General features: G+C 34.5%; 3 protein-coding genes and 1 long non-coding RNA gene across 11 annotated transcripts; all 4 read right to left on the reverse strand.

Moving 5' to 3' along the window:
• Positions 1-5631: 5631 nt before the first annotated feature.
• On the reverse strand, positions 5632-12661 carry LOC147394369 (uncharacterized). Of its 3 annotated transcripts, XR_015181876.1 has the most exons (8): positions 12404-12661; positions 12050-12102; positions 11744-11962; positions 11470-11642; positions 11169-11346; positions 10752-10844; positions 6535-6584; positions 5632-6363 (listed from the first exon to the last, which is right to left on the reverse strand). It is a non-coding gene; the product is annotated as an uncharacterized LOC147394369 (long non-coding RNA). The 3 variants fall into 3 exon arrangements; XR_015181877.1 differs by lacking the exons at positions 5632-6363; positions 6535-6584 and adding an exon at positions 9965-10145; XR_015181875.1 differs by lacking the exons at positions 5632-6363; positions 6535-6584 and having other exon boundaries at positions 10205-10844.
• A 615-nt stretch (positions 12662-13276) lies between these two features.
• On the reverse strand, positions 13277-19032 carry LOC147394370 (LEAF RUST 10 DISEASE-RESISTANCE LOCUS RECEPTOR-LIKE PROTEIN KINASE-like 2.4). Of its 2 annotated transcripts, XM_086454351.1 has the most exons (5): positions 18322-19032; positions 16786-16860; positions 15568-15636; positions 14661-14687; positions 13277-14520 (listed from the first exon to the last, which is right to left on the reverse strand). In XM_086454351.1, the coding sequence occupies exons 1-5, from the start codon at positions 18962-18964 to the stop codon at positions 13463-13465; spliced, it is 1872 nt and encodes a 623-aa protein (XP_086310477.1). In that variant the 5' UTR covers positions 18965-19032; the 3' UTR covers positions 13277-13462. The 2 variants fall into 2 exon arrangements, with proteins under 2 accessions (XP_086310477.1, XP_086310478.1); XM_086454352.1 differs by lacking the exon at positions 16786-16860 and having other exon boundaries at positions 18322-19031.
• Positions 19033-26614: 7582 nt separating this feature from the next.
• LOC147394371 (putative metal-nicotianamine transporter YSL9) lies at positions 26615-37879 on the reverse strand. 4 transcript variants are annotated; one of them, XM_086454638.1, is made up of 6 exons: positions 37702-37877; positions 37244-37296; positions 36938-37156; positions 36662-36834; positions 35933-36025; positions 26615-26755 (listed from the first exon to the last, which is right to left on the reverse strand). In XM_086454638.1, exons 3-6 carry the CDS (start codon positions 36972-36974, stop codon positions 26687-26689), a joined length of 372 nt encoding a protein of 123 aa, XP_086310764.1. In that variant the 5' UTR covers positions 36975-37156; positions 37244-37296; positions 37702-37877; the 3' UTR covers positions 26615-26686. The 4 variants fall into 4 exon arrangements, with proteins under 4 accessions (XP_086310764.1, XP_086310765.1, XP_086310762.1 ...); XM_086454639.1 differs by lacking the exon at positions 26615-26755 and adding an exon at positions 27703-30275 and having other exon boundaries at positions 37702-37875; XM_086454636.1 differs by lacking the exon at positions 26615-26755 and adding an exon at positions 33100-33663.
• A 69-nt stretch (positions 37880-37948) lies between these two features.
• Positions 37949-43422, reverse strand: LOC147394372 (PR5-like receptor kinase). Of its 2 annotated transcripts, XM_086454585.1 has the most exons (3): positions 43027-43422; positions 42649-42902; positions 37949-39566 (listed from the first exon to the last, which is right to left on the reverse strand). In XM_086454585.1, the coding sequence occupies exons 2-3, from the start codon at positions 42863-42865 to the stop codon at positions 38554-38556; spliced, it is 1230 nt and encodes a 409-aa protein (XP_086310711.1). In that variant the 5' UTR covers positions 42866-42902; positions 43027-43422; the 3' UTR covers positions 37949-38553. The 2 variants fall into 2 exon arrangements, with proteins under 2 accessions (XP_086310711.1, XP_086310710.1); XM_086454584.1 differs by having other exon boundaries at positions 37967-39566; positions 42649-43416.
• Between the last annotated feature and the right edge of the window lie 28667 nt (positions 43423-72089).

Genomic DNA, 72089 nt, shown 5'->3' on the forward strand with positions numbered 1-72089 from the left:
TCAAATTACATTCAATTATCCCCAGTGCAATGTTCCTTGTCAAACTAGGGGCATTTTTGTTCTGATGCCTAGTCAATTTCAACCCTAAAGGATAAGGTTAACTTTGAATTAAAGGTTACCCTCTTGATAGCAATTTTGAAAACTCCTCAGATTCAAAGAGAGTTAAAATGTTTATCGGACCTTCATAAAATCCAACTTTTTATTAAAAAAATAAAAAATCAAATGCGAGGTTAATCCCCCGTTTGTTCCCTCAAAGCTTAATTCATTATTCTTGCACCCTGGGCAGGTAGAATAGAACTTCCTAAAAAAGAAAAAAATTAGTTCATTACTCTTTCACTCCGAGTAGGTAAAGTAGAACTTCCCAGAAAAAAATTAGTTCATTACTCTTTCACTCCGAGTAGGTAGAGTAGAACTTCAAAAAAAAAAATTAGTTCATTACTCTTCACTCCGAGTAGGTAGAGTAGAACTTCAAAAAAAATATATATATATATATATATATAGTTCATTACTCTTTCACTCCGGGTAGGTAGAGTAGAACTTCCAAAAAAAAAATTTAGTTCATTATTCTTTCACTCCGAGTAGGTAGAGTAGAACTTTCCAAAAAAAAAAATTAGTTCATTACTCTTTCACCCTGGGCAGGTAGAGTAGGACTCCTAAAAAATTAGTTCATTACTCTTTCACTCCGAGTAGGTAGAGTAGAACTTCCCAAAAAAATTAGTTCATTACTCTTTCACCCTGGGCAGGTAGAGTAGGACTTCTAAAAAGCTTAGTTCATTACTCTTTCACTCCGAGTAGGTAGAGTAGAACTTCCAAAAAAAAAAAAAAAGATAGTTCATTACTCTTTCACTCCGGGTAGGTAGAGTAGAACTTCCCAAAAAAAAAAAATTAGTTCATTACTCTTTCACTCCGAGTAGGTAGAGTAGAACTTTCCAAAAAAAAAAAAATAGTTCATTACTCTTTCACCCTGGGCAGGTAGAGTAGGACTCCTAAAAAATTAGTTCATTACTCTTTCACTCCGAGTAGGTAGAGTAGAACTTCCCAAAAAAATTAGTTCATTACTCTTTCACCCTGGGCAGGTAGAGTAGGACTTCTAAAAAGCTTAGTTCATTACTCTTTCACTCCGAGTAGGTAGAGTAGAACTTCCAAAAAAAAAAAAAACAAAAATAGTTCATTACTCTTTCACTCCGGGTAGGTAGAGTAGAACTTCCCAAAAAAAATTTAGTGCATTACTCTTCACTCTGAGTAGGTAGAATAAGACTCTCAAAAAAATATAAATTCATTACTCTTTCACCTAGAGTAGGTAGAGTAGGACATTTAACTTTCTCCCAACTTTTGCTCAGATTTGTCTTAAATATCATTCAAATTTTCTCGAGTTTTGTTTTACTCAGATTTTACTCAATTTCACACAGTGCACACACTTGCATATTTCTTCTTTTAGTCAGGGAAAATTCTCTAAAATTCAAGAATCTGACACTGTCAGTGAGAGCTCACGCTCAAGGACCTCACAACTTTTTAATTCGAGGAGAGCTTTACCCTCAAGGATCCGAACACCCCGACGAATTGCTAAATCAGGCTGCAAAATGAACTGTCACTAGCTTTGACATTCAGATATCGCACTATCTACTAAAATAGATTTGCTATCTAGTTTGCTTCAACCCTCTGCCAAAGAAGGGCATCTGTAGACACCCCATTTTTGCATCCGCTTGATTAATCAACTCGTCAACCCGATCGTAATGATTCCCAATGATGGATGTGTATTCCATTGCTTTATTTTATTACCATATTTGTTTCAGAAATCCAGATGAGGTATTTCGAACTGACAAAACCTTAGGAACTACGCTACGTTAGGAAAATACGACTCCAGAAACATAGAAATCATCATCTTGTAGACTCAAAAAGAAGCTTCACGATAAAAAATACTAAAAATTGACCAAATTACCAAAATACCTCTAATCTCAAAACAACCCTAGAGCTTGCGTTACGCTTAGGAAAACTCTCTCAAACACATAAAACAACAAATCGAAACTAAATAAATCATTTCACCAATTTTAACAGAATTCGACAAAATTCTGAAAATGCCCCTCATAAAGTTCATGACCATTTCACACAAAAATTTTCATAAATGACACAAACTAATATTTCCATTGAGTTCCTTACGAAAAATCGATTCTAAAGCATCCTAGAACATTAAAAACTGACTTAAAACGTGAAAAGTCCTCTTCGGGGGCAAAACGATAATTTCACAATTTTCATAATTAAAATTTTCGAAATTAATAAATAAATAATTAAATAATTAAAGTGAAACATTAATGAAATTAATTTAAAAATTTTGAATCAAAGAAATCGATCAATCGGACTTTCAAGTAAAATTGTTGAGGGTTCGTGAGATATTTCTTTAAGGACCCCTCCATTTGGGGGTCCAAAGAATTAAAGATATAATAGAGGAGGGTTCTCCAAAAAATTAAAGTCAATCAAGCAAGACTAAAATCAAGGTATTAAAGTCAATCAAGTGAGACTAAAGTCAAAATTAAAGTCAATTAAACAAGACTGAAGTCAAGATCTTAAAGTCAATCAATTAAGACTAAAGTCAAAATATTAAAAGTCAATCAAATAAGACCAAAAGTGAAAATCATAATAGAGTTCTAATTAAATAATAACTCAATCTAATAGAGTTCTAACTAAAACACAATTCTACCTAAAACAATTCTAATTAAAACACAACTCTACCTAAAACAATTCTAACTAAAACACAACTCTAATTAAAAGAATTATAATCAAACACTAACTTTATCTAAATCAATCCCTAAAAAAATCTATAAATAGAGGTCCCCACACCCTATTTTCATATCAAGTCATAAACCCTAAGAGAAGTAGGTCTAAAAGCCCCCTAGCCTCCCATAAACCCTAGTTTTGGAGCCCCAACTCCTTACCTAACATCCCTCCTTCGATTTAAGCCTAAAGAACACCCAAAAACACTTCAAAATCCATCATAAACTCGAAGAGTCTAGATAAAAAAAAAGGAGATACCTTGCCTCGGAGATCCAAAATCAAATCCGGAGACAGAATGAAGCAAGGGAGTACGGTACAAGGAGCAACTTTTGTCGAATCTGAGGGAACAAAGTTTTTACTATCGGAAAGGTATAACTTTTTATTTATTATTTTTTTTTATCTAGGTTTTGTTTTAGTAATGTAACTTATTTTGAAAGTTAGTAGAGACCGGCTTTGACCGAGCGGGGTTGGTGCCTAACACCTTCCAATCCCGTAACTTGATCTCCGGACCCTTTTTTTCTTTCGTAGATTAGTATGCCTTTTTTAGAGTTAGTTTGGTTCCTAGACCTTAATAACTAGGTGGCGACTCCCAAACCTCAAGGGTCAAAAGCGGATCTGCGTACCCCGCGGATCGAAGGCGCTTTCACACGCGCACTAAGGTTTTCCGACGGGTTGGCTCCAAACTCAATGGGTTGCAGTCCCACAGTTCCTTGGGCCCAGTCTTTATCTCTCTCACACTTAAGCATTAAAGAGAGAGGGATCATAAATAAGTTGAGAACTTCCTTGTATTTACCCGATGTGGGACTAAAGAAAAAAGAGATGTTTTACAACTTTCAAAACCAATAAAGTAAAGTAAAACAAAAAAGGAAAAAAGAAAATAGTTCTTTTATGTTCTACCAAAAAAGGAAAGTACTACTTTTTACAAGAAAACATTCAAGAAGTCTTGAGTTCAAAACTTATCCTCAACAATAAATGAAATATTATATGAAAATTAAACTATGAATTTTACAAAAATCACCACCTTTACCCCTTATGTTTTCCCCAATCTTCCATGATGTTCAGATAACATATACGTACACTTAGGCTCATCAACTCATGCTTAAACAATGAAATACAATGGATCTCTCAATAGAAAAAGAAATCTGTAATTAATCTCAAGGCAGAGGTTATAGCTCCTGATGCAGCCAAACCAGTCAAGAAAGACTGCAGGTTCACAAAAAGAAATAAGATTTATAATTCTATCAAGTAAGCAACATGGATTATAGTTTGGCACAAACGGTTACCTTGAAACTACGATTTCAATCCAAGATGGTGCTATTGTATAGCCACACACTATAAAAATATGCAAATAGATTATCAAAAGTTGTAGCAAAAAAAAAATGCAAATTAGGAACACATACCAGGAACAAGCTAACATAGTAATCTTCAATCGTTAACACACTGTTCCAAGCAAAGAGGCATCCATTTCCTTGAAGCCAACATACTAACATTGTGATATACTTTCCCTAGTAATTGCAACAAAGATTTGTTGCAAGTGAAAAAGTGGATAAGAAATAAATCATGTTACTCCATTCAATTCTGTTTAAAGTATGTTTTCTATTAATTCAAGTGTGTTCGTATCCATTTTCACTAATTAATATAGTAATTAAATATGAATTAAAAAGCAAGTGAAAAAGTGGGACTCATCCATCAACTTGTCAAAAAAATATTTTAGTAGAAACAGTGTCAATTTAAAATAATATTTGTTTTTCAGAGTAGGTACATATATGCTTAAGCTTCATGTAATAGTAAATGTAAACATGAAAGTTAAATAACAGCTATAAAATGTTAGTGCACAACCTCACCCCTAATATAAGTGCCACCTTGTTGTCATGGTGTGTAAAACCTCCTTTACACATAAACCTTGGAGAGAAAAAAATTCACCAATAATGTCCTCATGAAAACCACCAGTGATTACAGTTGCACTTAGAAAATGAAACAATGCAGTATTATCACACTAGCTTCATAAACTGGTGAACTTTTACCATCACTGCGTTTCTGTTTTTATTTTATTTTTAGAGGTAAGCTGGGCTTGGACCCACGACCTCAAAGTCTATTACTATTGCAATACGAGACGATGAATATAAACACCATAACAAACAAGCCTATATCAGGGAATTAATAGGAGGATTGCAACTGCGGCATCAACTAATACAAATGGCTCCGAGCATATCCAAATTATGTGATATTCTTTTGTTGCTCATTAGTTCCTCTATTCGTTTCTGTATGGTCATCTATTGGTTCAAGTGTGTTCACATAGGCTCTCACCTTGTCAATCCATGTTTTCTTGGTTTTCCTCTTTTTCAGACCTTCCACTTGCACATCATTCCTATTAATTGAATCTGTAATCTATCTTTGTTGCACATGATCGAACCATCTCATTTCACCTGGATTAGTTCATCACCTATTAGGGCTACTGCTTACATTTTCCCGAATGCTTTCATTGCTAGTTGTCTTTCCTACTATTTCAATCATCAATTTTCTCGTCCTCTCATCTCTACTAGTAAAAGGAGTTTATGAATGGAAAACCCAATATTTGATATGGAAAAAATGGAATTCACGTTGCCGACCCCAATATTTGACGTAAGGTATATGATGATGATTATGATGTTCTCTTTTCCTTTAATTTTGAATTTCTAACATAACTTGTACCGTCCCCGACACTTCAATAACAAATCAAGAGATAATAAACATGGTTTAAAATCTCTAATTTATTAGTAAGCTTATACAACAACGCACCTTGAATGAGACAGAACGACACACTAGAGGAAAAACAGTACATGTTGATACTTGGTAAGCTGATACAACAAGATGTCTTGAACAAGACAGCTGAATGACACACTGAAGGAATAGCGATACACTTTGATATGCAAAGAAACACAATACATCGCTCTAAACTATTTGTAATGCTTAGTGAAACTGAAATACAACATACTTGTACGTTTCATATAATAAACGAAGGCAACATGGTCTAGATCCTAAGCTGGTACGGTTGAAACAAGCAACTGCAACAGTTAGCACGTTTCATATTATAAACGAAGGCAACATGGTCCATAATGCACTAGAAATAAACTGGATAACCTTTTTCAGAAATTTATTTATTTATGGAAATCATAACAAACACCATCGGCAGTTGAGAACTCAGATAGGAGACAGTATCTCCTGCTAAATGTTGAAGATGTACCCACATTCCCACATATCCAAATTAGTAAATTGGAAACAAACCAATTTGTAGAAACTCCAGAACCATGAAAAGACATTTAAAATTCACTGATTTAAAACCTATATCAGCATAAACAGAACAAGGTTCCAAGGGGTATGTCTAAAAACTTAAGGTACTAGGACATCAAAATACTATATATCACAAGTTGTTCAGCAGAATGAAAAGAAATTAGGCACTTACGTTCCCTTGTCAATGTTGAGCTTCTTGTAAAAGTTAACCACGAACATGCCAACAAGTCGCCCATTGGTTGATCCTATCATTATTCCAGGCACAAATTGACCAGTTGGAACAGCCGTTCCAAATGTCACCATTGCCTAAGTGTAAAACATAACCTGGAAACATAAAAAAATTAAAAGAGAGATCAATTGTGCAAGAAAGAAGTAATACAAGGGTTAAATCATCCAACAATGGACATGAAGATCCATATCCCAACTATTTGGGGTTGGCTATTGATTAGAAATTCTAGATTGAAATTTCATGGTAGCAAAATCCTAAAAACCTACCTGTTGTTGCGGAAGCTCAACTTAGTCAATCCCGTCTCGATATTAAGAACCTAGAAAAAGAAATATATGGTTTAGGGATCAATTGCTACACCGTAAAATTGAATCAACACTATAGAACTAGGGTTTTGATTTAAATCGAACCAAAAAAATAAAACCAAAACTATACTCTCGAACCTGATTAAAGTTTCGATATCAGATCGAAAACTTAGAACCAAAGTTGCTGAAGATTATATAGAGAGAGACTGAGAGTTCAATTTGAAGAAATAGCAAATAAGAAAACCAAAATCATTGAGTGAGATCAAGAGCTCAAACCCTAGAACAGTTCAAGTGCGGGAAAAAACAAACAAACCTGATGAAGAGCGCTATGGATCCAACTTGAATAGATCGATTCGAGAGAGAACACGAGTTTGTTTATGTAAAGAGAAATGAATACAAAGGAATCTGATAATCAAACCTGATCGAAGAGAGAGAGAGAGAGCATGCTTTAAGGAGAGATGAATACAGACGAATCCAATAATCAAACCTGATCGAAGAGAGAGAGAGAGAGCGCAATTCGTTTTTCTTTCTTAGATGGGGAAGAAAGGAATTTTTTTAGAGAGTGGCTATTGGCACCCCAACTTTTACTTATAGTAGTAGAAACGACGTTTAAACGATTGCTAAAAATTGTCGCAATTAACGACAGCCTTTAGCAGTCGTTTTTCACGCAATTGTGGCGTCACGAAAAATGCAATATGACGTAGTGTGCATTTGGTGCTAAAGAAGTTTGAGTGTTGAGATAAGGAAGTTTCTATAAAGTATGTATCAAAGATATGATTAGTACTCAATTTCCTTGTATTATATTAATCAAATGAATACATTGGTGTTTAAGTTTTGGTTCCAAACTATTTAGATTCATGTTTCTATTCTGTCTTCTAATTTATCTTCTTCCTCATGTTCTTGTTTTCTTTAAGATTTTCAATTTCTGGAAAATCTTGGTGCAATTTAGTTTATTATTGCTAATCTCTTCTTTCTGAATGCAGCAAAAAATGGAGCCTGCATTAATCTTGTTGAGGATGTTAGGAATGCCTTTGAGGGAAGCCCTTTGGTGAAGATTGACTGCCAAGGGATGTATGCAAGTGACTATAAAAAGATAGGTGCGAAGCTCAAGGTTTGTATACTCTATTCTGATATTCCAACTCTTTGTACACTTGTGACACTACCTTGTCTTAGCTTTCAAAGTTACTCCTGGTGGTATGTGATACCCTCGTTGGCATCTGAGACGAGATAAAATGATATTGGATGAAGAATAGTTAAATTCATGTGCAGCTATTAGGATCTGGTTTATGAACTGTTTATTTTTTTGCCGTCCACCAACAGGTATTGGTTCCTTGTGTTCTACTGCCTTTTGATGAGGAGCAGATACTGATGTGGAGAGGCAAAGATTGGAAATCCAGGTACCCCAAAGCCAGACATTCACCCCTCCAACTATGGCACTGCATGTGCTTTGAATGGTTTATGTAAGCACTAGAAATTGGAATGACAGATTATAGTGTACTAATTTGCATCGAAACTTAGTGTTATCTACGCCACTTCATTATCTCTAACTAAGAATGATATTAACCAAAGAAATGGTAAAGCCAACTTAAGATCACAATTAGATTGATCTAAAACAATTAGATTGTTAGCCTAAAACAATCATCAACCTTAAGCCGAGTTCTACCAAAATGATCTCGAGCAAAAAAAATAATAATTAATGAATGGAGAAATCAATTAGATGATCCTAGCCATTTGTTTGATTACGTCTTTTGGCCTCGAATTTACTCTATAGATCAGATTAGGACTTCCTATTTAGTAAATTTTCAGCCTAGGAGATCGTCCAGGACCCAGGTGTAACACATAATAGTGTGACCTCTTGGCATTAATTCCAGACCTGACACTGTTTTTGGGCTTTTTTTCCAAGCAAATCGGATAGCGGAATTCAAAGACCAGTTTTAGAGATGGAAGAGGTATCTACCCCTAGACTCGTGTCATTATGGAAGCTTGCAATTGAATCAAGCAAGGCATTACTAGTGGATGGTGTCGAGCTTGGGCTAGATACTCTTCTAAATAAGGTTGAGGCATTTGAGGGCATTTCACAGGCCATGGAACACTCCTACCCTGAATTGATTTTGTCAAGTGAGGATGATGTCAATAGCTCAATTACAGACAATTGATTTTGTCAAGTGAGGATGATGTCAATAGCTCAATTACAGACGTTGATTATAATGAAGATAAAGACAATGTGGGTGATTCATTTGAAGAGGCAGAGACGTCATTTCCTTGGGGATCATTGCCAGTGGATTTAATCATTGAGGGGCTCACTTATGAATGAGATGCAGAAATATTTCTCATGTATGACGAATCCTATTGGCCCATCTCACCTTAACAAATTGAAAGTTGAGGATTCAAAGCACACAGAAGGGAGGGCTGTGTGAATATTGGCACATGAGGTCATTTGAAAATGTAAAACAGTAGGAAATGTAATCCAAAATAATTCATATTATACATTCTTGTTATTTTATGTTCATGTTTGCTTACCAATATCCTCTCCAATAGGGAAATAAGGAAATGGGAAAAAGAGTTTCTGCTCTTGAAATAATTAAGGGAAAATTACTTAAAGGACCCTTGCAGAGGGACTTCTTTCTAAATAGTCCCTAACTTTTCAACGGTTGCTTGGCAGGACAAATAATAAACTTTTTCCTTTTAAATGGTCCCTGGACCTCATCTCCCACATTTCCCACGATTGAATGCTCTAATTGTTCGAGCTCATCATTTTCATCCAAAAATTGGATTTTTGACATTTCAATCGAGTTTCAGAGATTTTATTATGTTGGAAAGGATTTAAGAAAGAAGAAAAAATCATTTTCAAGGGTTTTTTCAAACATTTTGAAGATGTATGTAAAAAATTAGGATTTGTTTTTTAGTTTTTGGATGAGAATCGATCAATAATGATTTTTTGGGGTTGAAATCATTTAAACAAGTTGTTATCTCAAGTTTTTAGTCAATCTTTTTATGTATTTTAGTCGACATAACTTGAAAATTGAAAATGAGTAGGGTTTACCAATGTCTAATTCACCACTTGTTATTTAGAAAAAATGGTTAACTTGACAGTAATTAAAAAAGTGGAGTTCGACAGTAAAAAATGTGAACTCGACTCTGAATTAAAAAATGTCAAGTTCGACAGTAAAAATTATGAACTCGATAGTACGAGAGACCATTAAGAAAGAAAAAGTTGACTAAATGTCTTGTCAAGCTAATGCGCAAAACTTAAGGACTATTTAGAAAAAAAAACCTTTCTGCAAGAGTCATTTAAATAATTTTTCCGATAATTAATCATATCATTAGTAGGTTCAATATGACGAGAGACACTCAAAACGTAGGGACTATTTAGAAAGAAATCCTTCCGCAAGGGTCATGTAAGTAGTTTTCCCAATAATTAATTAAATCATTAGTAGGTTCAATACAAACATAGACACATTGTATAATAGCAGAAACAAATAAATTCTCTTGGCTCCACATCAATTAATATAGATTACATTGGTACAAGCCTTTTTGTAAAGAGGCTTCTCATCATTTTTTGACTCCATTTTTTGCTGCATTCAGAAAGAAGAGATTAGCAATAATAAAGTTGGATACTTTATCCCATTATTTTATCTCATTATGTAAGGTTCGATACTTGGATGTTGGTATTTACTATTCATTTGCATGGGATGTTGTATCTAGTTCAGTTCAGGGAAATAAGGATTTTTTTCACCAAACAAGATGTAATATTGATTTAAGAACACAGTACATTACTTTAGGAGCATTTCACCTTCTAATTATAAACGATGAAATAAATAAATTAATTAAGACAATCCAAATGATCCTCCAAAAAGAGTCTTTGCACTTGTCCTGAATTGCGAACCCTCTGGAGCAGTATACAACAAAGCCTTATCCCAAAAATTCAGGGTTCAATATATTATATGAAAGAATGGAAAACTTTGACATCGTTGGAAAAACTTAACCACCGAAATAAACCAAAATTTAGATGATCCAGGAATAATATCTTCTTCCAGTAATTAAATTTAAAAAACAAAAAACAAAAACCACTACTGGTTCTAATAGATTTACTCCACGAAATATAAGTTTGAAAGAATGCAAATTTTTTCTTTCTTTCTAAAATCGATGAAAAGTATGGTGGATTATTTATGGTAAAATACCTTGGCTTTTGGGACAGTTTTCACTTCAAAGTTGCTCTTCCACATATGAAGCATTTGGTTATGGACAATTGTAGATCGGATCTCGTACCCCAGCTGAACAAAGTTTTAGGAACAAAAAAATTGTGCATTAATACGACTTTCATCCCTCATAACTGAAGATTACCAAATAACTAGAAAACTGAAGTTTTTATTGTATTTTATTTGATAAATATAAAATTATATTAATAAAAAAAAGCAGGTTGAGGTAACCAGCGAAAGGCAATACAAGAACCAAACACCAACTAAATACCCGTACACACCTTATCCCATCTAACCATAAAATCGTCAAACAAAACCCCTCTAAACTCCTCAAAAACTTTACAACAACAAAAAAAAAAAAGCCAACCCATAATAGAAATAATAAGAGATGAGGTATACCTTGAATTGGGCAATTTTATGAAAAAAACAGAACGCACTTCCTTGACGATTAGTAATTAAAGCTACTACTTCCAGCAGGATCCAGATAGGGTTTCTTTTCTGATTCCATTGAAGCAACACCAGAATTACTAGAACTTCTATCGGACCATGAATTTTCTCCACCAGTGGAGCAACAATTCTGTCGTGGTATAAAAAGAGGATATTCATGATCAACATAGGTTTTGGTAAGAAACCTTCTATGAGAATATAATTACCGAATCCGAACTTTGTTACTATGATTTTAAGAAAGAATTAAATTTACCTTCCGGAGAGGAAACAAGGCCAAAAGCCCAACAAAGCTTGTAACAACAAGAAAGCCAATCATCCAACCAATCTCAGGTTCTTTGTAGCTCCTTGAAGTGTTCCCCTCTGTACCAACTCCTGCTTGTTCATATGTCCTCTAATTCAATTCCAACAAATAAGACCCAAATCCTCCTACAATCATATAATTAAAAGTTAAAAGAACCAACTAGACTATAAAAATGGAAAAAAAATATTTAATTTCTGCAAAATGTACTAGAATTAGATCCTCCAACCTCCAACAGCAACACTATAACATGTGACAGCACACGTCTGAATTACACTGTTCTCCTGCTTAGTAAATGGAGCTGAGACAATGCCAGCCTTATGAAGCAACTTTGTTCATGACCGAATGAATACAAATGCAAGAAGTGCTGCAGAGACATTAAGATTGGGAATGAGCCCGATTGTAAGGTTAAGCTTCATTGATTTCTGAATTCCCAACCCTTTTAAACCTGAATGTTGAACACAAAATATCTATCAAAAACTTATTTTTGTATAATTATACAAACAGACAAGCAGAAATATGGATCAACTATTACACTTTATAAGGTTTCCTCCCACTAGCAGCCTTAAAACTGGAATAGATCCATCACTGCAAATCATAAAAAGAAAATGTGTTTAATATAAATTTCTGTAAAAATGGATGTAGTAATCTCATAATTTCAAATATATTTCTACTAAGGTTTTGTACGATACAATCAGATGTAGAGACAGATTCACCTTCATATTGAATATTGGGTGCTTTATATTTATCACAATTATATGTCTAAGTTTGGTGATGATTCTAATAAAAAATGAAACCCTAAATAATTACAGATTTTTCCACTTCAAATCAAAGAGTGCTTGCAATCTATAAAATGGAAACCAAATTGGAAAAAAATCTCTTTCCATACAAGCAAACTCGATAGCTATATTAGCCCTATTTTGTCTTCGTCGAGCTCTTATAACTTCGTCTACTACAGTCTACAGTTGAGAGGGGAGGGGGTGCGATAGAGAGAGTTGCAGCGAGAGAGAGAGGGAGTTGCAGCGAGAGAGAGAGAGAGGGTCAAGTTGCAACAAGAGAGAGGGAATTGCAGCGAGAGAGAGAGAGAGAGAGAGAGAGAAAGAGAGAGAGAGAGAGGGACATTTTAGCAAACGAGAGAGAGGGTCGAGCAGGGAGAAGGAAAAGAGAGAACAGAACTCTCTGTTCTTTTGGATAATATTAGTGAGGGAGGTAGTACTAAATATGAAAAAAAGTAAAGGACTGCGTTGTAATTTGTGTGATAATTTTTAACTTAACGTAAAATAGATCTTGACCGTCGATCTGCATCTTATCCAACGGCCCCAAGATGTTTGTTAAAATATCTGTTATTTCAGCTGAAGCCGAATGGCTCCCACAAGAGATCGATATTGAGAAACATACAATTACAATCGATTATGTGTTTATGAAAATATATATGTGAATGAAGAGAGAGAGAGAGAGAACAAGAAGCTCAAATTATTCAAATTATAGAGTTCAATGGGTCAAAATATCGATCTCTTAGACCATCTATAATGTTGGGAGCAATCTATAATTCTTGGGAAGGGAATGGCACTGTAATGTGCCATTTTTTTTCTATTATCTTTCATAGAAATGCTTTGATGTGGTCCCGTAAGTTCACCCAACCAAAAGGCTCCATTGTCAACTTCAGTTAGCTCGTTGGCTTATACCATGGTTTCTAATTGGAAGCAACATTGTGATTTCGACAAATTGTTCTGATCCCTAAAATAAGAAACTAGAGAGAGAATAAAAGGCTTCACGAGAAGATTTTATAGTAGTTGATTTGAATTACAAAAACAAGCATTGGCAATTCCCCACCACCCAAAAAAAGAAAAAAAAAAAAAAAAGAGTGATAAACTGACTGTCACAAGAAAGAAATGTTGAGATACATTATAGAATAACGATTTTATATCGGAAGCAGGAGTGGAATTTGCTATGCTTCAAGGTTTTCTTGCAACATCTTCAATACTTCTTTCATTTCGGGACGAGCAGAACGATTTGTTCTTATGCACCGAAAACCAACTTCACTCATCTTTCTTACAATTTTTTCATCTTCTTCAGTTAGAGCTTGAGGCAATCCTTGATTGGCAGGTTGATCGAGACGCTTCTTGATCCAGGTTGATATGTATGCTTCATTAGCGTCCGGTTCTAAGTCAAGGTTCGTTTTTCCTGCGACCATTTCAAGTAGCATCATTCCATAGCTATATACATCCGATTTAGGAGAGACACATTTTTCCGTTGGATCTTGCAATTCTGGTGCAATATACCCTTCAGTTCCTTTAGTACATTCTATTGATACCGTATTTATCTTTCCAAAGCATTGTTTCGAGAGCCCAAAATCAGATATTTTTGGACGGAATTCTTCATCCAAGAGAATGTTTTGAGGTTTAATGTCTAAATGAAGAATCTGATTACCACAACCATTATGCAAGTATTCTAATCCCCGAGCAATGCCGACTGCAATCTCATGTAGTTTCATCCATCCGAATGGAGAATATTCCTCTGATGGTTTCTTACGATCAAATATGTACTTTTCAAGAGATCCTTTGGGCATGTACTCATAGATTAGAACACTATGTGACTTTTCATTACAGTAACCTCGCAGCCTGACAATATTATCATGAGAAGTCCTACAAATGGTATCAAACTCATTTTTAAAATCTCCTTTCTTTCCTTTCAACACCTTCACAGCGACCATATGATCATCTATTTTTCCTTTGTACACGTCACCATAACCTCCTTCGCCCAATTTTTCATCCAAGCCGTTGGTCATTTTCTTGATTTTTGAATATTTGTAACTTTTTGGAGCCAAACCCTCTGAACCCATCTCTATATTTTGAGCATTCTTTGTTTTCTTCTTCCCGAATTTCAATTTAACTAAAGAACATTCCCTTCTCAAGCAACATAATATAACTACGATTGTAGCTATAACCACGAAAACTAATACCACTGCAGTTGTAGCTATAACAACGGTTGCATTCTTCGATGGAACTGTAGGCAAAGAAAGGAGCACAAAAACCAGATAATTTTTACTTCGGGTGTTTAATATGTTGTTATTCAAGTAAAAGATAATAAGAAAATTAGGTGAAAGAGAAAAAGACATAAAAGAAACGACTTTAACTGTATGTTACCTTTGGAGACCTTCTTTTGTACATCCCCTGATGAAAGGCAATTAAGACATATAGTTAGTTAAAGCAAGAAACTAATTATATCAGCCCGAAGCAATTTTCCACCCTGGGCTGAAAACTATTTTCCTGCCCCACCCCAGAGAAGATGATTTTCCTACCTAAAAATAATTTCTCACAATTATAACTACCCAAAACTAAAAGCCAACTCTCTTTTTAACATTTTCCTAGGAACAAAAAGAGTAGAATTCATCTTTCCAAAGAATTCAATTTTCCCATGATGATTTTCCTTAGGATTTCATATTCCCTTCCCTTGAGAGAGTGAAATTAAGTGCACAAAATCTTTGCTAACATCTAATAATTCAGATGTTTACATTTTCCACAATTTTGATTTTTCAAAAATACAAAAGGTATTTATTATTTTATATTTTAGAACAAAAGAGTGAGGCCAGCCTGATTACCTAGAAAGATTTCAAATCTTATTAAGGGTTGTAGGGCCCATATTGACTGCCAAGTTGGCTAAATAACACCATAGGCCACTAGTGTTCACCGAGTAGATTAACTTAAAAAATTGATGGCACCGGATTGAAACACCAAATTTAAAACTAAAATCCAACAGTGTGAAAAATAAGTTTTTTTCTTAAATTCTTTTAAAAAAAATTCGATCTACATCCAGTGGCATCCGATCATGTTATTGGATGCCACAAGGAGGTGCAGTCGATAATCTTTCTTGACTAACTTATGAAAGCTTTTTTTTTGTAGCTCTTTTTTTTTTTTAATATATAATAATGTTTATTGCTTTTTTAATTTGGTGGGCTTCGCATGGTTTGAAATCTTGTCTTGTTCAGGAATGAGACAAGATTTCAAACCATGGGGCTATCCTTACCCCAAAAGCTTTAGTGGATTTTCGTACCTGTTTGATTGTTCATAACAGTAGGAGGGATTGCTGGTGCTTCCTGTGCAGGGGGAGTTAACACATTCCCTACAAGACAATTGAAACATGATTAATTATTTAATTATTATTTAAAGAAAAAAAATAAAAATGAAGGAGCTGTGACAGAAGTGTCTTCTTATTATTTAATTTTTTTTTTATGTAATAGTATTTTATTTTATTTCTTTTGCGAGGGCTTAGCATGGTTTTCCCATTTGGGAGTAGATCCTCTATGGCCCGCATTCTCTATAGCTCTTTCAAATAGCTCTTTCAAATGGTTGAGAAGTGCACCACATCATCAAGTTGGTTACATCTGGCCATTTAAATTTAGAAGTTTATTGATTGGGCCAAGTTTTACTGCCTCAAACAAAATCTTTGAAATATTGTCCAAGATCTTATTTGTCTTGCGTGATGGTGTGAAGCCTTAGACCTTAAGAAGCAGTGCTCATCCTAGGACTGCAACGTGGGTGGGTTGAAGGGTAAACCCAGGCTCAACCCAAGTAGTAGACCCCTCAACCCGACTATCGAGCCTAAGTTCACTAACCCAATCTTAACCCGACTATCGAGCCTAAGTTCACTAACCCAATCTTAACCCGACTTTGATTTACTAAAATCAGGTTGAGTTCGGGTTACCCCGAGTTGGATAATTTTGGGTGGTTTGGTCAGATAGGACTTGTTGAATGACCCCAATTTCATTTTGATTAAAAAATAACTTTTATATTTAAAAAATAAATGTAACATCAAAAACAAAACTACAAGTAAATAAAATCACATAGTATATTTAGACAAACTATACTAAACCAAAGTTCACATTGATATTGATTAATTGTCCACAACTTATAATAATAAGATGGGATAAAAAAGCTAAATAAAAAATTTATAAGTAATATAAAAATATTTATATAGTAGTACATAGATGTTGAGTCAGGTTCCTCGTGCCCTCAACCCGAGCTCAACCTGAATTGAAATCGGATTGAGATATTCTAACTTAGACTCAACTCATCTTCTACATAACTCAGCCCAAGCTCGCCCATCAATTGGGATTGAGTTTGGGCCAGCCTACCCAAGTTGCAGTCCTAATTCATCCGTCTCAATTGTGAATGATACCTAGATGACTTGGGAGAGTCATCTTGAACACAAAGGAGATTTAAAACCATGGTGCTTAGATCATTACCCCAAAAGTTTAGTGGATTTTAGTACCTGTTTGATTGTTCATAGGAGTAGAAGGGATTGGTGCCGGTGGTGCTTCCTGTGTAGGAGGAGAACTTACATCCCCTACAAGACAATTGAAACATGATGTTTGTTCAAGCATGAATAATTATAGGGTTGGGATTTGTAAACTCATTAAAATGAACTCATATGTTCACACACAATCCCAATCATGATAATTCTAAATCCAATTGTTAGCATTATTGTTCGAGATTTATGTTATACTCCAGGGATACTTCTTTTATCCCGAACCTTGGATTTCACATGAATACTGTCAGGGTTGTGAGTGAACATATGAGTTTTCTTTCCATGAGTCTACCTATCTTGACCCATAATTATATCAATGAAACTAATTGAATATGCTCACACAAAAGATTGTACGATGAATTGCAATTCAATATTTGGAAAGATTACATTAAGAGAAAAGTTCAAGTATAGGTCAATGTAATTGTTTGAAATTTAGTATCAAAAGTCCATCAAGGGATGCAATTAGGGTATGTACTTCTACTTAGAAATTGGGCAGGAGAGTAGTATTTCTTGGAAAATGTTCAATTGCACATGTTCCCTCTAATCATTTTTGGACTTAAAGAGATTTTCCACTCTCAATCATAGTTGTAGAACTTGGTTTCGTGTCTCGTCTCATCTAGACTCAATATCATCCTGTCAAACGAGTTTTTCGATATGTTTTAGACGTCTCATTCAAATAATCAAAAAATTAAACATGAGATATTAAATCTCAGTCAAAAAAGTGACTAATTAAAATCATGCCCTCAACTCGTGACAAAATATTTTTTCCTACCTCCAATGATATTCTCTCGGGAGGATCCCACCACCAAAGGTAAAGGCTAACTCGTATTTTAACATTTCCCCAGGTCCAATCAAATGGCTTAATTTATCTTTCCATGGAATTCAATCATGCTTTTGGATTCCACAAGGGGTGTGATCAATAAACTTTATGTTAGAAAAGTATCTTTTTATTATTTTATTATTTTTATGTAATAGTATTTTATTACTTTTTCTTGGGTGAGCATAAAATGGTTCCTAATGTCGGTTGAATGGTATCATTCGTTGACGAGACCGAATTGTCTTAGACGAGTCAACTCATCTTAAACAATATAATTTTAATTCGGATTACAATTATTTATATAAAATAATTATAAGTTGTTTATGAGATTAGAAGATGTTTTGCTATAAAATCATATTTTATTTAGAAACTAAAAATATAAATATTAGAAAAATAAATTATTTTAAGAACAATATATAAAATCCCAGTTGACTCAGATGAGATTTTCAAAATCTCATCCAAAAGCATCTCTCGTTTATCTCACGAGATATGTCACAGTTGAGACGCCATGTCTACTTGTCACGTTCATGATGGATGGATGGATGGATGGATGGATGACTGGAGCCTTGAAACCATGGTTGGTACATAGATTAGTGAGAAATACCAAGATGACTTGGGGAGAGTCATCTCGGTTTCTAACAAGATCATTTGAAACCATGGGGATGGGGGGCTTAGATTTATACCTGATCCATTGTTCATGGGAGTAGGAGGAGGGATTGCTGGTGGTGGTGGTGGATCGTTAACCACATAATGTACATCGAACCCCTTCTTCAAAACTTGGCCGAGTGTAGAAAATCTATCATTGACAGCTGATCGTAGAACCGAAACTACGCTTGTATCACATGGAAGGTTTTGGGGCATAGGATCCAAAAAAGCGTAAACAGCACCCCTATTATTTTCCTCACAACTGTAACGGAATCCATTAATCAAAGAAGAGCAATTGTAGAACATGTTGAGGTTCTCATCATTGACAGTATAATTGAAGTGAGTGAAATCGAGATTGTCGGCACCAAATCTTGAAGGACAATTACCAAATAAGAAATCCATTCGGACGATTCTCATAGTTTTAGCCGTTTGATATATACTTAGGACCTGATATGTTTCCGACATGATGTTAATCTGAGTGATATTATCTTGGCATGTGAGTTCGAAACTGGGGTGGCCACAATAATCAGGTCGGAAATTTCCCCAGAAGGGATAAGTGATGCCTACGATGTCTCCACAATCGAATGAAAGACTGCAGTCATTGGCACATAAAGATGTTGGAAGATGGATGAAGAAGAAGAAGAAAACGAGATGAGTTAAAAAGTGAATATTTAGCTTCATTTTGAAATTAACTCAGAGAAGAGAAGAGAAGAGAAGGATGAGAGAGTGAAAAAGAAAGAGTGAGTGAGTGAGTGTGATATGGAAAGAGCAGAGAGAGAGAGAGGTCCTCTTATTAGCATAATAGACGCGCTGAGTTGTATTTTCTTGGAACGTTCAAAGAATAAAGGAGTTCATTCAAACGCGACGCGGCTTGACTTAGAAGGAAAAGAAAATATAGAATTCTCCTATTGCTGCACCAAAGTTTACTTAGAACACCACAATTCATATCACCAAGTCACCAACCAAAGAGTTAACACATATCTTGGGGTAGTACTCTGGGAAAAAGTTGGTGTAGAAGTAGAATCTATTGTAAAAGGGGATGGGCCTTATTTTGGTGAATATATGAGACACCTGTCTATTTTGAAGCTCATGACATGCTTCCTTTCATCTTGGTGTGTTTGATTGCAGAGAAAATATTAGTTGCCAAAGCAAATCCTTTTATATTATTTGGGCATGTCATGGAAAATTATTCTTGCTATTTGAATTGTATAAATAAATAAATATATATATATATATATATATATATATATATATATATATATATATTATTTTAATTTGATTTTTGTAATAATTATAAAATCATTATTTCAAGAAAGATTTGAATTATTACACTCCAATTTCTTAAATTATTAGAGAACAACTATTGATAATTGGCACCTTAAATTTTAATTATCCCACTGAAATTTCTTAAATTATTTATCACACCCCAATTAAAAAATTAAAACACATTCTTCAAATAGTACAAAGGTTTGGCTCAAATTATAATCTCAACATTATAACACTCATTCAAATAATTTTTGTAGTTGTTTACAAAAATGATTATGTTCATATAAAATCCTAAACAAAAAATAAAATAGATCAAATTTAACAAATAATGAGATAGCCTTTTTTTGACACCCCAACTTTTACTTATTATTTTCTTTTTTATCTGGGGTGTAATCAATTAAATTTGGGGTGCCGATAACAATTCTCTAACTTTATTTACAAAACAAATATTGATACAATTTAAAATTAATTATTCAATAAGAAATTTATATATAAAAAAAAGGGATTGATTTAGATAATTTTAAATAAAATTATAATTTTGTTTTTTGCTCTTTTCTATTTTGTTTAACTTTATTTATAAAATAAATATTGATTCTGTTTGATTTGTCGTGTGTTAGCTAATTGTTTTTCAAGAGGTGGAGGGTAAGAAAATGATTTGCCGTTGATGAAAGAAAATTGAGAGTGTTGGCAAATCATTTTCCACACAAATTTAAATTTTTTAATGCGCCAAACATTGGAAAATTATACTTTTTCACAATTAGATAATTTAAAATAAAATAATGAATTTGTTTTTTGTGTTTTTCTATTTTGTTTAAATTTATTTATAAAATAAATATTGATTCTGTTTGATTTGTCGTGTGCTAGTTAATCGATTTTCAAGAGGTGGAGGGTAAGAAAATGATTTGTTGTTAATGAAAGAAAATTGAGAGTGTTGGAAAATCCTTTTCCACATAAATTTAAATTTTTTAATGCGTCAAACATTGGAAAATTATACTTTTTACAATTGAGGCTCTCCATCACCATGGCTGTTAGAATAAGAAGAAAAATGCAGAATTCATAGAGATCAATTCCAATCTCTTAAGGATTAATACAGTTTATTCCTAACGATACACTTTTCAAGAGGATCTCTAACACCACAATGGTTATGTTAATGGAAAACCTCAAAAAAGGGTTGAGCCTAGACTTTTCCATAATAAAAATGGCCTAAATTCTCCCACCTTGGACATATAATCAAGAAACCTTTATTTTTCTTCTCTTCAATCTCTTTGGGTAAAATCTTTTAGCCTTAAGATTCTATGTATGTCAACCTTCAAACTTGTAGGAAAAATAGGATTTTTGGAAAGTTTAAAACCATAAAAAGTTTTAAGAAAAATCTCAGATTTTCTACAATGGGTCAAGGCAACGAATTAAATGATGGACTGAAACTATGGTTGAATACATTAAAGTTAATTCACTATAGAAGTTGAAGATGAGGGTTTCTGAGTAAATAAATTTTTTGGGGATCTAGAAGACTGAAATTTTGGGAAGAGAAATATAAGGTTTTCTCTAAAAGGTTAATGTTAAGTTAAAAACAATAAATTGAATATAAGTATACATAGATTAAAACAATATATAATACAAGTTGGAGAGTTTGATAAACATGGTTGAGTTTGGGAAGGAAATCAAGATTTTTTTTATTTTTTTTGTTAGAGATTGAAGATGAGGATGCATTTGGGTCTTTTCCAGTAGTCTATTAAGATGATTGACACAGAAGTCAAGGGGGGCACGGGTATTTCGAATATTCTCATGGATGATTTAGAATTTACATATGCCCCTCCATGTTTTGGTGAATTTTGAGAAATCCTTGTAGTTTTAAATGGATGACATGCCCTTTGATCTCAATCTCATCTATAAGGATTTTATACATTGACTCAAGTGCCCTCATCTCCATCTCCGCACTCTAACTTAAAATTAGTGTCCTTCAAGCTATTCCACCCCTTGGGTAAGTTGAAACTAATTTATCCCACTCAACTTCTTTTAGAAAGTCCTAGGACCCGTATGAATACATGAGCCATAAGTACTTTTTAAAGTACTGTTTGGAGTAGGTGGATAACTATTGTGTGTTTAGATGTAGGTTATGAAAAGTATTGTCAGAAGTACTTTTGATAGAGTTTTGTGTTTGAAAACTATTTTGGATTCTGTTAAAATGATCAAAATGTCCTTATAAGTATCAGTTACTATTTTTTAACATTATAACTCAATAAATTATTCTTCAAAAGAAATAAAAGTTGTTGTTTTTATCCATAAAAACTAATACAAACACCTAACAATTATAAACAAATAAAAGATATTATGAGCAAATATATACAATCACTAAAAATATGAAGAAGCTTTTACCACATCAATGGATAGTAAATTTGTTTGTAATTGTTCACATCAATCTTGCAATAAGAAAATTTCAACTATGGTTGGAATGCTTATGGATAAATCATTGAGTGAGCAATTGGGGGAGTTAGAAATCCAAATTCAAATGCTACACTAAAAGCTACCACCACATCAATGGATAATAATAAAATATTACTTAATTGCATTTTTGAGAGTATGCTTGTAATTTTAAAAATTTATGAGGGGCATACTTGTCTTAAATGCTACACCAAAAAGTTACCACCACATCAATGGATAGTAATATAGTATTACCGCAATTGCATTTTTTAGGGTATACTTGTAATTTTCAAAATTTATGAGGGGTATACTTGTCCTAAATATTACACCAAAAGATTACCACCATATCAATGGATAATAATATAATATTATTCCAATTGCCTTTTTGAGGGTATGTTTGTAATTTTCAAAATTTATAAGGAGCATGCTTGTCCCAATTCCGTCATTTTGACAATATTTGGTGATTCCACGCAAGAGTAGTTTAGAGTAGTAGCACCATCGGTATTCCGTGAAAAAACACTAAAATGACTTCACAATAAAGTAGTTCTTTTCAGAAGTTATTTATCCAAACACCTTTAGGGTATGTTTGATTTGAAATCCATGGAAAAATAGTGGTGGAAAATAGGCAGAGTTGGAAAAGCAAATTCCATTATTTGATTTTACTTGGATAAAATCATAAAAAAAAATATGAGAAAAAAGAAGAAGAAGAAGGAGAAGGAAGAAGAAGATGAGAGGAGGGGGAAAGGAAGAAGAATATGAGAAGAAAGATGGAGAGCGGAGGATGTGGCGGTGACGGTGACGGTGACGGTGACGGCGACGGTGGTAAGTGAGGAAGAAGAAGAGAGAACGTGGTGGTGATGGTGGCGATGACGGCATTGACGGCGGTAAGTGAGGAAGAAGATGATGAGGAAGGTGAGGGGAGATCGTGGTAGTGGTGGTGGCGGAGGTGAGAGAGAGGGAAGGTGGCCGGAGATGGTGGTGACGACGACGATGACAACGAGGTTAGTGTGATGGGTGGTGGTGGTAGGGAAGAAGAAGATATGAGTGGGAAAGAATTGGGGATGGAAAATATGGGTAGATTTCACTTTCCCACCTATATAGGTGGGAAAGTGAAATCCATGTTTTAGTGAATTTTTTTTATTGGGGTGGAAAATGAATTTCCATTTCCATGTGCAATCAAACACTTGAAGAATGTCATTTTCCATGGAAATTGATTTTCCACCCTATTTTTCATGTGCAATCAAACATACCCTTAAAGTGTTTCTAATTACCCGCAAAAATTAAAAGTACTTAGAAAAGTCAATCCACACAGGTCCCTAGATTTTCTATCCTAAAATTAATTTCTTTTAGTTTCGTAAATTTTTTTTTTTTTTTTTTTTTTTTTGGCACAAGTTTGAATGTTTAAGGATAATCCTAATCTTGAAAACATAGGTAAATAAAAAATAAAAAATTATATATAAACATTAAAATGATGAATTTGAGGAATTTGAAATCAATGATATTTTTACTTCAGATTGAAGATGACGGCATATAAGTCATTCTTTCTTATTATTTTAGAGTAAATCCCGATTAAAGGGTATGTCATTAGTTTGAAAACACAGGGTGTGTTAAATATTTGTCCAAATGTAGTGGCCTATGTCTAAATTACCCTTAAAATAAAGGGGAGAAGGTCCACTCCATGTAATTATTTAGGTAAAAGAAAAGGAAAACATGGTGCACGGAAAGAACCATCAGCCACCACTATACATACCTGTGGAGTGGGGCCCTCGTGAAATAAAAGTTCGTAGTGGTTGATGACGGCACTTGTATGATGTCAGCCAGATAACCTGTTCCTACAACTCGTCTTATACACGGAAAATAAACGAGTGAAGCAGAGCTTCTGTTGCCCTTTTCTCGAGAGGAGCCCATTTCTCCTGTAGCTATCTATGCCCTTGTTGTATATCCATAGAACACCACATTCAAGGAAAAAACACAACACAGTCCTTTGAATTCATGGTATGGATCAGATTTGATAAAAAAGAAATTATCGTTAAAAAAAAAAAGTTTTTGCCTTATTCAAGTGTTTGACAATGGACGGTCACCGAACTCCTATAATTAAACGATTGGATGCTAGCATCTTGATGACATGCCACACTCTCCAACGTGGACATGTGCTGCTACTGAGGGTTACATCAAAATCACACTACTGAAGATCTGCTCCCCAATTTTTCCAATAGCTATCAATAAATTTTTTTAAGAAAAATTACTTAAAAAGGACTAGCGAAGGTATTTCTTTCTAAATAGTGCTTAAATTTTGGCTGGTAGCTTGTTAATCCATTTAGTAAATCTTTTTTTATTTCTTAAAGGTTATTATTGGCAAACTCACCATTTTTTTTTATTGCCGTGTTCACCACTTTTTATTTATTGTCGAACTTACCATTTTTTATTTTCGAGTTCACCACTTTTTTTATATTTATTATCGATCGCACCACTTTCTATTTATTATTGAGTTCATCACTTTTATTTATTGTTAAACTTGATAATAAAAAGTGATGAACTCGACACTGGTAAAATCCACCCATTTTCGATTTTTAAGTTTTTTCAACTAAAATACATGGAAAGATTGACAAAATAAAAAAAATAAAAAATTCAAATAACAATGTGTTTAGATGATTTCAAACAAAAAAAAAATCATTATTGATCAATTTTCATCCTAAAATGAAGACGAAAGTGAAAAAAAAAAGCTTAATTTTTTTTCATATATTTTAAAAATATTTGAAAAACCTCTTAAAAATGATATTTCCTCATTCTTAAATCCTTTCCAATGAAATGGAGGCTTTGATACTCGATTGAGATGCCAAAAACCTAAATTTTTTTTTTTATGAAAATAATGAGTTCGAATGGTTAGAGCTTTCAATCGTGAGAAATGAATAAGTTTTACTAAATGGACTGTAAAGGGAAATAATTGCGTACTAATCTAAGATGTACACATGTCTAAAATAGTTAAGTGGTACCAGACACTGATCAACATACGGGTGTTGCCCTGCAAGCAGGGCAGGTCAGAGCAAAAAACCTCTATAGTCTGGTTGGTAGAGCAACATAACATTAAGCAAGACCCAAGTCCACCAAGCAGGGCAGGCTAGGTCATATAATAACCATAAGACTGATACGTACACACCAGTCCCAGAAATCCCACAAGAGATCTCTACAATTTAGTACAATCAATCCAAAAGATTTCGATTAGGTAAACAATTCTGCAGAATCAATAAATATCCCATAATTATAGCTTATAGAGAGAAAAAACCCTATGAATAGCTACGATTGATAAATAGCACAGGAAGTACTATTGAAAGGGATCATTTTTGGGGAATCAAGGTCTAACTAATTTTCTTAAACTATTCCTCTGCTTCTCCATTGTTTATGTCTTATGCATTTTCCGTTGTCATGCTCCTCCACCTCCTCCTCCTCCTCCTCCTCCATGTTAGACTCACGTACGATATGTTTCATCGATACCATTGAAATATAGACGACCTCATGCATGGTTCATACTGTGATGTTTGAAATTATCATATGTTTTAGGTGTTGTTTGTTAAATTGAAAAAAAAAGTGCTGAATAGCATTAAGCGCTGAATTTAAGTGCTGAAAAAGTTGTTTGTTTAGATGCTGAATCATGTTTGTTACACATTGCTGAAACTGATAAATTGTTTTTGTTACCCTTACAACCATATTATACATTGCTTACATGTTTCAAATGCTTATTTATTATCAAACACAATAAAATATATTATTTCTTATAAAATTAAAATACAATTTATTTTTAAATAATAAATAATACTCAAATAATCTTCAATTTATAAATAATAATTTCTATTTATAAAAACCCACAAATTTCAAATTAAAAATAATAATGTCATACAAGTCACCAAAATTTGAAATCAACTTTAAAAGAACTTAATTTTGGATGAATAATTTTCGATGGAAATGAAGGATGTGTAATTATAAAAGCACCCTATGAATTAATAAGGACAACCCACACTATAGCCATTTTTTGTTTTGTTTTATATGGGTTAAAGTTTTTGGAATGAGCAAATTTTTAGTGAGGATGGTCTATATGGTCTAGAGATCATCCTCACCAAAAATCAATCTATTTTGAAACCTCTAACTCGTTAAAAATAGTTTCCAAAAAAAAAAAAGGGACAATTTACGGTTCTTGAATTTGTTTTGATAGGGTTTGAAGTTTCAAGATGTGCTGATTTTTTGTGAGGATGATCTCCTCATTGTAGAGATCATCTTCACCAAAAATCAACTTATTCCAAAACTTTTAATCCATATAAGACAAAATAATTTAGCTATGGTGTGGGTTTATTAATTTGTGGGGTGTTTATATACTTATCCATGGGATATAAGAGGTAATATCCTTTTAAGAATAAGGGCATACTTGTCCATGCTCAAAAAAACAAAGGGCATACTTGTCCGTATTGAAAAAAATGAAGTGCTTACCGCTTCAGCACTTTTTTTCAGCATCAAAATAATGCTGAATTTTTTTCACTTATTTTCAGCAATAAGCACGAGTAAACAAACGCGCTATTTTGACAAAAGTGCTGAATTTAATTTTTTTCAGCAATAAGCACTGAAAAATAGAGTAAACAAACACCGCCTTACTTGTATACAACGTACCAAATTGGCCCCCTTCAATCAATTCCTTTAGACAACCTTAAAAAGATGTTCTACGCCCTCCTAATATTCTAGTGACAATCCATCCTTCAACATCCAGGACTTATTTATTTGGAAGAACTTTTTATGGGCCTATATGTGGAAATGAAATAATTAGAATATAAGGATGCATTTGATGTACAATACACTACTGTCCATTTGATCTAACCTAAGTATGTTACTAAGTATTCAATTGGGAATTTTCTTTGTAATGTGATCTACCCTGCATGTACTATTAACAATCAAAATAATAAGCCAAAAGGGAAATATCATACAATATACGATTTTCATTGGTGTACATTGCTAATGTCTTAGGTAGGTAATTCCCCCTAACCCATTAAATTAAGAATTGGTTTTGCTTTATGTTGATTATATGGAGTCTATGTACTATTTTTTCCAAATCCAATAGCCTTCGCCCATACCTTCCTAATTTATAGGGTTTGTTTTTTATTGACTTCAATGCCAACCAACTATTAAATATAGTGAAAGCATGAATAATAACAAAAGAAAAAAGTAGGAGATGAGTTAGAAAAATCCATTAGATTATGAATAAGTTGTATGTGAACTCACATAAAAACGAACAACATAAAACAATTATCGCTTCTCAAACCGTCCACTTTGGACAATCCAACAATCACTATTATTACAAAGCCCATCATGCACACAAATGACATAACATGTAGGGAAAAACCGATTGATTGAATCAATCGCAATATATATATCTCACTTAAATAGCTAGATAAAACAAGCAAATAATAATCTTCAAACTGGTATAGTTATAAACTAACGGAAGGTTACAACAATCTAAGAGATCAAGAATCAAAGCAATAAACACTCAACTTAATTAAGCAAACAATTAAATTTTTATTGAGTAAATAAATTAGAAAGGATAAACCAATCTAGTGTTTTTACTAATGCTTGGTGCAACATTATCTACTTTTAGTTTAAACTATGGTGTTGATGTGAATAACAAACAAAATAGTCCAGTAATTAAGAACATAAAGAATTATAAACACAAACACACAACTAATCTAGAGACTGTTAGGAAGTTGTGGTACGGGGCATACAATTACAATTGAAGTAGAAAAAAAAAAAAAATGAAAAATGATGAACACAAAATTTAACGTGGAAAAATCTCCTGAAATTAGAGTAAAAACCACGGGCAAACTGTACAAGGATTTTACTATAGCAAAAGAATTACAGTAATTTCTCTCTAAAATAAGGAGAGTACAATTGACAATACTCTCTCTCTTATAATAGGAGAAAATACATTTTCGCATTAACAAATATGGGATACAACACAAATATGATATTATGTTTGAAGAAGAGGAGGCATGTATATATAGAGGGAAGAAGGTGGTTCTAATGCTTATCCAGTCATCATATTTGACTTATCCAACCGTCAAATTTGATTTATCCAGTCGTCATATTTAACTTTTCTTAATCTCCTTCAGTCAACAAAAGTTGCTTTATTATTTGACAATCTCCTACTTAAAGTCACTTTTATAATTCTTCTATCCTTTCTACTTGTCATTTCCATGCTGCTTACGATTCTGTTAGGCCAATAGAAGATCGACACCAACTAAACTTATCATTGTTGATCGACTTTGTTAACATATTAGCTAGGTTGTCTTTAATATGGATTTTATATATATCCACACTTTCTCACGAACAAAGTGATACTGAACTCGTATGTGTTTTGTCTTTGAATGAAATACTAGATTCTTTGCAAATGAAAAGCACTCTAACTATCACAAAATAAAGCAATCTTTTTTTATTTGTATCCGAGCTCCTCCAGTAACATTTGCAACCATATTGCCTCTTTTCTAGCTTGTGTAGCTGCGACATATTCTGCCTCCGTCGTAAAAGTAGCCACTATAAACTGTAATTTTGAAACCCAGTTTATATCTCCTCCAACAATAGTAAACATAACCTAAGATGGACTTGCTCTTGTCAAGATCACCTGCATAATCTGAATCAACATAGCCTCTGACAATAAAGTCTAATCTTCTATAACATAATTCAGCATTTGAGGTACTCTTAACATATTTCAGAATCCTCTTTACAGCACTTCAATGCCCTTTACCAAGATTCGCCATGTATCGATTAACCACTCCCATTACTTGTGTAATGTCTGGTCTTGAGCAATCATAACGAACATTAAGCTTTTCACGACTGATGCGTATGGTACTCGAGATATTTCCATCCTCTCTGCTTTGTTGGTAGGACTCATCTTTGAGGATAACTTGAAATTAATAGGAAGAGGGGTAAAAATTGGCTTACAATCTTGCATATTGAAGCGCTGCAAGATTTTCTTCAAATAATTTTCTGAAAGAGCCACATCTTTCTATTATTTCTGTCTCGATAAATTTGCATCCCTAAAATCTTTTTTGTTGGTCCCAAGTCTTTCATGTCAAATTCCCTAGCCAACTGTGCCTTCAACTCTTTAATACGATTTTTGTTGGGACCTACTACCAACATGTCGTCAACATACAACAATAGAATAATGAACTCACTATCACCAAATCTTTTGTAGTAAGCACAATGATCTGGACTAAGTCTGTTGTATCCAAAGTTCATGATGAATGAATCAAATCTCTTATACCAACATCTCGGCGCCTGTTTGAGACCGTATAGAGATTTGTTCAACCTGCAAATCAAGTTCTCTTTTTCTTTTTCTTCAAAACCTCTTGGTTGGAGCATGTAAATCTCTTATTCAAGTTCTCCATGAAGAAATGTAGTTTTCACATCCAACTGCTCTAAGTACAAGTCAATGTAGCACACATTGCTAGGACTACTCAAACGTTGTAAGTCAAACAACAAGAGAGAATATTTCGTTGAAGTCTATGCCTTCTTTCTGAGCGAATCCTTTCACCACCAATCTAGCACGATACCATTCCACTTGGTCATTGCCATCTCGTTTGATCTTATAAACCCATATGTTTCCAATGGCCTTCCTTCCTTGTGGTAGTAGAACAAGATATCATGTTTTGTTTTTGTGGGGAGCTTCAATTTCTTCTTGCATTAATGTCATCCACAGAAAAACTTCTTGGCTTTTTGTAGTCTCATGGAAAGTTGACGGCTCTCCATCCTTTGTTAGTAGACAGTATGCAATATTTCCCTCCATGATGTCCTTTGAGTGCCAAACTAGTTCTCTTCTCTCCCGAGTTGACCGTCGAACTTATGGAGTTGCAAACTCAGTTTGCTCTTGTTCTTGATGCTTCGGTGCTGCTTTAGAAGAATCTAGAACTTCTTGTTTTTGTCTTTCTTCAACTTGAACTATAGTAGTATCTGATTTTTCTTTTGAAGTGTTATCATTTTCTTTTCCTTATATCTTATCTTCTTTAAATATCACATCTCTGCTGATTATCACCTTGCGGGCAGTGGGATCCCACAGGCGGTACCCCTTAACTCCATTAGCATACCCTAAGAAAATGCATTTCTGGATTTTGGATCCACCTTTGATGTTTCTTGGGCATTGTACATAATGTACATAGGACTTCTAAATGTAAGTAAGTGAGAATAATTAGTTGGCTTACCAGTCCACATCTCCATTGGCGTCTTCAGATCAATTGCGGTTGATGGTGACCGATTGATCACATAACAATTACAACTGAAGTAGAAAAGAAAAAAAATTAAAAATGATGAACACCAAAATTTAAAGTGGAAAAACCTACTAAAATTGGAGTAAAAATCACGGGCAAACTGTAGAAGGATTTCACTAGTGCAAAAGAATTACAGCAATTTCTCTCTAAAATAAGGAGAGTACAGTTGACAATACTCTCTCTCTTATAATAGGAGAAAATGCATTCTCTCTTTAACAAAGATGGGATACAACATAAGTATGAGATTATCTTTGAAGAAGAGGAAGCATGTATATATAGAGGGAGGAAGCATTGTATATATTGGGCTTTAATAATATAACTATCTAGTTTTCTTGTATGGAATGGATTTTTTTTTTTTCCAATTTGATTTCCATTTTATATATTGCAAGCATGTGTTTATTTGAAGTGGAAAAATTTGTAATTATTTAGGGTTTCATTTTTTATTAGAATCATCACCAAATGAGAGTAAGATTAGGGTTCCAATGTAAATTGGTCTTTGAGATTTAGATAGGTTAGAAATAGCTAGAGATCGAAAATGAGGTGGTGGTGCATGTTAGGAGAAGATGGAGAGGGATCAAAAGTCTGGTACTTGTTCTTAAAAAAAAAATTCGTGATTTTTCCATATGTAATCAAACACATGGAAATTAGGTTTTCACCAGATAGTTATATATTTCTAATTTGTAGGGTTTTTTATCACGAAAATTTTGTTTTCTGAATTATGTAAGGGTTTTTTATGACTATAGATCATTTATATATTTCTAATTTGTAGGGTTTTTTTATTAGGGATGTTTTTTTATTTTATTTTTTTATTTTTTTTTGTTTTTTTTTTTCTGATTTTTAGGGTTAGATTTTTTTTATAACTACCGATAAATTATATATTTCTAATTTGTAGGATTTTTTATTAGGGAGAATGTAGTTAACATTCTTTCATTGGAAACATTATTTAGGGTTTAAATCATTTTTTTATTAGAATCAACACCAAAGCATGAAATCCAATCAACTATCTTTGAGAACAAGGTTTTTTTTTTTTTTTTTTTTTTTTCAATTTTTTATCCAACCTGTGATCACAAGGGTTGTCGTTCAATGTACCTCTGAAATCAATATAATGGATAGAGGTTAAAACCTTATGGAATTGAAAGTATTTAAATGATAGTTGAGAGTGTTTCTATCTAGTCGGCAATATGACTTTTTTTACATCTCATCTTTGTTTTGTTGATTCTGGTATTTATAATGGAAAGGTATATTTGCTCGAAGTATGAAAACCCATTCAAAATCATCATCACCCTCTTACACCTTACCCCACATATTGAGGTCAGCAACATGAATCCTATTTCGCCATTCCACTCTATCTTGGTCATATCTTCAATCAAAACATGTATCTTTACATCTTTTCTTATTATCCCATCAATGTAATTATCAACCACCCTTTTGCCCTTTTAAATCCCTCAATTTGCACCGAAGTGCACTCCTCTTCATTGGTGTTGTTATTAATCCTTTATGTACAGGCCCAAAACTTCACTAATGACTTTATTAAAACATGTATCTTTACATCTTTTCTTATTATCCCATCAATGTAATTGTCAACCTCCTTTTTCCCTTTTAAATCCCTCGATTTGCACCAAAGTGCACTCCTCTTCATTGATGCTGTTATTAATCCTTTATGCACAGGCCCAAAACTTCACTAATGACTTTATTTTATTTTCTAGTAGGGATATTCATAAATTTTCTCGAATGTTCTCATTTCTGATTATGTCTTTCATAATTCAAGCAACAGTGCCGACGCCTTCAGTTTTGCTATGCTCATTCTAGTGCTATTTTTTTTTCTTAACTGCACAACATTCAACCCCATAAAACATGGCTGGTCTATTTTTCTGTCTTCTAAAGGTTTCTTTCAGTTTCGTGGGTATGCACAAGTGCCACTTCCTCAAGATGAATATCATAAGTTGCAAGCAAGGGATATGCATTTGGTGCTAAAGAAGTTTTGAGTGTTGAGATAAGGAAGTTTCTATAAAGGATGTATCAAAGATATGATTAGTACTCAATTTCCTTGTATTATATTAATCAAATGAGTACATTGGTGTTTAAGTTTTGGTTCCAAACTATTTCGATTCATATTTCTATTTTTTCTTCTTCCTCATGTTCTTGTTTTCTTTAAGATTTTCAATTTCTGGAAAATCTTGGTGCAATTTAGTTTATTATTGCTAATCTCTTCTTTCTGAATGCAGCAAAAAATGGAGCCTGCATTAGTCTTGTTGAGGATGTTAGGAATGCTTTTGAGGGAAGCCCTTTGGTGAAGATTGACTGCCAAGGGATGCATGCAAGTAACTATAAAAAGATAGGTGCGAAGCTCAAGGTTTGTATACCCTGTTTTGATATTCCAACTCTTTGTACACTTGTGACGCTACCTTGTCTTAGCTTTCAAAGTTACTCCTGGTGGTATGTGATACCCTCGTTGGGATCTGAGATGAGATAAAATGATATTTTATTTTGGATGAAGAATAATTAAATTCATGTGTAGCTATTAGGATCTGGTTTATGAACTGTTTATTGTTTTGCTGTCCACCAACAGGTATTGGTTCCTTGTGTTCTACTGTCTTTTGATGAGGAGCAGATACTGATGTGGAGAGGCAAAGATTGGAAATCCATGTACGCCAAAGCTCCCTCTTTAGTTTCAGACATTCACCCTTCCAACAATGGCATTGCATCTGCTTTGAATGGTTCAGGTAAGCACTAGAAATTGGAATGACATATTATGGTGTACTAATTTGCATTGAAACTTAGTGTTGTCTACGCCACTTCATTATCTCTAACTAAAAATGATATTAACCAAACGAAATGGTAAAGCCAACTTAAGATCACAATTAGATTGATCTAAAACAATTAGATTGTTGGCCTAAAACAATCATCAACCTTAGGTCGAGTTCTACCAAAATGATCTCAAGCAAAAAAAAAATAATGAATGGGGTAATTAATTAGATGATCCTAGCCATTTGTTTGATTATGTCTTTTGGCCTCGAATTTACTCTATAGATCAGATTAGGACTTCCTATTTAGTAAATTTTCAGCCTAGGAGATCGTCCAGGACCCAGGTGTAACACATAATAGTGACTGACCTCTGCCTCATCTGCTAATGTTGTGACTTGATATATAGCTGGCATTAATTCCAGACCTGACACTGTTTTTGGGCCTTTTTTCCAGGAAAATCGGATAGCGGAATTCAAAGACCAGTCTCCGCAATGGAGGAGGTATCTACCCCTAGACTCGTGTCATTATGGAAGCTTGCAATTGAATCAAGCAAGGCATTACTTGTGGATGGCGTCGAGCTTGGGCCAGATGCTCTTCTAGAGAAGGTTGAGGCATTTGAGGGCATTTCACTGGCCATGGAACACTCCAACCCTGCATTGATTTTGTCAAGTGAGGATGATGTCAATAGTTCAATTACAAACGCTGATTATAATGAAGATGAAGACAATGTTTTTTTTTTTGCTAACCGAGTGTCTGGGCCAACTTGCACGCACCACAACTAATCTCGGGGAGGACTACCACAGCAACCCACCGCCATGGTCCCCCAGTTAAATTATGAGAAAAAACTCAAGAGGGGAATCGAACCCATGACGTGCGCCTAACCCACACTTCACGTGCTCGCCCTTACCACTTAGGCAACTCATGGGTGGTGATGAAGACAATGTTGGTAATTCATTTGAAGAGGTAGAGACATCATTTCCTTTGGGATCATTGCCATTGGATTCAATCACTGAGGGGCTCACTTATGAATTAGACGCAGAAATATTTCTCATGTATGACGAATCCTATTGGCCCATCTCATCTTAACAAATTGAAAGTTGAGGATTCAAAGCACACAGCAGGGAGGGTTGTGTGAATATTGGTACATGGGGTCATTTGAAAGTGTCGAATAGTAGGAAATATAATCCAAAAATAATTCATATTGTACATTCTTGTTTTTGGTGTTCATGTTTGCTTACCAATATCCTCTCCACCAGGGAAATAAGGAAATGGGAAAGAGGGTTTGTGATCATGAAATAATTAAGGGCAAATTACTTAAAGGACCCTCGTAGAGGGACTTCTTTCTAAATAATCCCTAACTTTTCAACGGTTGCTTGGCAGGACAAATAATAAACTTTTTCCTTCTAAATGGTCCCTGGACCTCATCTTCCACATTTCTCACGATCGAATGCTCTAACTGTTCGCTCTAACCGTTCGAGTTCGTCATTTACATCCAAAAATTGGATTTTTCACATCTTAATCAAGTTTTAGAGATTTTATTCCATTGGAAAGGATTTAAGAAAGAAGAAAAAGTCATTTTCAAGGATTTTTCAAACATTTTGAAGATGTATGTAAAAAATTAGGAATTTTATTTTTTTTAATTTTTGGATGAGAATCGATCAATAATGGTTTTTTGGGGTTGAAATCACTTAAACAAGTTATCTTAAGTTTTTAGTCGATCTTTCAATATATTTTAGTCGACAAAACTTGAAAATTGAAAATGAGTGGGTTTTACCAGTGTCGAATTCACCACTTGTTATTTAAAAAATGGTTAACTCGACAATAATAAAAAAAAGTGGCGTTCGACAGTAAAAAATGTGAACTCGACACTGAATCAAAAAACATATTCAACAGTAAAAATTATGAACTCGATAGTATGAGAGACCATTAAGAAAGAAAAAGTTTACTAAATGTCCTGTCAAGCTAATGCGCAAAACTTAAGGATTATATAGAAAAAAATCCCTTCTGCAAGATCATTTAAATAATTTTTCCAATAATTAATCATATCATTAGTAGGTTCAATATGACGAGAGACACTCAAAACATAGGGACTATTTAGAAAGAAACCTTTCCGCAAGGGTCATGTAAGTAATTTTTCCAATAATTAATTAAATCATTAGTAGGTTCAATACAAACAGAGACACAGATTGTAATAGCAGAAACAAATAAATTCTCTTGGCTCCACATCAATTAATATGGATTACATTGCCGCAAGCCTTTCTATAAAGAGGCTTCTCATCATTTTTTGTTGCATTAAAAAATAAGAGATTAGCAATAATAAAGTTGGATTCTTTATCCCATTATGTAAAGTTCGATACTTGGATGTTGGTATTTACTATCCATTTGCATGGGATGTTGTATATAGTTAACTTCAGGGAAATAAGGATTTTTTTCCACCAAACAAGATGTAATATTGATGTAAGAACACGGGTATATTACTTCAGGGGCATTTCGCCTTTCAATTATAAACGATGAAATAAATAAATAAATTAAGACGATCTAAATGATCCTCCAAAAAGAGTCTTTGCACTTGTCCTGAATTGCGAGGTTTCCAAACAAGGATTGAACCCTCTGGATCAGTATACAGCAAAGCTTATCCCAATATACTATATGAAAGAAGGGAAAACTTTGACGGCATCAGAAACACTTGGCCACCGAAATAAATCAAACTTTAGATGATCCAGGAATAATATCTTCTTCCAGTAATTAAATTAAATTAAATTAAAATAATAATAATAATAATAATAAATAAATAAATAAATAAAACCCACTACTGGCTCTAATAGATTTACTCCATGAAATATAAGTTTGAAAAAATGCAAATTTTTTCTTTCTTTCTAAAATTGATGAAAAGTATGGTGGATTATTTATGGTAAAATACCTTGGCTTTTGGGACAGTTTTCATTTCAAAGTTGCTTTTCCACATATGAAGCATTTGGTCATGGACAACTGTAGATCGGATCTCGTACCCCAACTGAACAAAGTTTCAGGAACAAAAAAATGTGCATTAATATGACTTTCATCCCTCATAACTGAAGATTACCAAATAACTAGAAAATTGAAGTTTTTATTTTATTTTATTTGATAAATATAAAATTATATTAATAAAAAAAAGCTGGTTGAGGTAACCAGCGAAAGGCAATACAACTAAAGAACCAAACACCAACTAAATACTCGTACACACCTTATCCCATCTAACCATAAATCGTCAAAGAAAACCACTCTAAACTCCTCAAAAACTTTACAACAACAAAAAAAAGTCAACCCATAATAGAAATAATAGGGGATGAGGTATACCTTGAATTGGGCATTTCCATGGAAAAAACATAACGCACTTCCTTGACAATTAGTAATTAAAGCTACAACTTCCAGCAGGATCTAGATATAATTTCTTTTCTATTCCATTGAAGCAACACCAAAATTACTAGAACTTCTATCGGACCATGAATTTTCTCCTTTAGTGGAGCAACAATTCTGTTGTGGTATAAAAAGAGGATATTCATGATCTACATAGGCTTTGGTAAGAAACCCAAAAAAAATGTTTTCTATGAGAATATAATTACTGAATCCGAACTTTGCTACTATGATTTTAAGAAAGAATTAAATTTACCTTCCGAAAAGGGACCAAGGCCAAAAGCCCAACAAAGCTTGTAACAACAAGAAAGCCAATCATCCAACCAATCTCAGGTTCTTTGTAGCTCCTTGAAGTGTTCCCCTCTGTACCAACTCCTGCTTGTTCGTATGTCTTCTTATTCAATCTCAACAAATAAGGCCCAAATCCTCCTACAATCATATAATTAAAAGTTAAAAGAACCCACTAGACTATAAAAATGGAGAAAAAAAATATTTCATTTCTGCAAAATGTACAAGAATTAGAGCCTCAAACCTCCAACAGCAACACTATAACATGTGACGGCGCACATCTGAATTACAGTGTTCACCTGCTTAGTAAACGGAGCTGAGACAATGCCAGCCTTATGAAGCAACTTTGTTCATGACCGAATGAATACGAATGCAAGAAGTGCCGCAGAGACATTAAGATTGGGAATGAGCCCGATTGTAAGGTTAAGCTTCATTGATTTCTTAATTCCTGATCCGTTTAAACCTGAATGTTGAACACGGAATATCTATCAAAAACTTATTTTTGTATAATTATACAAACAGACAATCAGAAACATGGATCAGCTATTACACTTTATAAGGTTTCCTCCCACTAGCAGCGTTAAAACTGGAATAGATCCATCACTGCAAATCATAAAAAGAAAATGTGTTTGATATAAATTTCTGTAAAAATGGATGTAGTAATCTTATAATTTGCAATACATTTCTACTAGGGTTTTGTACGATACAATCAGATGTCGAGACAAATTAACCTTCATATTGAATGTTGGGTGCTTTATATATATATATCACAATTATATGTCTAAGTTAGGTGATGATTCTAATAAAAAATGAAACCCTAAATAATTACAGATTTTTCCTCTTCAAATCAAAGCGTGCTTGCAATCTATAAAATGTAAACCTAATTGGAAAAAAATCTCATTTCATACAAGAAAACTCGATAGCTATATCATTAAAGCCCTATTTTGCTTCGAGTATCCCAAAATTAATGTAAAGAGAGTGATGAAAGGAGAGAAAAAGAGAGAATACCTATCTTCGTCGAGCTCTTATAACTTCGTCTACTACAGTCTACAGTTGAGAGGGGAGGGGGTGCGATAGAGAGAGTTGCAGCGAGAGAGAGAGAGAGAGAGAGGGACACTTTAGCAAACGAGAGAGAGAGGGTCGGCAGGGAGAAGGAAAAGAGAGAACAGAACTCTCTGTTCTTTTGGGTTATATTTAGTGAGGGAGGTAGCACTAAATATGAAAAAAGTAAAGGATGGAGTTGTAATTTGTGTGATAATTTTTAACTTAACGTAAAATAGATCTTGACCGTCAATCTGCATCTTATCCAACGGCCCTAAGACATTTGTTAATACGTCTGTTATTTCAGCTGATGCCGAATGGCTCCCATAAGAGATCGATATTTTTTTTTATTGATAAGAGATCGATATTGAGAAACATAGAGTTCAATGGGTCAAAATATCGATCTCTTAGACCATCTATAATGTTGGGAGCAATCTATAATTCTTGGGAAGGGAATGGCACTGTAATGTGCCATTTTTTTTTTTTTTTTCTATTAGCCTTCATAGAAATGCTTTGATGTGGTCCCGTAAGTTCACCCAACCAAAAGGCTCCATTGTCAACTTCAGTTAGCTCGTTGACTTATACCAAGGATTCTAATTGGAAGCAACATTGTGATTTCGACAAATTGTTCTGATCCCTAAAACAAGAAACTAGAGAGACAATAAAAGCTTCACGAGAAGCAGGAGTGGAATTGGCAATCCCCCACCACCCAAAAAAGAAAAAAAAAAAAAAAGAGTGATAAACTGACTGTCACAAGAAAGAAATGTTGAGATACATTATAGAAGAACGATTTTATATCGGAAGCAGGAGTGGAATTTGCTATGCTTCAAGGTTTTCTTGCAACATCTTCACTACTTCTTTCATTTTGGGACGATGAGAACGATCTGTTTTTATGCACTGAAAACCAATTTCACTCATCTTTCTTACAATTTTTTCATCTTCTTCAGTTAGAGCTTGAGGCAATCCTTGATTGGCAGGTTGATCGAGACGCTTCTTGATCCAGGTTGATATGTATACTTCATTAGCGTCCGGTTCTAAGTCAAGGTTTGTTTTTCCTGCGACCATTTCAAGTAGCATCATTCCATAGCTATATACATCCGATTTAGGAGAGGCTTTTCCACTTCCATCTTTCAATTCTGGTGCAACATACCCTTCAGTTCCTTTAGGAGAGTCTATTGATACCGTATTTTTCTTTTCATAGCATAGTTTCGAGAGCCCCAAATCAGATATTTTTGGACGGAATTTTTCATCCAAGAGAATGTTTTGAGGTTTAATGTCTAAATGAAGAATCTGATTACAACCATCATGCAAGTATTCTAATCCCCGAGCAATGCCGACTGCAATCTCATGTAGTTTCATCCATCCGAATGGAGAACATTCCTCTGATGGTTTCTTATCAAATATGTACTTTTCAAGAGATCCTTTGGGCATGTACTCATAGATAAGAACACTATGTGACTTTTCATTACAGTAACCTCGCAGCCTGACAATATTATCATGAGAAGTACTACAAATGGTATCAAACTCATTTTTAAAATCTCCTTTCTTTCCTTTCAACACCTTCACAGCTACCATATCATTTTTCATTTTTCCTTTGTACACAATACCATAACCTCCTTCGCCCAATGGTTCCCTGAAGTTGGTCATTTTCTTGATTTTTGAATATTTGTAACTTTTTGGAGCCAAACCCTCTGGACCCATCTCTATATTTTGAGCATTCTTTGAACATTCCCTTCTCAAGCAACATAATATAACTACGATTGTAGCTATAACCACGAAAACTAATACCACTGCAGTTGTAGCTATAACAACGGTTGCATTCTTCGATGGAACTGTAGACAAAGAAAGGAGCACAAAAACCAGATAATTTTTACTTTGGGTGTTCAATATATTGTGATTCAAGTAAAAGATAATAAGAAAATAAGGTGAAAGAGAAAAAGACTAAGGGTATGTTTGATTGCACATGGAAAATAAGGTTGAAAATCAATTTCCATGAAAAATGACATTTTTCAAGTGTTTGATTGTACATGGAAATGAAATTCATTTTTCACCTCATTCAAAAAGTCCATTAAATCATGGATTTCACTTTTCCACCCATATGGGTAGGAAAATGAAATCCATCCATATTTTCCATCATCAATTCTTCCTTACCACCACCATCACCACCATCACCATTACACTAACCTTGCCGTCGTCGTCATCACCATCGGCGTCGCCGTCGACTTTGTCTCCGACCACCTTTTCTCTCTCTCTTCTTCTTTTTCTTCTTCTTTTTCTTCTTCTCCATCCCTCACTTCCTCCGCCACCACCACCACCACGTTCTCCCCCTATCTTCCTCACTTACCTCCGTTGTCACCATTGTTGCCGTCGCCACCGTCGTCGTCGCTGCTATCGTCGTCGTCGTCACCACATCCTCCCCCCTCCCTCTTCCTCGTCATCTTCTTCTTCCTCTCCCTCTCCTTTCATCTTCTTCCTCCTTCTCCTCTTATTCTTTTTTCTCATATTTTTTTCATGATTTTATCCAAGTGAAATCAAATAATGGAATTTGATTTTCCAACCCTACCTATTTTCTACAACTAATTTTTCATGGATTTCAAATTCCATGGAAAGTGACTTTCCATGCAATCAAACATTCCCTAAAGGTATTTATTATTTGGATGAATGAATTTCTTGACATCGTTCATTTGGTTTTTGAGAGTGAAATTAAGTACACAAAATCTTTGATTTAAGGGAAATGCTAACGTCTAATAATTCATTAGGATGTTACATTTTTCACAATTTTGATTTTTAAAAAAATACTAAAGGTATTTATTATTTTATATTTTAGAGCAAAAGAGTGAGGCCAGCTTGATTCCCTTGAAAGATTTCAAATCTTATGAAGGGTTGCGGGGCTATATTGACTGCCAAGTTAGCTAAATAACACCACAGCCCACTAGAGATCACTGTGTAGATTAAATAATAATAAAAAATTTGACGGCAACTGATTGAAACACCAAATTTAAAACTAAAATCCAACCGTGTGAAAAATAAGTGTTTTTCTTAAATTCTTTTTTAAAAAATTCGATCTACATCTGGTGGCATCCGATCATGTTATTGGATGCCACAAGGAGGTGCAGTCAATAATATTTCTTGGCTAACTTATGAAAGCTTTTTTTTTTTTAGTTCTTATTTTTGTTTTTTAATATATAATAACGTTTATTGTTTTTTTGGGCGGGCTTCGCATGGTTCGATTGTTCAACTGGTGACAAAATATTTTTTCCTAACTCCAGTGATATTCTCTCGTGAGGATCCCACCCCCAAAAGTAAAGGCTAACTCTCTTTTTAACATTTCCCCATGTCCAATCAAATGGCATGATTCATCTTTCCAGGGAATTCAATCATGCTTTTGGATTCCACAAGAGGTGTGGTCAATAAACTTTAGGGGAAATTATAAAAATAAAATAAAAAATAAAAAATAATTCGTAAAAAAAATGAGATTTTTAAGAAATTGTAATTAGGAACCTTTTTTGGCCCTTGAAGGGTCGAAAATGTGTGCGTGTGTGTTTTTTTTTGTAAGCAAAACAAATCGGATTTTCAACCCTTTCCCTCTTAATTTTCTCTCTCCTAAATGTAATTTTCTCCCTCGACTCCAATATTTCCACCAATAGCAACAACTTCTTCACCTTTTCATTCATTGGTTTTCAACTAGCAAAAAGGTAAAAAAAAATTTTACTTATTTACATTTACATTTAAGATCTTCATCTTAAGATATTGATCTTAAGATCTTAACAAAAAGATAAAGAAAATTTACTTAAAATTTATATTTACATTTAAGATCTTCATCTTAACAAAAAGGTAAAAAAAAAAAATTACTTAAAATTTACATTTACATTTAAGATCATGATCTTAAGATATTGATCTTAATCATGATCAAGATTAAGATCGTGATCGTGAATTCTTGATCTTGATCATGATCAAGATTGTGATCGTGAGATCTTAATCTTAATCAATGTGATCAATATTATGATCGAGATCAAGATAGTGATCATGATCGCGATCAAGATAGTGATCGTGATAGTGATCTGCATCGTAGGATAATCATGATCAAGGCCCGAAAGTTTTAATTTTAAATAAATCGAAGAGACATATGAGAGAAATAAATAAAACGATAAATTGAAGAGAGAAATTTTCAACCCTTAAAGGGTTGAAAATCCGATTTTTTTTTACTTACATATATATATTTTTTTAAAACACATTTTCGACCCTTTCAGAGCCAAAAAAGGTTCCTAATTACAATTTTTTTAAAATCTAAGTTTTTTTTAACTAATTATTATTATTATTTTTAATAATTTCCCCTAAACTTTATCTTAGAAAAGTATCTTTTTATAATTTTATTATTTTTATGTAATAGTATTTTATTGCTTTTTCTTGAGTGGTTTCCAATGTTGGTTGAATGGTCTCATTCGTGGACGAGACCGAGTTGTCTTAGACAAGTCAACTCATGTTGAGCAATATAATTTTAATTCGGATTGCAATTATTTATATTTTATACGAATATAATTATATGAAATAATTATAAGTTGTTTATGAGATTAGAAGATGTTTTGCTATAAAATAATATTTTATTTAGAAACTATAAATATAAATACTAGAAAAACGAATTATTTTAAGAACAATATATAAAATCCCAGTGGACTCAGATGAGATTTTGAAAATCTCATCCAAAGCATCTCTCGTTTATCTCACGAGATATGTCACAGTTGAGACGCCATGTCTACCTGTCAGGTTCATGATGGATGGATGGATGACTCGAGCCTTGAAACCATGATTGGTACATAGATTAGTGAAGGATACCAAGATGACTTGGGTGAGAGTCATCTCGGTTTCAAACAAGATCATTTGAAACCATGGGGGGTGGGGGGCTTAGGTCTATACCTGATCCATTGTTCCTGGGAGGAGGAGGAGGGATTTCTGGTGGTGGTGGTGGAGTAGGAGGAGGGATTGCTGGTGGTGGTGGATCGTTAACCACATAATGTACTTCGAACCCCTTCTTCAAAACTTCGCTGAGTGTATAACCTCCATCATCCACAGCTGATTGTAGAACCGAAACGACGCTTGTATCACATGGAAGGTTTTGGGGCATAGGATCCATGGAAGCGTAAACAGCACCACTAGTAATTTCCCCACAACTGTAAGGGAATCCATTAATAAAAGAAGAGCAATGGTAGAACAAGGTGAGATTCCCATCATTGGAAGTATAATCGAAGTGAGTGAAATCGAGAATGTCGTTATCAAATTTTGAAGGACAATTACCATCTAAGAAATCGTTTCGGACAATTGTCATAGTTTTAGCGGTTTCTTGGATACTTAGGACCTGATATGTTTCCGACATGATGTTAATCTGAGTGATATTATCTTGGCATGTGAGTTCGAAACTGGGGTGGCCACAATGATTAGGTCGGGAATTTCCCCAGAAGGGATAAGCGATGCCTACGATGTCTCCACAATCGAATGAAAGACTGCAGTCATTGGCACATAAAGATGTTGGAAGATGGATGAAGAAGAAGAAGAAAACGAGATGAGTTACAAAGGGAAGATTTAGCTTCATTTTGAAATTAACTCAGAGAAGAGAAGAGAAGGATGAGTGAGTGAAAAAGAAAGAGTGAGTGAGTGAGTGTGATATGGAAAGAGCAGAGAGAGAGGTCATCTTATTGGCATAATAGACGCGCTGAGTTGTATTTTCTTGGAACGTTCAAAGAATAAAGTAGTTCATTCAAACGCGACGCGGCTTGACTTAGAAAGAAGGAAAAGAAAATATAGAATTCTCCTATTGCTGCACCGAAGTCACTAGCCAAAGAATTAACACATATCTTAGGGTAGTACTCCAATACAAAGTTGGTGTGGAAGTAGAATCTATTGTAAAAGGGGATAAGCCACATTTTGGTGAATATATGAGACACCCTTAGCTCATGACGTGCTTCCTCTAATCTTGATGTGTTTAATTGTAGAGAAAGTATTAATTGCCAAAGCAAATCCTTTACTACTACTATGTGGATATATGATAGGAAATTATTTTTATTGTTTGAATTTTAATATATATATATATATATATATATGGGAAATGTTCCGCACCAAACATTTTGCCCAATCATTATTGTTCTACATGGGTTAAAAATTTTAGAATCGGTTGATTTTTTATGAGGATGATTTCTACGGTGAGGAGATCGTCATCACTAAAAATCAGCCCATTTCAAAATTTCTATCCCGATCAAAAATGATTTACAAAAAATGGATGGTCCACAAATTTTCAACTTGTAAACATGGGGCTAGAAGTTTTAGAATGGGCTGATATTTGGTGAAGATGATATCTTCACTGTAGAAATCATCCTCACCAAAAATCAGCTCATTCCAAAACTTCTAACCCATGTAGGACAAAAATGATTGGGCAAAATGTTTGGTGTTGAACGGGACCATATATATTATTTTAATTTGACTTTTGTGATAATTATATAAAAAAATAATTATAAAATAATTAGAGAATAACTATTGGTAAATTGGCACCTTACGTTTTAATTATCCCACCCCAAATTTCTTAAATTATTTATAACACCCCAATTAAAGATTAAAACACATTCTTCAAATAGTACAGAGGTTTGGCTCAAATTATAATCTCAACATTATAACACTCGTTCAAACAATTTTTGTAGTTGTTTACAATTATGATTAGGCTCATATAAAATCCTAAAAAAAAAAAAAATACAGATCAAATTTAACAAATAATGAGATAGTTTCTGTTGACACCCCAACTTTTACTTATTATTTTTTATTTTATCTAGGGTGTAATCAATAAAATTTGTGGTGCCAATAACAGTTCTCTAACTTTATTTATAAAACAAATATTGATACAATTTAAAATTAATTATTCAATAAGAAATTTATAAAAAAACGGATTGATTTAGATAATTTTAAATAAAATTGTGATTTTATTTTTTGGGCTTTTCTATTTTGTTTAACTTTGTTTATAAAATAAATATTGATTCTATTTGATTTGTCATGTGCTAGCAAATTGTTTTTCAAGAGGAGGAGGTTAAAAAAATGATTTGCTGTTGTTGAAGGAAAATTGAGGGTGTTGGCAAATCATTTTTAGTAGAAATTTAAAAATTTTGATGCATCAAACAGTGGAAAATTGTACTTTTTCACGATTGAAGCTATCCATCACCATGGCTGTTAGAATAAGAAGAAAAATGCAGATTTCCTAGAGATCAATTCCAATCTCTTAAGGATTAATACACTTTATTCCTAGCGATACAGTTTTCAAGGGAATCTCTAACACCACAATATGGTTATGTTAATGGAAAGCCTCAAGAGAGGGTTGAGCCTAGAATTTTCTGTAATAAAAATGGCCTAAACTCTCTCATCGTGGACGCATCACTACAAAATAAAAGGTCTTCAATGGCTGCTGAAAACTATCGTGAAAAGTAAATGAAATGCTGAAATTAAGTATCAACGACTGTTTGGTTTGCACTAGCAATTATGGCGTCGAGGAAAGTTATAGTGGTAGTGTTAATGGTGATTATATAACTGCCAGTAATAGAAGACTTTTAAAGGCAGTTCTCCAACCCATTATCGACAGTTATCTATTGCCAACAAAACCTTATGGTCAACTGTATTTGTTTATCAGTGACAATTACATAACTGCTGGCAATGGCTCATATTAGCGGCATTTCTTGTAAACCGCCACTAAATAATGTATTAGAGGCGATTAATTTAGCCACCGTTAATATATTTAAAAATAGCAAAATTGAAATTAGTGGTGGTTAGTAACTACTGTAAATAATATTAAAAATTGTCATAAAAGTATCGAAAATTGAATTAGTGGCATTTAAAAACTGCCCTTAATAATCGTTTTTTAATAATAATTTTATCAGAAAAAGGTTGGTATCTATAGCTAGACAAAAATTAAAACTTGCAATTGTATTGTTCTTGTAATGTTTCATTAAAACAAACCAATATTTATATTTACATCAGTAGTTACACATAGCCAACTTAGAGCATTCTTAAGTATATTACAACCTTATAGATCTCTAGTTATGACATAAAACACTCAAAACCTTTTCTCTATCTTTTAAAACATTAATCTCCTCAACAAGATAAATACGTACATATAAAGATACATACTTGTACAAAAATTATAAAAAATACCCTTGATTGGTAATGAATCACATCAACAACTACAAAAAAGAGAATGAAACTGTAAATAATTGGATTGAGCAATTTTTGAAACTGAAAATAAAACAAATTAATTGAAAATATACCGGTAAGATTCTGATTCTAGACAATGGAATACAGTTAAGACTAGGTTCAATGGAAAGGTTAACCAACATAAAGGAAAATCCAATTAAGGGGCTGCTATAATACTAAGTCACCTTATTATATGCACCTATAGAAAACGAACAATCTGCCATTTGAAATCAGATTGAAGCAAAGACAATAAAAAGAATCACTTAGAGGGAGAATTGAAGTGAACCTATTGAACTAGCTAGACTCTAGTCTAATAGTGAATGGGTTGAAAGGAAGTAGAGTTCCTGGAATGTAGAAAGATACCTAGTCTACGTAAGAAGATATGCTTCAAGGTGCAACTGAAGATTTACTTATACGTGGAGAAAAGGCAACATGGTGACTGATGCCTTGGCAAGCTATGCCAGAAAGAGTCGAAGATCATGGACTTTCTACTTTGATTTGGACCTACCTGTAACGGTTAGAAAGGCTCTGTGAAGGGATAAAATAAATCTTCCATTACCAAGACATGTAAATTAAAGCTTTGTTTATTCTTCTTAATCTATCTCATCTTTACTTGCTTAGCCAAAAAAGAAAAGAGGTTCTTTTAGATAGTCTGTATAGAATGTAATAGAATATCAATTCCATCAATAAAACATTGAAATCTAATCAATACCTTAAAATGCATTACAAAAACTCATGAAAAGGGAAAGGTTTGCATGGAGAAACTTCTTCCCAACAATAATCTAGAGCCATAATACAATTGTTTGTCAATTAGATCCCAACCCATAACCACCAATTGCTAGTAAACTCAAACTCCATTCAAAATATTTATACTACTTGGTGATATAATTCAAAATAAAATTAGTACACAAAATACTAAGAATTAAAAAAACAAGGGGATGAGTTTCTCCATCACCAAGTAATCATAAAACAATGATAGAAAGCTTACAAGTGAGTTCCTTCCAAACCCAAGTTTTCTCTCAATGTCTGCAATCATAACAAATTACATGACCACCTTCCCCTAATTGATCATCAAAGAAATTTCTTGATCAGTACAATAATTAAAGAAGTTTCACAATGACAGAGTGAGAGATCTTACTAAGCAAAACAATTGAGAGAAAGGAAAAACATCGAAAGGAAAGTTGTGGAGAGAGATAGAGAGGAGTCCTCTGTAATCCTCCACTGATTACAAAACAAATCAAGCATCCACTCACTCTATATGTAATACAAAATAATACCTAAAAAATAAATAAAGATCCTACCCAAAGCCACAAATATAGCACTTCTCCTAGGCCTAGAATATAAGAAACCAAATCTCTCAAATTACAAAACAGGTTACTCAACCACTCTCTATATATGTATAATACAAAATAGCATTGAAAAGTATATTATTATTTAGATTTAATCATAGTGAAAGCTTACCTATGTTGTAATAACAACGCTTCTCTTGTGCAGCCATCTATTTAGGCTAGTGATGGACACAATCTCAATTTTCAATATTTACAGATGATTTAAAAAACTAACCATATATATATATATATATATATATATATATATATATTTATATAGGGTAGCGATCAATGGCAAACTTTTTAACAAACTTTTTGGCAAAACATTTTTCAAAACATGAGTTAGAGGTTTTGGAATGGGCTGATTTTTGGTGAGGATGATCTCTACAGTGAGGAGATCATCCTCACCAAAAATCAGACCATTCCAAAACTTCTAACCCATGTTTACAAGCTGAAACATCGTGGACCGTCCATTTTTTGTAAACTGTTTTTTGATGGGGTTATAGGGGGCGTTCAAGGGCCAACTTTTTGGCAAAACATTTTTCAAAACATGAGTTAGGGGTTTTGGAATGGGCTGATTTTTGGTGAGGATGATCTCTATGGTGAGGAGATCATCATCACCAAAAATCAGCCCATTCCAAAACTTCTAACCCCATCAAAAACAGTTTACAAAAAATTGACGGTCCACGATGTTTCAGCTTGTAAACATGGGTTAGAAGTTTTGGAATGGTCTGATTTTTGGTGAGGATGATCTCCTCACTGTAGAGATCATCCTCACCAAAAATCAGCCCATTCCAAAACCTCTAACTCATGTTTTGAAAATTGTTTTGCCAAAAAGTTTGTTAAAAAGTTTGCCATTGATCGCTACCCTATATAATATATATATATATATATATATATATATAGGTCCCGTTCCCCACCCTAAGCTTTACCCTACACTTTAACAAACATGTTTTGTCTTACATGGGTTAGAAGTTTTGGGATGGACTGATTTTGGGTGAGGATGATCTCTATGGTGAGGAGACCATCCTCACCAAAAATCAGCTCATTCCAAAACTTCTAACCCCATCAAAAATGGTTTACAAAAAATGGACAGTCCACGGTTTTTCAACTTGTAAACATGGGAAATGTTTACCCTACACTTTAACAAACGTGGTTTTTCCTACATGGGTTAGAAGTTTTGGAATGGGCTGATTTTTGGTGAGGATGATCTCCATGATTAGAAGATCATCCTCACCAAAAATCAGCCAATTCTGAAATTTTTAGCCCCATGTTTACAAGTTGAAAAACCGTGGACCGTCCATTTTTTGTAAACCATTTTTGATGGGGTTAGAAGTTTTTCAAAACTTCTAGCCCATGCTTTGAAAAATGTTTTGCCAAAATGTTTGTTGCTGAACATTTCCCATATATATATACATATATATATATATATATATATATATATGAGTAGCGTTCAATGGCCAACAGTTTGGCAAACATTTTGGCAAACACATTTTTCAAAACATGGGTTAGAGGTCTTGGAATGGGCTGATTTTTGGTGAGGATGATCTCTATGGTGAGGAGATCATCATCACCAAAAATCAGCCCATTCCAAAACTTCTAACCTCATCAAAAATGGTTTACAAAAAATGGACGGTTCACGATTTTTCAACTTGTAAAATGGGGCTAGAAGTTTTGGAATGAGCTGATTTTTGGTGAGGATGATCTCCTCACCGTAGAGATCATCCTCACCAAAAATCAGCCCATTCCAAGACCTCTAACCCATGTTTTGAAAAAGTGTTTGCCAAAATGTTTGCCAAACTGTTGGCCACGGATAGGGACCCTATATATATATGGGTCCCGTTCCGCACCCTAAGTTTTACCACACACTTTAGCAAACGTGTTTTGTTTTACATGGGTTAGAAGTTTTGGAATGAGCTGATTTTTGGTGAGGATGATCTCTATGGTGAGGAGATCATCCTCACCAAAAATCAGATCATTCCAAAACTTCTAACCCCATCAAAAATGATTTACAAAAAATGGATGGTCCACGATTTTTCAACGTGTAAACATGGGGTTAAACATTTCGGAATGGGCTGATTTTTGGGGAGGATGATCTTCTAATCATAGAGATCATCCTCACCAAAAATCAGCCAATTCCAAAACTTCTAACCCATGTAGGACAAAAAACATTTGTTAAAATGTGTGGTAAAACTTAGGGTGCTGAACATTTCCCTATATATATATATGATCCAAAAAGTAAACCATTATCCAAAACAAATATCCGCAATGGTCTATGATGGCTAAACCATTATCTTAAGTTTGCCATAAGTAAGTATACTAACAAAATCATAAACTTGTCTCAAAAAGCAAGTATCATAGATTGAACAGTACAAGCAGCTAGGAGGTCTATATAGCATGCAGGTATCACAATACTTGATCTTCACGATGACCCCCTTTTACCAATACCAAAATTATAATGGTAGGGAGATGTGTTAGAGTTCGAGGGTTTTAGAGTATGTAGAACCAAGACCAAATATTTGGCACATAATTTTAGTTCGGTATGAAAGTTGAGAAAGGGATTGATAAGAACATGCAATAAACAACTACATTGCCTAATAAACATACAACCAGAACTAAGTCAGGGAAACCAAAAATAAAAGGTGTACACATTGCCTTTTGCCAACGTGTTAATCTCACTACACATAGAAATGCAACATCGACCCTTAGATTAGAAGTCCCGGAAGAAATAGAACAGTTAAAAGTAAATTGAAGGACAGATAACTTTCAGCATTATAACTTCCACCAACATATAAAGAATAAAATGTGAAAATATAACGTGGTTTACCTCCGAGAGTACACATCTATAAAGGCATATAGAAAATAAAGTTCATTAGAGTAAGTATATACAAAATAACTTTTTTGCCACATGCACACACACACACACACTAAGTGAATGAGGATATTATGCAAGATGTTTACTGGATTGAACTACTGACTTCAATCATAATGGAATAAAGGTCAAGCTTTAAACAATTGCTTTTAAAGGGGTGCTAGACATCTAAATTGGTAAATATGATTTGAAAATTTGGAACATAAGCTTTCAAATTATGAAGAGCCAAGACCTTCATATTATACAGCAGGTAAGATCAAATATCCATCTCTAACAAGTGACCAGAATTCCCAAAAGAAAACATTACGGGTCTTAATAATTTCATATTTCTTTTTGTATTCAAATACATGGGTACAAAGAGGGTAATGTCACGTCCCGAAATCCCAACACGAATCCCTATGATTCATCGGTTAGAATCTCGAGGTGTGAGGTAATCAATCACACAATCTGACAGAACATTCATAAATAATAATACTTATGAAAGAAAAATATACGCAGCGGAATAAACATTTAACTAACATCTATACGAGAGTCTAGAGTAAGCAGAAGAAATCGACAAACACTGATATAAGTCAAGATCTTTAATCTCATAATTCATCAGGTTACAAAAATTTCTAAACTAACATGTTTCTTATTTACAACCAAAAACCGCTAGGATCCTCTACTAGTCCTCAAAGACATGACGGCGGCAAGACATCAATCTAATCCTCCTCGAGGACCTCCTCAAAAGACTCCTCAAAGAACGGTTTTTCAAAAGTTGAATAATCTGAAAGGGGAAGGATAGGGTGAGTAACAGGGGAATGTTACTCAGCAGGATGAACGTCGTTCTAACAACGAGTCATACATGCACGAGTAATCAGTTGAACAGTTAAATAATGTAAGTTTTTCATAATGTAACATACGATAAATGTCTAAGCATATTCAATAAATAGTTAAATAATTTCAACCTATCATTTCTATCATTTCAAGTAACCTATGCATTTTTCAAATAAAAACATCTATCAAACATCACAAAATAAGAAAAGATACATAATAAGAACACGGCGGTGTAATCGATAAGAGAGCAGAGGAACACGTCGATATAACCGCCTCGGCTATGGCAATACGATATTCCAAACTTAACCTCCGATGTGGAATCCCATCGTTATAATCTGATTTTGTGGCCGGTCTAGCATACCACGGTTGGATGACCATTTATCCGGCTCAGACTGGCCGTTGACCAAGAACCCAATACTGAGTTCAACTAACGGTGAGGTCGACCGTTTGACGACTACAGACTAATAGTGATCACTAACTAGCCTAGGAGACCCCTCGCGTCGAAGCCTATCAAGAGGCAATGCATGTGAACCCCGCCTAGTTCTACACTATACAGAGACCGCATTTACAAACAACGTTCCCCAAGAAATAAGTAGGAGAAATTCCCAGATTTCATAAGCTGTAATATGCTCTAAGGTATCCCATACTACCGAAGAGCATATGACATCTAGTGTTATCCTAGATTGACTCGTCGCTTCCGGACATACAGCAACGCGTCACTCTTTATAGGTTTTCTACAAACCTTTACTGGTAAACAAAATAATTTATTTTGTATATAATATATCATTTCTTTTTAATCGAAAATACAAACAAAGTCTGGTAGTGCCTTCCAGTGACAGTTATCTGTCATTTCCATCCATCAACCATCTCATCCCTCTATCTATCTATCACGTTTTACGTGGCATGGCCACTACGTAGAACTGGAGGCACTGTCCCATCAATCAGTCGAGAACATACGTTCTCTCTATCCATCCATCAATTAAATCGATTAATCAATCATCTAATTTCCTACATATCTATTAAAGTAATTTTACCTTTAAAGTAATTCGAAATCCATAAAGCATCAACCAATTCCATTCGATGATTTTGGTTGAGTCGAGAGACTCGAAAACAAAGATAAAACTATAAGACATAAAAGCTGGAAATCTATGAAAATTAACTAAGTGTTGAAAAAATGATTTTTTTCAAAGTCGAAATTGAAAACGAACTATTTATTTATTTATTAAAGAACTTAAAGTAATACTTAATTGTTTTTAATGAAATAAATGTAGGAAATGGGTATACATACTATATGAAAGCAACACAAAACAAATTAGAACCAAACTCAACATTCGGATACTTTTCCGAATTGTTGATTTTTCGTTATTTTTCGTTGAAACTCAACCAAAATCGATTCAAATATTATACTAACTATAAAATGCTTATGTTACATCAAATGAACTAAAACCAATCATAAATAAGCATGCAAATATGATTTAAATTGTTCAAATATGTATAAACTTAATGAAACAATCGATTTATCAACAATCATATGGATTTTCTATGAAATTATCGCATAACTACAAGGTAGAAGGGAAGGCAACCTACCTCAAGCTATTTTCAACGATTGAATGGAGTTTAAAATCGCCTCCGGTCAATCTCTAAAATTTTCTTCCGGCGAAAATCGGATTTCTTTGCGTCCACGTGTAACCTTTGGCGAGAGGAACAACTTTCCTTCTTGCGCCTAAGCTGGATCGTTCTGTTTAGTATAGATCTGAGTTTCAAATATTGAAGGAAAAGGGTTGAGATTTGTTTGGATAGAAGAATAAGAAAAATCTGATTTTTCTAATAGAATTTAGATATTTATATCACTTAAGTTGGGACATACTTGTCATTTTGGGAATTGTTTTTCTCGAATGTCGAATTGGACAAACTTATAGTCTATTTCGGATGATTTTTTGACACGAATCTAATGATATGATCGATTTCCTCAAATTACGTCTCTAAGGTGTCGTTTACCTATTGAAAAAATATCTAATGCGAAACTCGAGGATTTGATAACTTTTTCAATTGACTTCAGATTTCGGCGTGCTTACAGGATAAAGTATGTTTCTCGATCCTTCTAATTCTATTGGTGAAGTTTATTTTCCTCAAATATTAAAAATTAAGAATCTATACTTTTAAATCAATGCACGGATATAAAATTCTTTCCTTGAGATACATTTTAAGATTTCAAGTCATTACATCCTCCTCCCCTTAATAAGAATTTCATCCTCAAAATTAAACATACCTCAATCGAAGAATAATTCTGGAAATTGAGAACGCATCTCCGTTTCTTTCTCCCAAGTCGCTTCCTCGACATTGTGATGTCTCCAAAACACCTTAACTAACAGAATAACTCGTGACCTCAACATTTTCTCTTTACTGTAAAGAATCTGTATTGGCCCCTCTTCATACGATATGTCTTCTTCTAAATTCAAGGACTGCTAGTCAATAACGTGGGATGGGTCCGGTTCATACTTTCTCAACATCGATATATGAAATACATTATGAACCCTTTCTAACTGAGTAGGTAAAGCCAACTTGTATGCAACCGTGCCAACTCTGTCTATGATCTCAAACGGTCCTACATACCTCGGCTTTAGTTTACCTTTAATCCCAAACCTACTGATTCTTCTTCTTGGAGAAACCTTCAAGAATACAAAATCACCGATTACGAACTCTAACGGTCGTCAACGATGATCTGCATAACTTTTCTGCCTGCTCTGTACTACCCGCAACCTTTCTCGAACTGTCTTAATCTTCTCAGTAGTCTCCACGACGATGTCGGGTCCCAACAGAATACTATCTCCGACTTCTGCCCAACAATTTGATGATCTGCATGGTCTGCCATATAACGCTTCAAACGGTGCCATGCCTATACTAGATTGGTAACTATTGTTATAGGCAAATTCAGCTATTGCCAAGTGATTCTTCCAGTTACCTCCAAAATCTAATACACAAGCTCTCAACATGTCTTCCAATATCTGAATAACACATTCTTACTGCCCATCAGTCTGTGGGTGGAATGCTGTACTCATCTTCAACTTCATACCAAATGCAACTTGAAAACTCTACCAGAATTGAGATGTAAAACGTGGATCCCTATCAGATACAATAGAAACTGGGACTCCATGTAACTTCACAATCTCTGAGACATAAATCCTGCTCAGCTTATCCACAGTGTAAGTCATCTTGATAGTTAGAAAATGAGCAGACTTAGTAAGTCTATCTACAACCACCCATACAGCATCAATCCCATCACTGGCCTTCGGCAACCCACTAACAAAATCCATAGTTACGTGCTCCCATTTCCATTCCGGAATAGGAAGTGGTTGCAATAACCCTGCAGGTCTCCTATGCTCAGCCTTTACTTGCTGACATATCATACAACGACTCACATACTGGGCAATGTGTTTTTCATTCCTGGCCACCAAAAATTTCTTTTCATGTCTTGATACATCTTGGTACTCCTTGGATGAATAGAAAAATGCGACTTATGGGCTTCATCCATTATGTCCTTCCTCAACAAGGCGTCGTGAGGAACCCAAAGTCTACTCTTGAACCGTATACTACCATCATCATGAATTCTCCAACTCTGCTCACCAAAGTCCTTTGCTTTCTCTTGGTACCCTTCCAATTCTGTATCAATCTTCTGCGCTTCAATTACCCTTTCAACAATCTGGGGTTGTACTCTCATGTGAGCTACATAGGATTTCTACTCATCTGTTTCTGAGGGAATGTTGAATGCATAATCGGTTGCAGTTTCTAGCATTTTCCATTCCTCAATCTTTATGTGAGCAAACACCCCATCTTTCTTACGACTTAAAGCGTCTGCTACTACATTGGCCTTACCAGGATGGTAATGCAATGTAAAGTCGTAGTCTTTCAGGTATTCCATCCATCTCCTCTGCCTCATATTCAAATCCTTCTGCGAGAATAAATACTTGAGGCTTTTGTGATCTGAATACACTTCGAAGGTCTCCCCATACAAATAGTGTCTCCAAACCTTGAGTGCGTGCACTATAGCCGCCAACTCTAAATCATGGGTCGGATAGTTCTTCTCGTGGATCTTCAACTGTCTCGATGCATAAGCAATTACCTGACCAACCTGCATTAATACACACCCAAGTCCCGTATGAGAAGCATCAGCATAAATGATATATTTCTCTCCTGGCTTAGGGACTATCAAAACGGGTGCCGTGGTTAGTCGAGTCTTCAACTCCTGGAATGTTGTTTCGCAACTATCGGTCCATTCAAACTTGACCCCTTTCTGAGTTAACTTCGTTAATGACGAAGCTATCTTCGAGAAGCCTTCTACAAACCTACGGTAGTATCCCGTAAGTCCAAGAAAACTCCTGATCTCAGTAACTGTAGTAGGCCTCTGCCAGTTCATAACCGCTTCAATCTTTGACGGGTCGACCGATATCCCATTATTGGAAATCACATGACCCAAGAACTTCACTTCATCTAACCAGAATTCGCACTTGGAGAATTTAGCATACAACTTCTCTTGGCGCAATCTGTGAAGTGTGACATTCAAATGATCCTCATGCTCAAATTCCGTCTTTGAATAGATCAAGATATCGTCAATGAAGACAATAATGAAGACATTCAAGAAATCCCAAAACACTCGCTGCATGAGATCCATAAACACCGCAGGTGCATTAGTCAAACCGAACGGCATTACTAGGTACTCAAAGTGCCCTAATCGAGTTCGGAATGTTGTTTTCGAAACATCCTCCTCTTTGATCCTCAACTGGTGGTATCCCGATCTTAGATCAATTTTTGAAAAGTACTTGGCACCTCTTAGTTGATCAAACAGATCATCAATCCTGGGGAGCGGATACTTGTTCTTTATCGTCACTTGGTTCAGTTTTCGACAGTCAATGCATAATCTCATTGACCCATCCTTCTTCTTTATGAATAAAACTGGAGCACCCCAAGGCGAGCTGCTCGGACGAATGAAACCCAAACCTGTCAACTCTTCCAATTGACTTTTTAGCTCCTTCATTTCTACTGGGACCATTCGATAAGGTGAAATCGATATGGGTCTAGTTCCTGGAATCAGTTCGATTGAGAAATCAATCTTCCTGATTGGGGGTAACCCAGGTAACTCTGCAGGAAAGACATCGGGATAGTCACATACTATTCGGATTGCTTCCACCTTTAGTGACTCTTCATTCATCTCACTAACGGTAGTATTCATGCTATACAAACTATCTCAATCAGTCCCATTCCTAGATGGTTCTATCACTCGGATTACACGATTCCGAATTCCCTTAAACTTGAATTTAAACTCTGGCTGTCCCGGCACACCAAACTTAACTGTCTTCGCATAACAATCTATAACCGCATGGTATGCAGCTAACCAGTCTATGCCTAAGATGATGTCGAAATCATGAAGTTCTAAGACTATCAAGTTCAGTTCAAATGAACTATCTTCTATCTTGAGAATGCACGAGTTACACACTCGATGTGGCATTGTTTTGTTTCCCAGGGGAGTCATCAACGAAAGTGTCCTATTGGTGTCTATTGTAGAAAGTTCTAACTTTTCTACCATGTTAGAAGATACAAATGAATGTGTGGAACCTGAATCCATCAATACATGTGCTAAACAGTTGTATAACATAATTATACCTTCCACCACATCCTCTGAAGCTGTAGTGTCGGCTTGTGTCATAGCATAGACCCTAGCCTGAGTCATCGAATCACGGGTCTGCTGGGGGATTTTGGGGCACTGTCTCCTCAGATGTCCCAACTCTCCACACTCATAACATCTAACCGGCTCTCTACTGGCCTGACCCGTAAGTGCCCTCTGCGACGGTAGTGGAGGTCTAGCAGTCCGAACTTGAGGCCTCGAAATCTGTCCCTGGCCTCTAGTCATCTGACTCTACGAACGAGTAGCCTGACCCCTACTCTGCACTGGTGCTACTGTCCTCTGTGGAAACTGGCCTGTAGATACTGGGGGTCGGAAACTGCTCTGACCCTGTGGTTGGCTGGTCCACTGCTACCCTGAACTACTGGGCCTGTAAATCATCTGTTTCTTGGCTGGTGGGGGTACCGTCTTCATCCCAACACTGTGTTTGTGAATGACCTCATCTGCCCATTCTAGCCTTTGGGCTCTTGTGACCACTTCGGAGTAGCTAGTAACCTCGAAGGCTGCCATCCTACTCCTGAAAGTGACTTTCAACCCTCTAACAAACTTCTCTGCTTTCATTTAGTTGGTGGAAATCAGCTCGGGAGCATAACGAGCCAATTGGGTAAAGCGGGACTCATACTGGTCCACGGACATGTTACCCTGTACCAACCTATCAAACTCTATCATCTTTCTGTCCCGGGAGCTAGCGGGAACATACTTCTCTAAGAACATTTTCTGAAAGATCATCCAGTTGTTCTGAATCTCCGGTTGGTTGTCTTTCACTGAAGTCCACCAATGTGCTGCACCCCTCTGAAGCATAAAAGAGGCACACAGAACCTTTTGAGTGTCTGAACACTCCATAGTGCATAAGTATTTATCAGACTCCTCCAACCATTCTTCTGCCATTACGGGGTCCGCAACTCCATCAAAGTTGGGTGGCCTCATATTCCTATACTCTCTCAAAAGAGCACCCGCAAGACCCTGATATGGTGGTCGCACCAACTGCACATGTCTCGGTACCTGTGCTGGTGGAGGTGGGGGTATACCCTGATCAGGTGTGGAGTCAGGGGTGTGCTCCGGAGCAACCTCAGGTATATGTGCACCTGACTGGTTCTGGCCCCCTATCATCCCAGTCAACTGTCTCATCAAGATAGCCTGATCTTCTATCATTTTCATTTGCCTTTCTTGTATTCTTTCCTGGTTCTGAGACATCGCAGTTATGGCTTGCATCATCAATTCCATCTATGTTGGTTGTCTAGCCTCAGATGTCCCTGCATCTGTGGGTTGGGGCCTTTTGCCTGGCCTACCTCTGCCTGCCATCTAATCAAATCTGCAATTAAACAATCCTTATAATTTCTCCAAATCCAAAAGACATTTCATCAAACTTTAGGCAGAGTACTAATTACACATCAAGCATTTATGCATTCAAACATATTCCATTTAATACTACTTAGTCCATTAATTCATCAAATAACTATTGTCTCATACTTCATATCCTTAAGGAATTTCCTATTATTCCTAATCCTATCTCCAATCCAGACTCTAACAGATTTCTAGACATAGAAGAGCTCTCATCCCATTCGGAACTAATATTGAGCTCTGATACCACGCTGTCACGCCCCGAAATCCCAACACGAATCCCTATGATTCATCGGTTAGAATCTCGAGGTGTGAGGTAATCAATCACACAATCTGACAGAACATTCATAAATAATAATACTTATGAAAGAAAAATATACGCAGCGGAATAAACATTTAACTAACATCTATACGAGAGTCTAGAGTAAGCAGAAGAAATCGACAAACACTGATATAAGTCAAGATCTTTAATCTCATAATTCATCAGGTTACAAAAATTTCTAAACTAACATGTTTCTTATCTACAACCAAAAACCGCTAGGATCCTCTACTAGTCCTCAAAGACATGGCGGCGGCAAGACATCAATCTGATCTTCCTCGAGGACCTCCTCAAAAGACTCCTCAAAGAACGATTTTTCAAAAGTTGAATAATCTGAAAGGGGAAGGATAGGGTGAGTAATAGGGGAATGTTACTCAACAGGATGAACGTCGTTCTAACAACGAGTCATACATGCACGAGTAATCAGTTGAACAGTTAAATAATGTAAGTTTTTCATAATGTAACATACGATAAATGTCTAAGCATATTCAATAAACATTTAAATAATTTCAACCTATCATTTCTATCATTCAAGTAACCTATGCATTTTTCAAATAAAAACATCTATCAAACATCACAAAATAAGAAAAGATACATAATAATAACACGGCGGTGTAATCGATAAGAGAGCAGAGGAACACGCCGATATAACCGCCTCGGCTATGGCAATACGATATTCCAAACTTAACCTCCGATGTGGAATCCCATCGTTATAATCTGATTTTGTGGCCGGTCTAGCATACCACGGTTGGATGACCATTTATCCGGCTCAGACTGGCCGTTGACCAAGAACCCAATACTGAGTTCAACTAACGGTGAGGTCGACCGTTTGACGACTACAGACTAATAGTGATCACTAACTAGCCCAGGAGACCCCTCGCGTCGAAGCCTATCAAGAGGCAATGCATGTGAACCCCACCTAACTCTACACTATACAGAGACCGCCTTTACAAACAACGTTCCCCAGGAAATAAGTAGAAGAAATTTTCGGATTTCATAAGCTGTAATATGCTCTAAGGTATCCCATACTACCGAAGAGCATATGACATCTAGTGTTATCCTAGATTGACTCGCCGCTTCCGGACACACAGCAACGCGTCACTCTTTGTGGGTTTTCTACAAACCTTTACTGGTAAACAAAATAATTTATTTTGTATATAATATATCATTTCTTTTTAATCGAAAATACAAACAAAGTCTGGTAGTGCCTTCCAGTGACAGTTATCTGTCATTTTCATCTATCAACCATCTCATCCCTCTATCTATCTATCACGTTTTACGTGGCATGACCACTACGTAGAACTGGAGGTATTATCCGATCAATCAGTCGAGAACATACGTTCTCTCTATCCATCCATCAATTAAATCGATTAATCAATCATCTAATTTCCTACATATCTATTAAAGTAATTTTACCTTTAAAGTAATTCGAAATCCATAAAGGATCAACCAATTCCATTCGATGGTTTTGGTTGAGTCGAGAGACTCGGAAAACAAAGATAAAACTATAAGACATAAAAGCTGGAAATCTATGAAAATTTAATTAAGTGTTGAAAAAATGATTTTTTTCAAAGTCGAAATTGAAAATGAACTATTTATTTATTTATTAAAGAACTTAAAGTAATACTTAATTGTTTTTAATGAAATAAATGTAGGAAATGGGTATACATACTATATGGAAGCAAGACAAAACAAATTAGAACCAAACTCAACATTCGAATACTTTTTTGAATTGTTGATTTTTCGTTGAAACTCAACCAAAATCGATTCAAATATTATACTAACTATAAAATGCTTATGTTACATCAAATGAACTAAAACCAATCATAAATAAGCATGCAAACATGATTTAAATTGTTCAAATATGTATAAACTTAATGAAACAATCGATTTATCAACAATCATATGGATTTTCTATGAAATTATCGCATAACTAGAAGGTAGAAGGGAAGGCAACCTACCTCAAACTATTTTCAACGGTTGAATGGAGTTTAAAATCGCCTCCGGCCAATCTCTAAAATTTTCTTCCGGCGAAAATCGGATTTCTTTATGTCCACGCGTAACCTTTAGCGAGAGAAACAACTTTCCTTCTTGCGCCTAAGCTCGAATCGTTTTTGTTTAGATCTGAGTTTCAAATATTGAAGGAAAAGGATTGAGATTTGTTTGGAGAGAAGAATAAGAAAAATCTGATTTTTCTAATAGAATTTAGATATTTATATCACTTAAGTTGGGACATACTTGTCATTTTGGGAATTATTTTTTCCGAATGTCGAATTGGACAAACTTATACTCTATTTCGGGTGATTTTTCGACACGAATCTAATGATATGATCGATTTCCTCAAATTACGTCTCTAAGGTGTCGTTTACCTATTGAAAAATATCTAATGCGAAACTCGAGGATTTGATAACTTTTTCAATTGACTTCAGATTTCGGCGTGCTTACAGGATAAAGTATGTTTCTCGATCCTTCTAATTCTATTGGTAAAGTTTATTTTCCTCAAATATTAAAAATTAAGAATCTATAGTTTTAAATCAATGCACGGATATAAAATTCTTTCCTTGAGATACATTTTAAGATTTCAAGTCATTACCGGTAATGCTCCAGCCCATCAACTCACTAAACATGCATTGGTTGGCCAGGTTTCTTATTATTAATAAATCATTTAGATTTGCCACATGTTGTTAATAAAACTAAGATTGGGGACGAAATGGCTCTTACTAATTTTAGATTTTTGAAGTTATGACACTACTAATATGGCCCTATGATCCTTGGACATCAATTCATTGCTTGATTTTGAAAAGAATATTAAGAAAAAGGACACAACTGTCTAATGGTATTACAACGTTGACCTTGTGGTCTTAAAATCCCTCTCCAAAAAAAATTTGGGTTCAACTAGACAATTCTTTTAATGGCTGAAACCTTTGGAGATTAGGGTTGAAATATATTCCTAAAGAGGAACATCAACTAACTTCAGCTATGAAGAAAATCAGAGGAATGGATATTTGCATATACAAAGAAGGTGAGATAATAGAATGCTTGAAACACAAACATTAAGAAGGAAGAATTTTCTTCATTCATTAGCTAAATAAGGAGAAATTATAGAAGAACTAATCATTATGAAGAAAATGATTAAAGAAAGGAAGGTAAACACACCTTTGTAAGAATGCCGATTGAGCTCTTGCTAGCCTTGAAGATTGTAAAGAGAGAGAAGGTTTAGAGTTCAAGGGTTCATATGCGAATGGGACGAGAACGAGGGTTTGGTCGAGAGGAGAAGAGAAAGATGCTCCAATTTTTAAGGCATTTAGACAGAGAGAAACAGATAACCATTGGAGAAGATGAAAGAATAAGGGAGTTTCAATTTTTTTTTTGGTAAAATACCCGCAAGAATTGTGACGCAAAAATTGATATTGATTGAGTGGTGTTTCCCCAAAACACCGCCCCCTGTTGATTTCGAATTTGAAGCTTTTTTTTAATTGCCGCTAAGAAAACTTTGCCACTAAACATTGTATTACCGACGTTTAAAAAACGCTGTTAAGTATATTTTATAAATTTAATTAATTTAAAAAAATGATGGATTGAATTACTGACAGTTATTGAGAAAATATTGTTGTTTCATAGGTATTCTAGGAAATTAAGGACGGTGTTTAAAAAACACCATTGTTTTAATGTTATTACCAACATTTACAAATAGTTATTAGTTATCTTTTAATAATTAATAAATTTAAAAATTATTAACAGAAGTATTACCAGCGGTTTAACATAAAATGTTGTTGTTTCATGGGTATTATCGGCACAATCAAACTGTCGTTAACTCTCTTTTATGTATTTAAAAATTAATCAATACAATTAGCGATGGTGTTACAAAATGCCGTTATTTTTATGGTATTACCAATATTTACAAACTGCTGTTAGGTGTATTTTAATAATTAATAAATTTTAAAAAATTATTGATGATTTAATAGTAAACACCATTGTTTGTCTATAATAAAAGATGGATTTCAAGAAATGCTGTGAACCTTCAACCGTAAAAATACTCCGTTTTTGTAGCGTATAACTAAAAAACCTTTATTTTTGTTCTCTTCAATCTCTTTGGGTAAAATCTTTTAGCCTTAAGATTCTATGTACTTCACCCTTCAAACTTGTAGAAAAATAGGATTTTTGGAAAGTTTAAAATTATAAAAAAATTTTAGAAAAATCTAAGATTTTCTACAATGGGTCAAGGCAAAGAATTAAATGATGGACTGAAACTATGATTGCATACATTAAAGTTAATTCATCATAGAAGTTGAAGATGAGGGTTTTTTGTAAGAACGTAAATTTTTTTTTTGGGGATCTAAAAAATTATGGAAATTTGGGAAGAGAAATATAAGGTTTTCTCTAAATGGTTAATGTTAAGTTAAAAACAATGAATTGAATATAAAGATACATAGATTAAAACATTATATAATACAAATTGGAGAGTTTGAAGAAGATGGTTGAGTTTGGGAAGAAAATCAAGAGTTTTTTTTGTTTTTTTGTTGTTGTTGTTGTTAGAGATTGAAGATGAGGATTCATTTGGGTCTTTTCCAATAGTCTATTAAGATGATTGACACTAAAGTCAAGGGGGCACGGATATCTCGAGTATTCTCTTGGATGATTTAGACTTTACACATGCCCCTCCATGTTTTGGTGAATTTTGAGAAATCCTTGTAATTTTAAGCGGATGACATGCCCCTTGATCTCACTCTCATCTATTAGGATTTTATACACTGACTCAAGTGCCCTCATCTCCATCTTTGCACTAAAATCAGTGTCCTTCAAGTTATTCCACCCCTTGGGCAAGTTGAAACTAGTTTATCCTACTCAACTTCTTTTAGAAAGTCCTAGATTTTCTACCCTAAAATTAATTTCTTTTAGTTTCGTAAATTCCTATTTTTTTGGCTCAAGTTTGAATGTTTAAGGATAATCCTAATCTTGAAAACATAGGTAAATAAAAAATAAAAAATTATATATTGACGTTAAAAATGATGAATTTGAGGAATTAGAAATCAATGATATTTTTACTAGAGATTGAAGACAAGAGCATTTAAGTCATTCTTTATTATTATTTCATAGTAAATCCGTATCAAAGGGCATGTCCTTAGTTTGAAAGCACAGGGTGTGTTAAGTATGGGGGGCGTTCGCTGGCTAACTTTTTGGCAAACGGATTGGCAAACAATTTGGCAGCGTTGGATCTAACGACATCGAACGGACGTGATTTAATCTCACACGTTATAATACAAATATACATATTTACAGCGCCGTCCCTTAAAAATTTCTTTTTTCATGCTTCCTCCCTCTCCTCTTTTAAACCAGAGAGAACAGAACTCTCTGTTCTCTTTCTCTCTTCGGACTCTCTCCTCTCTCTTCTCTCTCGCTCGCTCTCTCGATCCTCTCACTCTCGCCTTCACTCTCTCTCTCTCTCTCACTCTCGCTGCCTCTCTCACTCACTCTCACTGCCTCTCTCTCTCTCTCTCGCCCTATTCATCGCTGAAACCCTTGCAAGAATGACTTTCGCTCTCATTCTCTCTCGCACGAACACGAACACGAATGAGACCCTATTCCTCCCTACAACTCCATCTCACGAGCGGCTGCCAATCTCTCGCCCTATTTGACAGAACTGTAAGTTTTTCTTCAGATTTTTTTTTTTTGAAAATTTCTCAAACACTGTATGTTATTATTCAATGAACATGACTAATTTATTCATTCGTGAACTCAAAAATATTCGGAATTATTGTGATTTGATTTTCGATTTTATTTATTGTGATTTTAGTTTCCGGTTTTTTAAAGACAATAAATCAGGAATTATTTAGGATTTTTTTTTTCCGATTTAATTTTTTTGGGTTATTTATTTTCTAGCTGATGATCATGTTATGATTTTATTTTTTTAAGGTGTTTTTTTTTTTTTTTCCGATTTTATTTATTGTGATGCATTTGTTTCAAATCTGGATATTTATTTAAAAAAATTCTGATTTTTGATTTGGGTAGCTAAAAAAGTCCTTTTTTCTGACGAATTGAATTACAGAATCTCAATCGAGTTGTACAAAGTTTGATTCCCACTAGATGTATGATCCTTATCATTTTAAAATACTAGGAAGAGGTTATGAGTATGAATTAGGTAGAAGTTTTATTATGTTTGATGCTTAGCTCTGAATTATATAAATATGAATATTTTAGATGGGCGGTGTATTGTTTTCTTATACACATCTTCATTTTAAAACGTGGCGAATATTCATGTAGTTGAAAGTTGAAACTTGGATGTGATGGATAGTTTAGAATCTTAGTTTAATTATAAAGTTTTTGTGAAGGCTTGCACGTGAAAATATTTAATGGAATTGGTTTGCATCAATGAGCTCCTCCGGTATCTTGAGGTTTGGCTGAATTACAAAGTATCAACTAGTTATCTGAAGTCTCATTTGTAATAGACTAATCCATTCAATTCCGGCTGTTTTTAAGTTAAAAGATTTCTAATGGCTTTGATACGTATTGAATTACCTGGTAGAATCGGTCATCTGTACTAGGATCCCTAGACCTTGCATCCAAGCATCAAAACTAGGTTGATTAGAACAACTATGTGAAGGAGACTCCTTCATCCTTCTTTGTTAATTATATGCTCACGTTTGTATCGAAATGTTCTATTGTAGAACTTTGATTAAGTTTTAATAATTTGATCATATCATCTCTTGTTTCTTTGCGGCATCTTAATAAAGTTTGATCATATCATCTCTTGTATCGAAATGTTCTATTGTAGAACTTTGATAAAGTTTTTGTGAAGGCTTGCACGTGAAAATATTTTATGGAATTAGTTTGCATCAATGAACTCCAATAGAAATCAAGGTTATTGATTTTGGATCAGCTTATATGGAACATCGAACAGTTTACTCCTACATTCAGGTTTTCATCTCTTATCTGTTTTTTAAGTTATGTCATAATTTGATATTGTGGTTGATAAAGAAGCATATAAATGGATGTATCAAGTGTTGTGGGCTTAACCATAAGATTTCAAAAATCGTTAGGACTTCTACAAATAGATAGATAAGATAAATAGAAATCTTGAGCATTTTCTAATTGTTATTATTATTTTTTTATTTGGATCAGGCCATAGACTATGCAGCTGCTTCGGCATTTATGTTGGAGTCGTTGCCACCTATGAAGTCTTTGAGTAGAGAAAGTAAAGAAAGTTTTCCTTATTTATGATGTTCTTGAAGTATCTCTCCACACTTATTTCCATCAACAATGTGCTTTAGAATACCATTTTTTTAATTGAAATCTTAGCATTTGCTTTACTTAATCCATTTTAAATTGAAATCTTAGCATTTTCTCTCCCTCATACAAGTAAGTATAAGTATACTTGCTTGGACTTGGTCATAGTCATTTCAAACATGTTATTTCTTGAAAAGTGGAGAATGCTTTTCTTTTATTAATTCTTTACTGTGGATTTCTATACTGTCTGTCATGAAGAAATTTGAGGTTTAAACAATGCTCAAGTTTATGAAACAATCTATTTTAACTACTCTTTTGTGGTTCATCAGGCATATGCTCATGATAGTTGACAAGTGGAGAATGCTTTCTTGAAAAGTGGAGAATGCTTTTCTTTTATTAATTCTTTACTGTGGATTTCTATACTGTCTGTCATGAAGAAATTTGAGGTTTAAACAATGTTCAAGTTTATGAAACAATCTATTTTAACTACTCTTTTGTGGTTCATCAGGCATATGCTCATGATAGTTGACAACGAGGTTCATTTGCCCTTGGAATGCTGAGGACCATAGCTACCGAGTTGGCCATTGATGCACATGGTCCAATTAGTGACAATGCTGGATTGGTTGTGACATCTGTGAGAGGTGGTTTGATAGAAAGTGCGTGAAGATAACACCTGCGAAGGACAAGAATACAAAGCAGTACAAATGCCCTTCTTGCAGCAGCATGAAGAGAGGCAGACAGTAATTGCAGTGCTAGTAATATTATTAGAATTTTTTTTTTCTTTTGTGACATTTGAAGGAGGTCAAGTGTTATAATTTAAGAATAACTTTGTTTTTGTTCTTAGAATGGGATATTTGGCTAAGTGTTTCTGATTGCAATTTCTGTCTGAATCTGTTTACTTTCCTCCAATTATTAGTCTCCTATTGAAATTGAAACTTGCCCATTTCTTTCCTTGTTGCATGGATGAAGAATCAAAATATCCAGATCAACAACTAGTCACATATAAAACAGTGACCAAATAGGAAAAATGAGTAGAGGAATAGAGTTATTTTTGAATTGAGAACTCTCAGAAGATTAACTAGATGTCACTTGACAATCTCCCAAAAGTGAGGAAATGTGGAAAAATGAGGAAAGAAATGTCTATGCCAATGAGTCACAACTTTAACAAACGTGATGGTACCACCATTTCTTTTGGTGATTTTCAAGAGGGATCTGAGATGAACCCTTCTAGCCTGTTCTTAACCAACTATGAATTACTAATGGGTCAATCTTCAATTCAACCATCAGAATCATTGAAGGAAAAAAGAGTTGGTTGATCCGAACGCAAATGTACTTGAAAATACTATCCCTTTGGCAGTTGTTACAAACAAAACTCGTAAGAGTAAGGTGGAACAAAAAATGTCTAATAAGGTACCGCCCAATAACTTCCCTTCAAATGTCCGGAGCTTGTTATCAACTAGTATACTTGACAGAATTCCGATAAAGTATATTTCCTGGTCACATGAGGTAAACCTTATAATTCTTATGCGTTAGTTCTTCTGCAATAACTTAATTGCCGTTTTTTAATTTGTGCAATTCATTCCCATGCAAGTTGGAAGAAATTTCACAAGGTTATAATAGGTCCGAAAAAATGAGGAAAGAAATTCCAACTGAATCTGAAGGTGTCCAAAGTCTTTTCTGTCCCCTTAATTATGAAACTTTTCAAAGCTATCATAATTTTGAACTGAAAATTTTTTTTTACTCAAAAAGCCAAACAAATTTGCAAGGCCATTCAACAAAATTTAAAAATTCACCTATTTTGAAAGTTGATGCATGTAAAAATGTTAAAAGTTCAGATTTTAAAAGTTCAAATAAAATTTAAAATTTTGAATCACAAACCAACCGCGTACAGTTTTACTAAAAGTTACAACAAATTATTCATTAAAATAACCACAAAATCATATACGCACAGCAAAATAGTCATAACAAAAAATACAAGAGTCAAGGTAGAATAATATTATCAAGTCTGATACAAACATTCATGCCTATTAACTAACATAAACTCCAAGATGGAGGAAGTAGTAGAAACTAAGCTATACAAGAAAGGAATCAAAAGAAACATCAGCTGTGAATCAAAGACAATGGAACAGATCTCGGTAAAATCTTCTCATAGTCTCTGATTTTTCATCCAAACTAATTCCTGGTTTATGGGTTTCCCTTCCATCTAGGATAACATTTTCCTCTCTGTTGTTTCTGAAGACACAACATCCAATGGAGTAGACTGTGATTAGGAACACCAGAAAGATGACGTTAATCACTGCAACCTTCTTCCAATCTCGTTTGAGGTTGTCGAGTAGTCCAACTTTGCAAGCTTGGCAGTTGAAGCGGAGATCATCATTGGTCCAAGTTGCATAATCTGGGTTTTGGCTTGTAGTGGCTATCTTGGTCTAGTTGGTTGGGCTCACATATGTGAATCTGCATTCTATTGGTAGCTTGCAGCAACCCGACTGCAATGATAAAATATAAATATTAGAATTCAGATATGGCAAAGTGAATTTCTAAATACCCTCAGAAACACATACATTCCCACTCCACTCCACTTTTCTTCTTTGCATCTAGATTTCGTGTACAATCCATAGCCCTCTCTCTAACCACTCCTCTCTTTTTTCCCCCTTTCTTATTCGTCTTTATTGCTTCTCCAAAGAAAAATACTAAGATAATATTTAATAGCATGTGAATTCTATTTACAGTATGACTGAAATAAACACCTCATGATAGTAATAGAAACCAAGCAAACCATAGCTGCACACTCATACAAAGCCAACCAACACACCCGGTAATTGTTATTTCTAGTAATTATAAAGCTAAAGTTAATTTCTTTTAAAAAATATATCATTTTTCTAAAAATAGTATTTATTAAGATGCCGCAAAGAAACAAGAGATGATATGATCATATTATTAAAACTTAATCAAAGTTCTACAATAGAACATTTCATACAAAAGTGAGTATATGATTAACAAAGAAGGATGAAGGAGTCTCCTTCACATAGTTGTTCTAATCAACCTAGTTTTGATGCTTGGATGCAAGGTCTAGGGATCCTAGTACAGATGACCGATTCTACCAGGTAATTCCATACGTATCAAAGCCATTAGAAATCTTTTAACTTAAAAACAGCCGGAATTGAATGGATTAGTCTATTACAAATGAGACTTCAGATAACTAGTTGATACTTTGTAATTCAGCCAAACCTCAAGATACCGGAGGAGCTCATTGATGCAAACCAATTCCATAAAATATTTTCACGTGCAAGCCTTCACAAAAACTTTATAATTAAACTAAGATTCTAAACTATCCATCACATCCAAGTTTCAACTTTCGACTACATGAATATTCGCCACGTTTTAAAATGAAGATGTGTATAAGAAAACAATACATCGCCCATCTAAAATATTCACATTTATATAATTCAGAGCTAAGCATCAAACATAATAAAACTTCTACCTGATTCATACTCATAACCTCTTCCTAGTATTTTAAAATGATAAGGATCATACATCTAGTGGGAATCAAACTTCTTACAACTCGACTGAGATTCTGTAATTCAATTCGTCAGAAAAAAGGATTTTTTTAGCTACCCAAATCAAAAATCAGAATTTTTTTAAATAAATATCCAGATTTGAAACAAATGCATCACAATAAATAAAATTGGAAAAAAAAAAAAAAACACCTTAAACAAATAAAATCATAACATGATCATCAGCTAGAAAATAAATAACCCAAAAAATTAAATCGAAAAAAAAACCCTAAATAATTCCTGATTTATAGTCTTCAAAAAATCGGAAACTAAAATCACAATAAATAAAATCGAAAATCAAATCACAATAATTCCGGATATTTTTGAGTTCAACAATGAATAGATTAGTCATGTTCATAGAATAATAACATACAGTGTTTGAGAAATTTTCAAAAAAAAAAAATTTGAAGAAAAACTTACAGTTCTGTCAAATAGGGTGAGAGATTGGCAGCCGTTCGTGAGATGGAGTTGCAGGGAGGAATAGGGTCTCATTCGTGTTCGTGTTCGTGCGAGAGAGAATGAGAGCGAAAGTCATTCGTGCAAGGGTTTCAGCAATGAGTAGGGTGAGAGAGAGAGAGAGAAGCAGCGAGAGTGAGTAAGAGAGGCAGCGAGAGTGAGAGAGAGAAAGAGAGTGAGAGAGAAAAAGAGAGTGAGAGGATCGAGAGAGCGAGCGAGAGAGAAGAGAGAGTTCGAAGAGAGGAGAGAATCTGAAGAGAGAGAGAACAGAGAGTTCTGTTCTCTCTGGTTTAAAAGAGGAGAGGGAGGAAGCATGAAAAAAGAAATTTTTAAGGGACGGCGCTGTAAATATGTATATTTGTATTATAACGTGTGAGATTAAATCACGTCCGTTCGATGTCGTTAGATCCAACGCTGCCAAATTGTTTGCCAATCCGTTTGCCAAAAAGTTAGCCAGCGAACGCCACCCGTTAAGTATTTATCCAAATGTAGTGGCCTATGTCTAAATCACCCTTAAAATATAGGGGAGAGATGGTCCACTCCATGCAATTATTTAGGTAAAAAGAAAAGAAAAACATGGTGCACGGAAAGTACCATCAGCCTCCAGTATTCATACCTGTGGAGTGGGGCCCTTGTGAAATAAAAGTTCGTTGTGATTGATGGCGGCACTTGTGTAACCTGTTCGTACAACTCGTCTTATACACGGAAAATAAACGAGTGAAGCAGAGATTCTGTAGCCCTTTTCTCGAGAGGAGCCCATTTCTCCTGTAGCTGTCGATGCCCTTGTTGTACAGCAATAGAACACCACATTCAAGGAAAAAACACAACACTGCCCATTGAATTCATGGTTTAGATCAGATTTGAAAAAAAAGAAATTATCGTTATTTTTTTTAACCTTATTCAAGTGTTTGACAATGGACGGTCACCGAACTCCTATAACTAAACGATTGGATGCTAGCATCTTGATGACATGCCACACTGTCCAACGTTGATATGTGCTGCTACTGAGGGTTACATCAAAATCACACTAGTGAAGTTCTGCTCCCCAATTTTTCCAATAGCTATCAATAATTTTTTTTAAGAAAAATTACTTAAAAAGGACTAGCGAAGGTATTTCTTTCTAAATAGTGCTTAAATTTTGGCCGGTAGCTTATTAATCCATTTAGTAAATCTTTTTTTATTTCTTAAAGGTTATTATTGGCAAACTCACCATTTTTTTTATTTATTGATGTGTTCACCACTTTTTATTTATTGTTGAACTCATTGATTTCTATTTATTGTCGAACTTACCATTTTTTATTGTCGAGTTCACCATTTTTTTTTATATTTATTGTCGATCGCACCACTTTCTATTTATTATTGAGTTCACCACTTTTATTTATTGCCAAACTTGATAATAAAAAGTAGTGAACTCGACACTGGTAAAATCCACCCATTTTCGATTTTCAAGTTTTTTCAACTAAAATACATGGAAAGATTGACAAAAAAAAAAAAACTTAAAATAACAATGTGTTTAGATGATTTCAAAAAAAAAAAACAAAAAAAAACATTATTAATCAATTTTCATCCTAAAATGAAGACGAAAAGTGAAAAAAAAAAAGCTTAATTTTTTTTTTCATATATTTTTAAAATATTTGAAAAATCCCTTAAAAATGATATTTCTTCATTCTTAAATCCTTTCCGACGAAATGGAGTCTTTGATACTCGATTGAGATGCCAAAAACCTAAATTTGTTTTTATGAAAATAATGAGTTCAAATGGTTAGAGCATTCAATCGTGAGAAATGTGGGAAATGAATAAGTTTTACTAAATGGACTGTCAAGGGAAATAATTGCGCACTAATCTAAGATGTACACGTATCTAAACTAGTTAAGTGGTACCAAACACTGATCAACATACGGGTGTTGCCTTGCAAACTGGGCAGGTCAGAACAGAGACCTCTTTAGTCTGGTTGGTAGGGCAGTATAGCATTAAGCAAGACCAGGTCCGCCAAGCAGGGCATGCCAGTTCATATAGTAACCGTAAGGCTGATACGTGCACGCCAGTCCTAAAGATCCCGTAGGAGATCTCTACAGTTTAGTACAATCAATCCAAAAGATCTCGATTAGGTAAACAACTCTGTAGAGTCAGTAGATATCCCATGTTTATATCTTATAGAGGGGAAAACCCTATGAATAGTTAGGGGGATAAATAGCACAGGAAGTACTACTGAAAGGGATCTTTTTTGAGGGGACAGGGTCTAACCAATTTTATTAGACTATTCCTATGCTTCTCTAACTTGAGCGTCAGAGTGATTTTGACAAGTACCACGCCACCGCAAGGAGGGAGGTGCTAGGAATGACTTCTGATTAGTGCGGTTGAATTCATCAGAGCCGTCCACCGGATTCCGACCGTACGTGGACTATTAAGAGAGGCTTTAAAACTTAGTGACTAATTAGAAAGAAATTCCATCACCATGGTCCTTTAAGTAATTTTTATTTCTCTTTAATAGTTGATGGAGTGCTACTTCAAGATGATAATTATATGGAACCGTTTAAATTTAGGAGTT

Source organism: Akebia trifoliata, chromosome 9 (genome assembly GCF_017979445.1).
Source record: "Akebia trifoliata isolate Shusen 1 chromosome 9, ASM1797944v1, whole genome shotgun sequence".
Classification (NCBI taxonomy): Eukaryota; Viridiplantae; Streptophyta; class Magnoliopsida; order Ranunculales; family Lardizabalaceae; genus Akebia; species Akebia trifoliata.

Bases quoted from the DNA above. Each gene is read 5' to 3' on its own strand.
- LOC147394370 (XM_086454351.1), bottom strand. From the start codon at position 18,964: ATGAAGCTAAATATTCACTTTTTAACTCATCTCGTTTTCTTCTTCTTC. The intron at 16,861-18,321 runs GTATAAATCTAA...ATTGTCTTGTAG, and splicing joins TCCCATGAACAATGGATCAG to GGGATGTAAGTTCTCCTCCT. The intron at 14,521-14,660 runs GTAACATACAGT...CTTTGCCTACAG, and splicing joins ACAAAAGAAGGTCTCCAAAG to TTCCATCGAAGAATGCAACC.
- LOC147394371 (XM_086454637.1), bottom strand. From the start codon at position 36,974: ATGTGCGCCGTCACATGTTATAGTGTTGCTGTTGGAG. The intron at 36,835-36,937 runs GTTTGAGGCTCT...ATATGATTGTAG, and splicing joins TTATAGTGTTGCTGTTGGAG to GAGGATTTGGGCCTTATTTG. The intron at 33,664-35,932 runs GTATTTTACCAT...AAATCAATGCAG, and splicing joins AAACTGTCCCAAAAGCCAAG to GGTTGGAGTGTTCCATGGCC.
- LOC147394372 (XM_086454584.1), bottom strand. From the start codon at position 43,321: ATGAAGCTAAATCTTCCCTTTGTAACTCATCTCGTTTTCTTCTTCTTC. The intron at 39,567-42,648 runs GTATAGACCTAA...CTTTGTCTACAG, and splicing joins TCCCAGGAACAATGGATCAG to TTCCATCGAAGAATGCAACC.